Source organism: Pelophylax lessonae, assembly GCF_965119305.1.
Source record: "Pelophylax lessonae genome assembly, chromosome: 1".
Lineage (NCBI taxonomy): Eukaryota > Metazoa > Chordata > Amphibia > Anura > Ranidae > Pelophylax > Pelophylax lessonae.
The window spans coordinates 424,886,219-424,958,307 of NC_138768.1; positions in this window are offsets into that span (position 1 = coordinate 424,886,219).

The window sequence follows — 72,089 nt, forward strand, 5'->3', positions numbered from 1 at the left end:
GCTTGTCACTTTTACCAGCACCCATACAGAAGAAGAAATTCCTGTACTGCAGTCATCCCCCATTCACGAGGCTCCACCCTTTGAGTCTCTGTCAGATAAGATGAAGGAGCATGGTTCACTGATGGTTCAGCCATAGTCACCTCGTCTGGGCGTAAATGGACAGCAGCAACCTACAAACCGAGTACAGACACAGTCCTGCAGGAGACTGGAATTGGAGGGTCCAGTCAGTATGCAGAGTTGAAAGCTGTAGTGATGACTCTTCAGGAGGATATTTCTTCCCATGTCACTATCTACACTGACAGCTGGGCAGTCTTTAAAGGACTGACAACTTGGATGCCCACATGGAAGTCCAATGTATGGTTGATAAATGGAAAAGTGGTGTGGGGAGGCAAAGAAGTCTGGGACTTCATCTGGACGGAAGTTCACTCCCGCACCATAAAAGTGGGGCATGTTGATGCACATGTGCCCCTGGTCCCAAACTTTGAGAACTATAATAGAGTGGCAGACGAAATTGCCAAGGTGAATACAGTTGTTCAAATTGATCCTGTCTTGATGAACTTGGCCAACTGGGCCCACAAGCAATCTGGACATTTGGAGCAGAAAGCAACATATGAATGGGCACAGCAAAGAGGATTGTCCATATCAATGGACATGATAAGGACTGTATTAGGGAACTGTACAGTGTGTGAAGAAGTGTGACAATGGCCATTGCAAAAGTACTCCACCGGGTCGATTAAGAGGGGAGAAAGGCCTGCAGAGATTTGGCAGATTGACTTCATCGGTCCCCTGCCCCGGGGAAACAACGGACTGAGGTATTGTTGCACCGCAGTGGACACCTATTCAGGACTTTTGTTTGTTCATCCTTGCAAACGTGCAGATCAAGCCACAACACTTCAACTGCTACAGAAAATTGTAGTTGCGTATGGCTGTCCCAAAAAAGTCCAAAGTGATAATGGCTCACACTTCACCGGATCAACAGTATAGCAATGGGCCAAAGATTCTGGAGTGTACTGGTTGTGCCACATCCCATACCATCCACAGGCAGCTGGTTTGATTGAAAGATACAATGGGCTATTGAAGGACCAGATACACAAACTTACACCCACACTTACACTAAGGGGGTGGGATCGGGTCCTCACACAGGCAGTCATGTTGTTAAATTCTAGGCGACTAGCCAAAAGCACACCATATGAAAGGATGGTTGGGGCTGGGTTTCAGATTCCACAGCTAGAGTGCAGAGTTCAGTATTTACACAAGGTTCCTGAAAGAACAGGGTTTAACAGGTACCAAGTTACTGCTTCCCATGACATAGAAACCAATAGTGACGTATTTGAAGCTGAAGCCTATCTAGGAATGAGAGGGAATCTGGCAGGAAGGTTTGGAGTTTTTATTTGCATTGGCAGATGAGCTTGAGGACAGTGGCTGGGACTCTGATTGGTTAGTGGATACTTCCCAGCAAGAGTGGAAGGTGAGGCTCTATAATATCAAACCTTCCAAAATAAACAGCAGTGATCTTCTAGGAAATATCAGCATATTTCCTCTTCTCCCTATTGATGTTCTTTGGGAGGGTCAGAAGTGGATACAGGCAGGTGGAAAAGTGTTGGTCAGAGATCCAGGCAAGAAGTCAGTTAGAGGAGAGATTGTAGCTGAAGGGCCGGGGTCTACTGTATATGTATTATTAGAAGGAACAGATAATCCGCTTTGTTTTCCACTCCACAGGCTGTCTCCGATTTGATCCATAGGAAGACCAGAGAAAGTGGTTACATGATGGACAGAATGATGGAAGAGTGCAGGAGCTATGGAGAGCAAGGCCTTTTGATGTATTACAAACCTGGACTTGTTTTCTAAATAACGTTAGATTGGACTTTTCTAATGAACTTTTAGCCAAAGACTGAAACACCTTCATAGTTATTGGAGGGGGTTGTATTCAAGGCAAATTATTGTTTAGTTAGTTCCCCCATTGTTTTTTATTTAAGATAAACCAAGGGGTGGGAGAATTATTAGATGTTGTGTTTATGTAAAGTTGGAGGCATTATATGACATTTGTGAGCCAGGGGGTGGAGGGTTGTGGATATTGCATATTACATATTTCCTTTATTAATACAGTGGCTCACTAATGCATTGTAATCTCTGGTCATACCTTTCTTTTGTAAAAGCTTGGCTTGAGGAATGCAGTATAACAAAGCCTACCCCCCCCCCCCCCTTTAAGGTAAAGTCACTGTTCAAACAATGGATAAGTGAGCCCTTTCTCCTCAGGATAAAGGGTGTTGGCTTGGGGGGATGGTATATTCTAAATACCACTGCTCAAGCTGTTAAGTTTTAGTCTCACACAGAAACATCCACGAAGCAAGAACCTGATCCTGACTCTGTGCCATGTGCATATAGCAAATGGGACTCCATGGCCAGAAACATCTTTAGTTAAGTATTCTTGATATGTCTTTATCTGTATCTGTCAGTCTTGTATTATGTTCCTAATATTGTAATAGTTTTGTATGAACAGCATGTTTTTTATAGTAAAAGCACATTTATACACTGCAGAGGCCTGAGCTTCCTTGTTTGAACCGCAAAGAACCCCGCTAGATAGACGCAAGCAAAACAGTTTCCTATTTGCATTCCATCTGGTTTTCCTAGTGTTATTGCGGAGAGTCTGTGGCTGACGCTGGAAGTTAATGCCAGATCCCGGCATGGTGTAGGAGTGGCATTTTTGTACTGCAGTTCTGAGCGATACTTGCTGTATTGATGAACATCCCACAGCTTGGCTATCGAAGCTATGTTTCCATGAGCCCATTGATACTCTGTATCTGGTAAGCAGCCATCTTATTGTGTGCACACAAGTGCATGCAGCACTTGAGGGGTTAAATAAGTGAACCATCTTTACCCTGATTGCAGTCTGAAATCCTAAGGACTTGCCTAAAGATTTCACATTCTAAGAGGCTTCTTACTTTGGACTTTTTTCACCTCACTCAGCTCTTCATTCCTTTACTATTTTTGGTTTAATTGAAAATATTTTGCTTTTGCAACACTTTTCTCTTATTTGTATATATTTTTTATTTTGCTTTGTAGCAATTTATGACTAATTTTTGTGTAACTATAAAGTCTATGTATTTGATCACCTTTTCTATTAGCGCACCTTCATATATCAGTTTATTTTCTATTCCAACGGTTCAGGAATTCAGGTTCTGCTTTTATCATCCAGGTTTAGCACATCTATACATCTATACATCTACCCATCTGTCTAACTGATACCATAGTAATAATTTCACAAATATGCTTGCACTTTTTTTTTTCAGAGCAACTCTTTGCCTAAAAAATCCTAATATCAGTTTCCTGCAATATAAGTGCAATTATCCTGACCTCTCTGGTGGCCCAAGTCTCCTACTTTTGTTCAATTGCAGTGCTACAACTTCCACCCAACTCACCAGCATTTGACACTTTCTAGAGTACTTGATGCATGTGTCCCTCGCAGTGTTCTTTGGTCTAAAACCTTTGATTTCTGTGTCATTGCTATGCCCTGTTATGACATAGGGGTTGCACAATGAATGACATAGGCATTCAACACTCCCTGAAGTGTTGAATGTTGAAAACTCTCATGTAGGTTGCATCACTGAAAGAGAACAGTTATAGGAGACATGAGCCACTAAAGATGATGCCTTTTTAATTGCAGGAAACTGGTATTAGGATTTTTTTTTTTTCGATGGACAGGGTCAATTTAAATAGGCATTGTTGTGATTTAAATGCTTCAGATATAGCTTAAAGCTTGTGACTGAGTTGGTTGTTAATGTGTCACCATATACTGCATTAGTTAAGCCAGTGAAAGGGAAATTAAAATGCTCTTGTTTCTCTTTAAGATGGCTAATGTGATGCAACATGCAGCAGACAATGTTAGCTTGAAATACATTGGAAGAGGCTATACTGCATATTTCTTTTACATAGCACAACAAAACTCACAGCCAATTTATTTTAAAATCTATGGATGAATGCTGCTCATATGCTCCACTGGGAAGCATACTGAATATGCTTATGCATTTAAATATCCTTATTTTCAAACCCATTGTTGTCATTATGAAGTTTTAAAGTGCTTTTAAGGTATGATCTTTTGAAACACCAAAAGAGTTATAGTTTAGTAAATTCATTATTTTACAGGGCATAAATATGTGTAAAACCAATAATTTATTAACATGTACAGTAAACTTTTATTAGCATTCCATTAAGAAATGTTGCCCATTAAATAGACGTGTAGAGTTCTAGGAAAATTTACTTCAACACTTAATCAGAAATGGTTTAAAAATAAAAGCCATAATGGTTCCACAGTGAGGTATCTTTTTCAGGTACACTGAGGTCAAGAAACATTCAAGCTGGACTGTTTTATTTAATATTCCTTTTATTCTTTATAATAAAGAAGCCTCTATAGAAAGGTTAGGAGAACTTTTTGAATGTACAAATGCCTGTCTCTCTCTTATCAAACATTCATTGGTTCTACAAAGAAAAACATGGCTTATCTCTTCAAATAATCTTTCTTTACACAGATCTATTAAAATGTTAAATTACGCTTTGAGACTTGGAGAAACGGTCATTGCCATGGGATGCTCCTTTCATAATATGGTTATTTAACTTAAAAGTAAAAACTGTGCTCATACTGTATACGAGTTATTGCTGCATTGTAACCAAGCTCATTGTTTTCTGTATTCTACTATTCTATATACTGTACATATCAGGAAATAATCCATAATGAGAGATACAAACAGATTGAGCTATTTATTTGCTTTCAACAAACTCTTCACCAAAACATAGGTTAATGTATGATGTAATAGTAGAACTTGTTATACAGTACATACAATACAGGTTATCTGTTATAGGAATCTGATACATATATTATAAATAATATACCTGTAATGTTATAACCAGGGATGGGTCAAACACCATCCTGTTCGGTTTGCAGCAGAACTCTTGAACAGGGGAAATGTTCTAACCCAAACAGCGAACCCCATTGAAGTCTATGGGAGCCGAACAGGAAAAATCAAAAGTGCCCATTTTGAAGGCTTATACACTATCTCACAGAAGTAAATACACCCCTCACATTTTTGTAAATATTTTATTATATCTTTTCATGTGACAACACTAAAGAAATGACACTTTGCTACAATGTAAAGTAGTGAGTGTACAGCTTGTATAACAGTGTAAATTTGCTGTCCCCTCAAAATAACTCAACTCACAGCCATTAATGTCTACACCACTGGCAACAAAAGTGAGTACACCCCTAAGTGAAAATGTCCAAATTGGGCCCAATTAGCAATTTTCCCTCCCCGGGGTCATGTGACTCATTGGTGTTACAAGGTCTCAGGTGTGAATGGGGAGCAGGTATGTTAAATTTGGTGTTATCGCTCTCACTCTCTCACACTGGTCACTGGAGGTTTAACATGGCACCTCATGGCAAAGAACTCTCTGAGGATCTGAACAAAAAGAACTGTTGCTCTACATAAAGATGGCCCAAGCTATAAGATTGGCAAGACCCTGAAACAGAGTTGCAGCACCTTGGCCAAGACTATACAGTGGTTAAACAGGACAGGTTCCACTCAGAACAGGCCTCGCCATGGTCGACCAAAAAAGTTGAGTGCACGTGCTCAGCGTCATATCCAGAGGTTCTCTTTGGCAAATAGTCGTATGAGTGCTGCCAGCATTGCTGCAGAGGGTGAAGTGGTGGGGGGTCCCCTGTCAGTGCTCAGATCATAGGCTGCACACTGCATCAAATTGGTCTGCATAGTTGTCCTCCCAGAAGGAAGCCTCTTCTAAAGATGATGCATAAGAAAGCCCGCAAACAGTTTGCTGAAGACAAGCAGACTAAGGACATGGATTGCTGGAACCATGTCCTGTGATCTAATAAGACCAAGATAAACTTATTTGGTTCAGATGGTGTAAAGCGTGTGTGGGGTGACCAGGTGAGGAGTACAAAGACAAGTATATCTTGCCTACTGTCAAGAATGGTGGTGGGAGTGTCATGGTCTGGGGCTGCATGAGTGCTGCCTGCACTGGAGAGCTATAGTTCATTGAGGGAACCATGAATGCCAACATGTACTGTGACATACTGAAGCAGAGCATGATCCCCCTCCCTCGGAGACTGGGTATTTCAACATGATAAGGACCCCAAACACACCTCCAAGCTCCAAGACGACCACTGCCTTGCTAAAGAAGCTGAGGGTAAAGGTGATGGATTGGCCAAACATGTCTCCAAACCTAAACCCTATTGAGCGCAAGGCCTCTAAGATCCATCAGCTCTGTGATGTCATCATGAAGGAGTGGAAGAGGACTCCAGTGGCAACCTGTGAAACTCCATGCCCAAGAGGGTTAAGGCAGTGCTCGAAAATATTAATGGTCACCCAAAATATTGACACTTCGGGTCCAATTCAGACATTTTCACTTAGGGGAATACTCACTTTTGCTGCCAGCGGTTTAGACATTAATGGCTGCGTGTTGAGTTATTTTGAGGGGATAGCAAATTTACACTGTTATACAAGCTGTACACTCACTACTTTACATGGGCTCACCCATAATAGGTCTCTGGTAGTGCTAGGATATGACTACTATTGTAGAGTATTATTATTAATGGTTGATGAGGATATCACAACTTTATTGTGCAATAGCTATTTGTTTCCCAAAAGGTCAGGACTGTGGGGATTCCCTGCTCCTTTTTAGTGGAGATCCTTCGGTTGCCGACCCTGGGGTGCCTATGTATGCACAGAACATTGTTTCCACAATGAAATGGGCAATTTATTGTATCAGCACTAAATGTGGACTTTCAAAGATGGCCCCGGCTGTTCTCGCGCATGAACGAAACGTCAATAGTTGACGTGACGGGTTGCATGTGCATAGCAGCCAATCAGTGCTGCTGACTGAGATCAGTGGGAGTGACAGGAGGCAGCGAATGGACATCCACATCTCGGCAGTGATGCAAGATGGATGGATGGGGTATATAAGGACCACAGCATGGCGGTTTGATTGCTATGGCTGCTTGCCCTGGTGTATGCCTGCAAGCAGTGATATGTGAAGGTAATTTATGTAATACTTTTAATTGGTTACAAGTGGAGATATAACTTTGGATGTATTCCAATACATTGTGGTATCTGTGTGATTCAGGGGATGGTTCCAGCCTAAAAGCATTGCAAATGTATATGAGAATGTATGAGAATGAGAATGTATATGATCTCAAAAGGGGATCAAATATAGCACTTGCTTAAAAACTCTGATTCCTAAATAAATATAATAAAGCATCAAATGACCATAAAAATTCTCTCATTAGTGTTATAAATCAGTGCAGTAGTTAGAATGTATATGATCTCAAAAGGGGATCAAATATAGCGCTTGCTTAAAAACTCTGATTCCTAAATCAGAGATTCCGTAACAGTATATATCTTTACATAGGCATCCCCTATTAATTAAATTGCTGACTTTGAAAGCTTGATGTCCCATTCAGCAAAAAGATGATTACGGGATCCTAATGGGCCTTATACCAGGGGGATCAGCCTCCTGGATATGGTGGGTAATAAATGCTGTACCTTTGAGGGAAAATTGGGGGAGCTCCTAACATTTAATACATAAATAAGTGAAGCTAACCCTCCCCTTAATCGGGATTGGTCTCACATTTGTGAAGATTCCACTAGGGGGCATACCCCCTCTATGGGACACTAATACTCTGCGAACCTGTCCATTCATGGTTTTGTCATTACATTTTTGAAACCCTATACACATCTGGGATGAAAACCTTTTATCAGAAGTCTTAGAGATGTTAAAGTGTTATTAGTGTTTGTATATTAAATGTAATGTTTGACCAATTGTGCTTTGTATTTTGATTTTGTGGACTATAAAAGTTTGTATATGTATAATGAAGTTACAATGTTTTTTATTTACCTATAGTGATGTTATATACAAGGCTCTATATGTGTCCTGAAGAAGCCACAGTTTTGGTGAAACATGTTGAGTGGAAACCTTTGTACAATGACCGTATGAATCTGTCATGTTGGTTTTATTCACATTTGTCTTTTAATTTTGAATATATGAAATAAAAAGTTATTTTTAGATACAATGTTTAATTTCTTGTTCATGAGCACCTAAAAAATCTCGTCATGAGCTTTTCCAGAAAAAAATGAATTCCTCTGTTATCAGCACGAGAATATTTTGTGACACATAATATGAAGTAATATGAGCTAAAAATGTGTGTCTGGGAGGGAAATAAGCATGAATCTTTTTTATTCAGAATTACAGCTTTGCATGTTTCTTCATTTCTCTGCCTATGTGGAGGAGGGATGTGTCCCTTTCCTCTGATCAGCTCTTACACAGTGTCCCAGAGCTGTTAACTGCAGTTTTCTACTTCAATCTCTGTACTATTCACAGATGCATAATGTATCACTTTGAAGGATGGTTGGGAAGAGAAGACTGCAGTTAAACACGTAAAACCTATGTAGGAGGATTTGTTTAATCTCTGTGTATCACCTAGGACCATTCACTTGACTGGGTATACGTGAGGGTTTGCAACCACTTCAAAAACCTTGTGCTGTAGAGGATCCCTCCCAGCCCAGAAAAGGTGAGTATGACATGTTTATTATTTTAACTTAAAAATGGGAAGCTTTAATGTCACTTTAAGTTGGTGTTTGTTACTTTTTTTAGAAGAGGGTGGCATAGGTTTTAAATAACAGTAATATCCATTTTGGAATCTTCTTTAAAATATCTTGATTCTGTAGGTGCGCAGAAAAAAAAAATGGTCCCTCATGATCTGGGAACATGACATTAAATATTGTACAAAACAAAATGCATTATGACAATAGCCTGTTTGTTTCCCTCGTATTGTAACAAATACACTTTTGTTGTCCCTGTATTGTCAGGATTGTCATTTTGCCTTTTATATTTTCAAGCTAGTTCTGTTGGTTTAGAGGAGCATGTTACTTATATACAATATCCTGCTGTTCTGTCACTATCAAACTATGGCCCTATTATCTACATGTTTTGCGGCCATGTACTATTAAATCCTTTTAATTTGCTCAGAAGTTTGCCACAGCTGCTAGTTGATCTTGAAGGGCCTTACACAGTTTGCAAAGCAACAAGGAAAGGTTTTCTTTATAGTTGTCTTTGCTTTTGATTTTCCAAATGAAAAACATTGCAACCCCACAAGCACACAGTGGGAAAATGTGTGAATTATGGCAAATATTCAGGCTGCAAATCAGATGTATGCAAATTACCAGAATAGCATATTTTTAGACATTTACTCTTTTATCTGTTTTTCCTTTTATTAAACTTGTTTGTTTTTTCATGTACTTTTATAAACATACACAAATACTTGTATCTTTGGTAATCATTTATTAGATTTTCTCCATAGCAAAGCAGTACACAATGCCATGCCTTATGAAATTACATTTACTATAGAAATACATTCTGAATAATAAATATGACTTTATTGCTCAGTTTAATCACTGCACTAATATAAACAAAAAATGCATCTCTGTGTGTATTTGTGTGGCTTTATTTTAGTAACCTGATGAGTAGAGCAACTACGTTTCCAAAACAGTCACAGTAGCTTTCCAGAAATAAAGTTACAGGGCCCCACAAGATTTAAGTAAGTTTCCTAATTCTGTCAGTGCATTGCTTAAAAAAACTTACCCTATGCCTTAAAAACGAATATTCTTTTGAATTTAAATAAAATATAAATGAAAGGGAAAAAGGGGCTCTTAGTCATCCATTTTTAACACAAAAGCTTCAAGTTGTTAATTATATTTGTAGTTATATTGAAAAATCCAAGTGTAATTAATGAATGATTTGAGAAATATTGTGCATGTCAAGCACTTTGCTTGTACCAATAACAATGGATTTGCAGAAATGATTATGCAGATGTCATTCAAACCATTTTATATAAGAACTCTAAATATTAGGTTTCTGCTACTTGAAAGAGGATTATAAAACAATACAGGGAAATTTCATGCAAACTGGAACAATGCTAGATTTTTCTGTCTTTGTGTTTATAGTATGTGTTTGACGTGATTTCTTTTTCATTTATAGTTAATACCATTTTGATGAAAAAAAGTAAACGTTTCCTATAGTTTCTAGCAATAAGTAGCTATAAAAACTGCAGCAGAACTGTTGTTATGTATAAATCATTTTTTTCTCATTTTTCTTTTTTTATTTCTGTGTCCTCTGGTATTTGGAGGCTGTTTACATAAGATATTTAGCACCTTTGCCAAATGTGAAATTGCACTCTTTACTTAATTTTCTTCATAATTAGTGGAGTGATAACCCCTAGTGTGGCCACTGGAAATAACTTGGGACCCCTTTACTTGTTTAGAGACTTCCACCCTTTGTTCAATCCCAGAAGCAAAACAACAAATTCAAACTCAGTCCAAAGGTCTTCTTAGGATGTGCACAATCGAGTAAATAGCAGTGCTCAGAAAGCGTAAAATTCAAAATAGTCCCCCAGTGAGATAAAATTAACGCTGTGAGGGTATTTTATCTCACTGGGGAACTATTTGGAATTTATACTTTCTGAGCGCTGCTATTTACTCGATTGTGCATGACCATCCCTCACCAATAGGACATTGTGTCAGCAGCTCAGAATCCGTTTATTTGGACTTTTATTCACTACTGCCATATGTTTTTGTCCTAGTGCAATTGTTTTGATTTGATCTTTTTGGGATGTATTTGCAGATTTTAAACAAATGCAGAGAGGAGGGATGAGGATGCAGGATACCGAAAAAAAAAAACCATTGCAGACAGTTTCCTGAAAGATCTTTGCTTCAGCAGTATTAGACCATATAGTATAACCCTCAAAATGAAGCAGAAGACAGAGGAGACAGCCAGTACATTTGAGAACCTATAGAAGCAGTCACAGTCCTTTGCAGCCTCTCACACTCAAGAAGTACTCCTGGAGTTACAGGCGTAAGGTACCCACCTCTCCAGCCAAGCTTCCAAAGGCAAGTTTCCCCTCAGGCAAGTCTTCTTTCAGGCCCTCAGCACATGCTGAAGTCTAGTAGCAGTCGTTTTCTGGAACACACACACTGGCCTCCTCTCAGGGGAGAGAGAGATTGATCAGATCCTCCCTAATAACTATCTTATCTCCAACTATACCTTCTGGGTCAGCCTCCCAGGAATTGACTAGGGTCAGATAACTTTCATAACTCCAGTGATTCACCTTCCCACACTATTGTTGAAACATTCTTCAAGCAGCGGGCAGGAGCAATCAACCACCAGGTTTAGGGAAAGCGTGAACAGACCTGAAAAATGAGTTGCAGATAAGCTGGATACAGCAGAGCTAGTGTATGTACTTAATTTAACCAGCACAGGACAGGGACACTAAATCAGCGATGAATGAATGAGCTTGGGTTTTAAAGGACATTCATTGAGCACATAGTAAAATCTGAAAATTGTGAACTTTAATCTAAACCCCATTTAAAATATATTGAAGAGCCTTCAAAATCATGTAGGCTAATGGTAGCAACATCCCAAAATTGAATGTACAGAAAAAAAAGGGGGGAGAAGGAGACAGGTTCCCCATTAAAACCTATCCCCTCATGGAGGACCAAACATGATTTTAAAGGTACCTTTGGTTATGCAGGAAAATACATAGAAGTATTTAAAAATATATAAACTTTTTATTACACAAATTGTTTAAAAAACATGAGCACACAATCCATGGCTCAACATTACATTGGAAAACATACAATACAGATGTCCACTCGGGTATATCATCTGTTTACATTAGAGAAGATTATACATTATTATATATTATGTCATATATCACCTTTATTAGTATGTCATTTTGACAGTCCCCAACATGTTTTGCAGTACAAGCCTGCTTCATCAGGAGGATGATGATTATAATGTAAATCTAAGAAATAATAAAAAAGAATAAACAAGCATATAAGACACAAAGCGTCAAGGTATATATCATGTGTATATTAAGTCTGGATATAAACAAATTAAATTTGTAGAAATAAGAAAAGAATGGGGGAAAAAAAAAACAAGAAAAAGGAGGAGTGTCGCTCACCAGAAGCAATTGCATTGAGCATCCATTGTAACAGGGGGCTCTCTCATGAAGACACTCTCCCCGGCGGACACAGGGGATAAAATCAGAATGATATTATGAGGTTAGTAGGTAGAATAATATGGTGTAGACATAATAAAGTGGCCAAGCATATGGTTTCATATAGATTGGTTTCAGCTGCTAATTACCTAAAGTTTTCCAACTTGTCTGTTTGACAGAAGTGTATCTAATGATCGACTTCTGTTGAGTGGGGATGACCATACACTGATTAAAATCTCGCTGCTCCCTGAAGAGCCTGCCAAATTGAGCCTGCCAAATTTTGTTCTATCTACTGCCAGCTTAAAGTGGTTGTAAAGGCACAAGGTTTTAGAATGCATGAAGGTAGAAAAACTTTTGTGTGCAGGAGGCCCCCAGACTCCCCTATTACTTACATGGGCCCCCTCAATGTCCACAAGAGCCTTGCCTCTCCAAGGGCTTACACTCCTGACTGACTTTTGGAAGCTGTCAACCACAGCCAGTGAGCCAATCAGGAGATGGAGGGGCAGGCTTGAACCGCGGCTCCGTGTGTTAATGGACACACAGAACTACAGGTTAGGAGCATGCCCACTTGGCAGCCCCTAGAGCAAGCTGCTTGCTGTGGGGACACCTGGCAGAAGTTAGGAGCCAGGAGCGCCAGGGTGGCACCCAAGAAGAGGAGAATCCAAGCTGCTCTGTGCAAAACCAACTGCACAAAGCAGGTAAGTATAACATTTAAATAAACAAAACAAGGCTTTAATATCACTTTAAGTGTAAAGGTGCATTCATTGTCTCTTGAGTCTCTAATGATGTAAGTGTGGAAACTGCCATTCAAATTCCACTGTTGTATACACACTGATGCAGTGCCATCACTTTCTTTGCCTGGAAGTCGAGCTTCAACAAAGCTTACAAGCTACATTCAGGCAACCATGACCATTTCTCTATTTAGAAAAAGTGAGCCACAAAATCATAATATATTTTACAAAGCCATATCATCCATGAATAAACAATTCTTTTTTTTATTCATAGAGAAGTTCTCCAACTGAACTGAAAGTTGAACATGAATACATAATACTCATATCTATTATTCAAGCCTTTGTGTGCAGTATGTATGATAAAGCTAATATTTTAGCACCACTGCCTATATCCTTGCTGCAGATGTTAAATATATTATTTATGGAGAGTGCAAGAATTCAGTACTGTTGCTGTTATTACTAGAAATAATATTTCAATTTAATATATTATTATTGAAGGGGGAAACCTTAAGATGCATTTAGGCTTAGGAAGTTTATGAATGGAAATGATTGAATTTATTCCCTGAAGTTAGAATTTGCAATAAATTTGATCTTTTAATTTGAGGTGAATGATTGTTGAATTTCCCCCCTACTGTACCATTTTGCAATTATATGTTTCTTTTGATATTGGCAGGTCTGCCCATATTAGCCGCTTGCTGATCACATAACCTAATTATACAGTATGCCCTAGCATGAGGGTTGAGATGGTCAGTGGATGGATCGCTCTTTTGCTTTGGCATATCATTTATTCACTTATTTTCTGTCAGAGATTTCTTTATCCACATTGATCAATGTGAATGGAGAAATCTGTCAAGTTCTTTTTTGTATGCCCAATCATTAAAAGCATGAGGTGGTCAGTGGGGGGAACGTGTTAGATTCTTTTTTTTTTTTCGTTCACCCCACAGGCTATATGAAAAAAATAACAATTCTTGTATGCCAAACATTGTAAGAGTGGGTTATGTGTGGCAGAAGCTTCTAATTTTGGGCATAAAATTCCAGGACAGTTCAAACATACCCCCAACACATGACAGTAGATACCCCAAGGTATTTGTTGTGAAGCATGTTCAGTCTATGGAAGATTTTGTTATTTGCCACACTTTTTTCACAAAGTCAAATTCACAACGTTGTCACTGCTATGGGTAAATGTGGAATTACACCTTAAAACACATTCTGCTAGTTCTCTCAAGTATGGGGATACCACATGTGAAAGACTTTCTGTCATCCTTGCCACCTACAGGAGCCCAAAATCCAATGACCACCTTCAGGCTTTTAACCTCGCTAGCAGTATCCCCGAGCGTGACTCGAGGTAGGAATTTTCTGCTATTAGCGGTATCCCCGAGTCACGCTCGGGGTGAATGGCAGAGCTATGCAGACAGCGCAGCGGAGCGTCTCTTACCTTATCCTGGCGATCCAGCGATGAGCTCTCATTGCCGTGACCGCCAGCCGAGATCTCCGCCGCTCGTCTGTCGGTAGGAGGACTTCCTAGTTCCGTTCCCTGCAGCAGCAATGCTGCATGGGAGCGGAACTAGGGAGGGAAATTCAAAAAAAAAAACATTGCACAAAACACATAACACATTTTATATTATATATATGCATATAAATATATATACATATATATATATATATATATATATATATATATATATATATATATATATATATATATATATATAAATATGCATATATATATATATATATATATATATATATATATATATATATATATATATACATATATGTATATATGTATGTATATATATATATATATATATATATATATATATATATATATATATATACCTATATACACACATATATATATATATATATATATATATATATATATATAAAAAATTATATTATTGATTCGATTATAATTCATGCATTATATATATATATATATATATATACACACACACACACACACATATATATATATATCTATATACACACATATATATATAATATATAACGCATGAATTATAATCTAATCAATAATATAATTTTATTATATATATTATATATTAAATAATAAAATAATATTATTGATTCGATTATAATTCACTTGTTTGTGTTTCAAATTTATCACATCTGGGATGTCTACTAGAAACTTGTTTTGGTCAGGTTTAAGTCAGTAATTACTAAGAATTGTAGGCCTATAATACATAACGCCAAATTTCCATGAAAAGAATTGTACCGCTTTTGGAACAGAATTCCTGACAGAATCATACCGCCAGGGAGGTTAAAGGGCATCATTCTCATTTCACTTCCTTACTACCTATCACAGTTTTGGAGGCCCTGAAATGCCAGGATAGTAAAAAACACCTACCAAAATGACTGCTTTTTTAAAAATAGACACTTTCAGGTATTTTCTAAGAGGTATGGCAAACATTTTGCAGATCTCATTTGTTGGTACAAGTTTTTGGAAGATGAAGTAAGAAAACTAAAATGTATTTGTTTTTTCATTTTCAAAACCTTGTGACAAAAAACTAGATCTGCAAAATACTTACCATGCTTCTTATCACATCCCTTAGGGTGTCTACTTTTCGAAAATGGGTCATTTTGGGGGGGGGGGGGGTTTGTACTATACTGGCATGTAAGGAACTCCAAAACTGATAGGAAGTAAAAAAGCAACATGAGAAAACTTTGCCCTTTGAAAGCCTGAAGGTGGTCGTTGGTTTTGGGTCCCCATACATGGCTAGGCCCCCAAAAAGTCTCACACATGTGTTATCTCCATGCTCAGAAGAAGTAGTAAAATGTGTTTAGGGTGTAAATCCACATATACCCATGGTACAATATGCTACAATGTACTTTGTGTAAAAAATAAAAAAAAAATAACTTTCCAAAAGCTTGTGGCAAAGAAATTAAATCTTCCATGTGCTCAACATGCCTCCTAGCAAATACCTTGGGATGTCTACTTTCCAAAAAGGGGTCATTTAGAGGGTGTTTGTACTGCCCTGGCATTTTAGCACCACAATAAATGTGAGCAGTCAGAAAGTAAAAGCTATAAAAATATTAATTTAAACCCGCGCTCTTTACCAAAAAAAAGTATATATAAAGGTGTGAATAAATAAAATAAGAATATGATGCAGCTAAAAGCGTAGGTAAAATTGTAAATTCAAAATTAAAACAGCGCTAGCATAAATACAATTGAATGTTAAAACTAAGACATTAAAAATATATAATGTGCAAATAGTGCTATAAATCATACAAGTGTATAAATCAATTTAAGTGAAAAAAAGTCCTTTCATTAAAGTGATCAATAAATTCCAAAGTGCTCCAGTGCAAGAAAAAATATATAGGTGCTCCTGGTGACGGTGATCCCTCTCGGTTTCCCACTCACCAGAACAGCAGATAGAAATAGCCTGAAATCAATGGGATATTGCACAAGGACTTCTCCTATGGAATGCCAAGTAGTACCAGGTGTTTTCTTAGATAGAGCTGGTCCGAGTCACCTCCATGGACCCCAAATTAGAAAAAAGGACCGCATATAGTGAATTATGTTTTAGACAATTTATTAATAAGCTCCAAGTGGAGAAAAACATACTCACAAACGGGGATAAAAACAAGCAGTGTACAGATTACAAGTTATTGTGGACGCGCTGTTGGCGTGCGTTCCACGGCCGATCAGGAAGTGTAACCGGAAGTGTGTCTGACATTGTTCTGGTGAGTGGGGAACCGAGAGGGGTCACCGTCACCAGGAGCACCTATAAATTTTTTCTTGCACTGGAGCACTTTGGAATTTATTGATCACTTTAATGAAAGGACTTTTTTTCACTTAAATTGATTTATACACTTGTATGATTTATAGCACTATTTGCACATTATTTATTTTTAATGTCTTTGTTTTAACATTTAATTGTATTAATGCTAGCGCTGTTTTAATTTTGATTTTACAAAGAAAGTAAAAGCTGCATAAATTCCAGTAAATATACCATAGTTTGGAGACGCCATATCTTTAACGCAAACCAATTAATATACACCTATTGGGATTTTTTTTCCAAAGACATGTAGCAGAATACATTTTGGCTTTTTTTTTTTTCATTTATATTGCAAAAAAAAAACCAAAACAGTAGTGATCAAATACCAAAGCTCTATATGTGTAAAAAGAAAAGATAAAAATGTTAGTTGCATACAGTGTTGCATGACTGTGCAATTGCCGTGCAGAATAGCAAAAATGCTCTGATCATGAAGGGGTAAAACCTTCCAGAGCTGAAGTGGTTAAAAACACAGGTTCTGAATTCTCTATAAAAAAAGAAAGTCCACAGCTCCAAAGCAAGAATAACCCTAAAATACACAATACCCTTTCCAAATCAACATTAACTGTTGAGTGATAAATAAGATGAATATAGATTAACCACTTGCTGACCAGGTGGCCAGCCAGTTCTGAGAGGGCGTCTATTGACATCCTCCCATGCTTGCATTTCTTGTGCGCCTCCTGGGGATCACAGCCGGAAGTGTCTGTAAAGGCCGTGTCCTCAAAACATCATGGATCAGGGTAAAGGACCAATCACAATGGCCCTTTACCACGTGATCCAATGACAGAGCGATCACTTATCATCAAACCGGTGTCATGGCCGGTTCAGCTCGCACTGCTGCAGGGTTTATCTCTCCTCACATGCTGTTTCATTGTGAGGAGAGGAGAGAGAAACACCACAGCACTATCATAGTGTCATCAGTGCTCATACAGTGTCATCAGTGCTCATACAGTGCCATCAGTGCTCATACAGTACCATCACAGTGACATCAGAGCTCATACAGTGCCATCAGTGCTCATAGAGTGCCATCACAGTGCCAATCACAGTGCCAATAGTGCTCCTACAGTGCCATCACAATGCCATCAGTGCTCCTACAGTGCCATTAGTGCCACTACAGTGCTCACCAGTGCTCTACAGGGCCATCAGTGCCACTACAGGTCTATACAGTTCCCATCATTGCCACTACAGTGCTCATCAGTGCATTATGGTGCCACCACAGTGCTTATCAGTGCAACTACAGTACAGTGCTCGTCAGTGTCATAAAATTGTGTAAAAAATGCATAAAAAATGTGTTTTAATTTTCTTTCCACACCTTCCTCAGGGTGGAAGTCAAGTGACTGTGACACAACACGAAGGAGGAGCTAGTGACGGCGGCTTTCAGCTCAATCGCTGTGATCCTAACAGCTGAGTGTCTGGCGTGGTGCCAGAATTGGATTCAGAGAGAGATAGATTGTGGAGAGGAGTGATCTGTCTACAGCTGCTTACTCTTATGTGAGTTTTAATTGTTTTTATTCAATAAATTGTATCCTTTTATTACAACATGGATATCTCCTTTGCCTTATCATTTACAGTATGTGGGAGCATTCTGTGTGAGGAGAATCAACACCCTGCTGTTACCAGATGAACATATAGAGCTATTCTCGAGGCACATTTACAATGTGCTGCAGGTGAGCGAACATTGCAGTCAGAGTCATTGGTGGAAGATTTCTTCTGTGGCACTTCACACATATTTGAGCACTATCACTTTGTGTGTACACACTTTTTTTTTTTCATGGATGGACTTTCATTTTACCTTTTTTTTAGATATTTTTTATTGTAACAATATTGCGCTATGTATTTTTTCTTTTACTCTCTTCTATATTTGGGAATATGGATGTGGAAAGATTTTATCTACTGACATCGGATGAAGGCAAAAAGTCAAAAGTATTTTAGCACTGATTTTAGTGAACGTATTGGTGGAAGAATCTGATATTTCTACTATACAGCATTTTTTGATGAACTTATCATTCTGCACATTTTTGATGAATTTATTTATGGTGAATTTTTATATTACATATTTATGATATTTATTTCTTCCAAAAGAGTTTCTCACACTTTTTTGCACATGGAATTATTAGATCACGGACTGGTATACATTTTATGTTTTTGCTTTTAGAGGACTATTAGAACACTTGAATAGCACACCACTTTGGTTTACAATTTTTTACTTAGTAAGCTCATGAGTACTTGAATTGGTGGGAGTTGCAATTCGAGTTGATGTGGTTATTGTGTTTGCCATAGCAGCGCACTTTTACTCTGTTCTTCGTTTGTAAATAGGCCTCTAAGTGTCAAATTCTGCCACAGAAAAAATAAAAATCTCCCATCCATTAGAGAGAGAAAGCCTCAAAGAATGACATCAGGGAAGTAAAAAGGCAGAAAAAAAAGAAAAAAAAAAGAAAAAAAAAAAAAGGGTACCAAAGCAAGAAAAGGAGCACAGAATACTTTATATCACAATAGAATGTGTCATGGGGCAAATGCCAAAAAAAATGAAATGTAATACACCACAAAGGAAAAGTCACACAGAATAGTCTCTCATACAATGAAGTTCCCTCAAAATTCTCTCTGTCCCAAGGAAAAAAAAATGCAGATTGTCATAGTCAGTTTCCCACATGGAAAATAGTTCTATATTGGGGAAAAATCAAAATGAAGGCCCCTTGAACCTCCTTTAGGGAAAGGGAGCCTTGACTGCTGGAAGCATGGCATCACTGTGGGTGTGAACCTAAAAGAGAAGCTAAGTAGCTTCCTTAGGATTAGTTACAAAGACCTGAGGTGACTGGGTGGAACCTGAAGTCTAGGAAAAGGCTGCTCTAACGCTATTCAGCTGTCAGAAGAGTTGAGTTGCTAGGTGAGTATCCCCCCTCTGTTCCCAGGACCCTCACTACCAAAATTCACAGGAGTTGTCCTTCCCCAGCGTTCCTGTACCATCATGGACACAGAAATTGTATCCAGAGGTCATACTGACTGACTGCTTTCTCTTCTTATGATGAGACTGTCCCATCCTACACCTGCTGACCATTCCCTGCTGCCAGGCCACCCTCTTCCAGGGTCATTCAATGCAATTTATCCCCATCCAGACTGAGCCCCAATCCCTCTAGGGTCACTATTAACTCAGCCAGACACAGGACCCTCTCTGGAGCTACTGGCGCTGAGGGTGTTAGCTCCATTCCTTCTTTGCTAGCCCCCACTCTGCCTTCATTCCCCTGAGCTACTCCCTCCACAGCCATGCCTCTAATACAACATCTGCCCCTGTTAATGGACACCACCAGCCCCATTGTAGGATTCCCAGAGCACTGCAATCACATATGACTGGACCTTGGATGCCTGCAGCATCTCCTTACCTGGATCCTGTCAGTGAGACTCAGCTCCCTGTGACCTGCTGGGCAGGAACTGATTAATGCTGTCAGCTTTCATCCCCTCCAGCATATCACTCATTTCCTCTCACTGCCTGTGTGAGGGATCAGGTTTCCTACAGCAGGAGGCCATTATTATCTATTTGCATCCCTGCCTTCTCTTCTTCAGCAACAGGTGATTTCAGTGTTACAGCCTCCCCAAGTGACAGGGTTTCTGTGTCCCTTGAGGCAGGAGGCTCCTTCCTACCAACCCTGCATGTCCCAGCGCAAACTCTGACACACAGGGTGAACTCCTGGACTCCAGACTTTCCCTTCAGATCTTTCTGAAGGCAATCATCATTCTTCCTACTCAAACTCTGTTGTGTAAGTATGATTATGGGGTGGTCTGGGGTAAGTCAAGTGTAGCTGTCTTAGAGCCACTGATGCATTTTTGAAGCAGTTCAATCAGTTTTTATTTTTACTATATTTAGGTGTCACACCAGCTGTGGCAGCCACCCCATGGGTCTGGTTCTCACCTGGATGACCCACTACAATTGATTTTCCCTGTCGATTTGCAGTAACTAACGCCCCCAAACTTCTCCCATGTTAAACCTGTATGGGCCAAGGGATTAAATAAGTACATTTTAAAGATGGCACCGTCAGCTCACGGATGTGCTGATGTGGGTGCTTTTTGATACACAGACAGTTGACAAATAAAAATATGTTGATGTTAATACTGAGGGTGAAAAATCAAAGCAGCTTCCTTTAATTTTGGGAACTGGCTGCAACATTTTCTGTGTCTATGCATTGCTCTATAAAAAAAAATAATAATCCAGAACTAGTCTTTTCCCTATTCAGTTATGTGGATCTTAGTTAGGAGGGCTACAAAATATAGGTTTATGGTGATTCCCAGTTTTGCCTAAATGGCTGCCTGGAAAGAACTGTGTTTTGACTGACGAAATGTTAGTCTATGATATATGTATATTGACCTGTGTTGCTAGCTGCCAACTTTATTCACTCTTGCGCTGACTTTTACTCTGCATATGGTTATTACTCATGTGCCTACACAGGCCAGCTTATTTCCAGTCACCTGCACAGAAAGTCAGCAGTATACAAATAGGCAACTGCTGGCTGTTTAACAAGAGTCACTGTGTGCGGTACACCCCATGTCACTGAAAACACCACTTTTCCCTTGGTGGGGGTTCCCACCCAGCAGTCAACTCTTTCTGAATAGGGAATATACCACTTGCCAAACTAGGTCAAAGTTTGACCCTCCTAAGACAGAGTATGCCAGTAAATTTTTCAAGAATGTCGCACTGGCTAGACCAGTATCCTTTCAGTAGGGAGGCTTGAATCCTACAATCTGGAATTATTTGGGAATTTTGGATCCCTTTCATGCAGCTCCTAATGCTCCTTATGGGTTTCCTCGCTTGGTGTGCTACCTGGAAAAGAACCAAAAAAAACCATTCCAACTTATACACCACTTTTCTATCCCTGCAGCCTTATCAGTTAATGGTGGTATTATCAAGAGACATTTTGATACAGCAATTTCTTTGCTGAGTTTTCCAGTGCTTCTACCCTTCTGTTAAAGGCCGACATGAGGTCTTTCTTTCGCCTTCTTTCTGCACACTGTGACTGTTCCATCCCAACAACTCGGAAGGTCCTGCCCATTTTCTGTCCTTTTGGGCATTGGGATTGACATTGTGAGATGGTCTGTCAACTTCCTGGGGTTAATTAGCTTCTGTCCTTGCTTAAATCTCCAAGGGACTCTAGGAAGCCCTGGCTGTAGCAGCTTCAATACTTTTGGGCCATCTTGTTTTCACAGTCCAAGTACTTCTGATTGGTAATGCCTTCTGCTGGCGTCTATGAGATGTATATCAGATACACGTCTTTACGTAAAAATGATCAGACCTATGTGTGATGACTTGGAAGGGCAGTTGTTCTTCTTGCACTCTAATGGTCATTCTTTAATGAATGGAGGAATTGCTAAACTCACAGCTGGAGTTTTTACAGGGCTGCATTCAGCTCCTGTAGCTTTGGCATTTCTTCCAGGGTTACTGGTCTGCTGAACCTTGGCTGGTCTCATGGCCCAACTCTATTTGTTGTGTAACATGATGCTGTTAGAGGTCTTTCCCAATGTGGTGACAGTGGAATTATGGGTGGAAAAATTTCAGAATAGGCGAGTGGTTTTATAGACAGATGAGTGTGGTACAAGTGGTTAACTGACCCTCTACACGCTCTATAGCCTTGTTTCTCACTCCAATTGGACCCCATTCGTGTTTACCCTCCTAGAACTCTTGGGTAACCTGTCAGCGAAATTGGGATGAATTGGTTCCTTCACCTGGCGAGGAATTCTCCCTTTCCCCCTGCGGGACAGGCATCTGGCTCTTTTCTCCTACCTCTCTACCTACAGGATTTAGTTGTGGCTGGTTTGACGGTGGGTACCGCTTTCTCTGTTGTATTGCTTGGTTCAGACTATCCAGCAGGAGGACATCTCTGTAATTTTCTTATCCAGAAGGTTTTAAAGGGTTAGAAACATCTGACTTGCTTCCCCGATTTGCGGCACCTGTCTACTCTGCACAACTTAAGCAACATCTTCTCCATTTGGCCCTATGTCATTTTTTTGCATTTAGGGCTCTCTTGTTTCTAGTTGCCTTTTCTTGGGCATTTTTCGGCACTTTTAGTGAACTTGTCACCAAGGATAAATGCTCAGTTGGCGGTAACTCAGGGAATATGCTGATCACAGAATTCTTTGTTTTTATCTCATGCTGATTCTTCCAACCTCAGCAAATTCCAATATTTATGGATCTTCCGCCTTTTCCTTTCCCAGCTGGTCTTGCCTCCTACTGATTTTTGCTACATACTCTTTCCTCATTGGAGCAGCCATTGCTGCCCATGGGATGTTTGTTTTTTTTTTTTCTGGATGAGAGAGATGGCTTTTAGGTAGATGGAAATCATTTCAGATTTTTTCTATATGTTCGTCCTCAACTTTTGTTCTGATTTAATGTTTCTCCCCAGCATTTCTTTAGAATATTGCTGACTCTTTCGTTTATTGGGCCTCTTGCCATGCCAAATTTTGACATTGTGGGGAGGATTTTTCTTTGCAGTTGGCAGAATTCCTTGTTGCAGTTTTCATGGCCTACGCTGGTTGCTGGTATTACCTGAGACAATTGGTTTCAGGTCCCTTCATTTTTATCATTTATGTGTAGGGGAACAAATTTGGGCATTACCAGTCTGTAGGTTCAATCTCCCCCATTAAGCATGTTTTTGGTCGATTTTGTGACACTTTCCAATCTATCCTTTGATCCAAAATTGTCCCCCTTTTTTCTGGTTTTGGCCCATCACATGCTTTGTTCTTGTTTCTAGTTCTTGTTTGGAGCTTTTTCGCCGCAATGGGAATGCCTAGGTTTTCAAAATTGTCCACGGGATTGGTTGCATCATTGTCTGCCACAGGGGTCTTGAGGGAGATAACAGTATTTATTGAGACCTTATGGGGTTCATTTAAATGATTGTCCTAAATATGGTAATCTCGGTCTACAACCTGGTGTTAAGCAGGTGCTGGCTGCGGTGGGGCGCTCATCAGTGTACCACTGACTTGCGTGTGGCGGTTTTGACCTTGCCAGCAATTGATGTTGCTTTATGGGCTATGCCCTCAAGGTAAATCCTGGGGTCAGTCTAATGTCTGTCTGGCACTTATGGTAAGGACAGGCCTCATAGACTATGTGAGTTTATGTTTTACGGGTGCTCATGGTAGAACTGTGAATGGCATTGTTGTTTGGTAAATTCTGGGGTCAGTCTAATGCCTGTCTGGCACTGATGGTAAGGACAGGCCACTTAGACTATGTGAGTTTATGTTTATGGGTGCTCACAGTATAACCGTGACTGGCATTGTTGTTTGGTACATTTGGAATGTTGTTACTTTTGCAAAGTTCAATAAAGCTATGGCCTTGCCCTATTTCCAACCTTATCAGCTTCTGTGTCTTTTTGGGGGGCAAGGTATTGGTTTATTAGTTGGTCATAAATGAGCCTATGCTTCTCAGCAGTCAAGCATGCTAGAATGCTGTCTGCCATGAGGAAAAGGCTCAAGAAAAAAAAAAAATACACAAATCCCTTTATTGGGGGATAATAGCAACACGGCATGCAGTCTGGGATGTGGGAAAAATTATATTGTGTGGAAAAATCCAAAACAATGGAAATGTTCACAGGGGAAAAATTACATAGCACATAGTATTGGTAAAATAGCACACAAAGTATTTTTTTTCTATTGTTAGAATCTTGGCACAGCATGCACTAAATGAATAACTACACGTTTTAGACAGATATTCCTGTCACAGTAAATGCAGCAAAATAGAGGGTAATTTGTATTGATCCAGTTTAGGGGTATGGTTAGTGTTTAAGTTTAGAAACTCAGAATGTAAGAAGTTAAGAGACTTCAATACCGATGCCAATTCTGCTCCTACATGTAAAAATCTATTTTTTTTGCTAGAACCCTCAAACATTATATATGTTTTTTTTTTTTTGTTTTTTTTAGCAGAGACCCTAGGGAATAAAATTGTGGTCATTGCAACTTTTTATGTCACATGGTATTTGCGCAGCAATTTTTTAAACGCATTTTTTTGGGGGGAATTTTTTTTTTCATGAATTAAACAAAAACAAAACACTAAAGTTAGCCAATTTTTTTGGTATAATGTGAAATATGATGTTACGCCGAGTAAATAGATACCTAACGTATCAGGCTTTAAAATTACACACATTTGTGGAATGGCACCAAGCTTCAGTACAGTAAAACCTTGTTGCAGTTTTCATGGCCTACGCTGGTTGCTGGTATTACCTGAGACAATTGGTTTCAGGTCCCTTCATTTTTATCATTTATGTGTAGGGGAACAAATTTGGGCATTACCAGTCTGTAGGTTCAATCTCCCCCATTAAGCATGTTTTTGGTCGATTTTGTGACACTTTCCAATCTATATGATGTTACGCCGAGTAAATAGATACCTAACGTATCAGGCTTTAAAATTACACACATTTGTGGAATGGCGCCAAGCTTCAGTACAGTAAAACCTTGGATTGAGAGTAACTTGGTTTGAAAACATTTTGCAAGATAAGCAAAATGTTTTTATGAATGTTGGCTTGATAAACAAGCGATGTCTTGATATACAAGTAGCGTCACATCACAACTGAGTATGAAAGAGAAGAGAGATACCTCTAAGTGTAGAAATATGGTTACATTTACATTTAATGAAGGTTCAACATTTAGCAACTCACATGGTTGATGATTAAAATAGGCACATCTGAGTATGCAGGCATCTGGGGTAAAGCTGTCCACATAGACCATTCTCTGCACCACCATTGACATCATCCCTTCCACACTGCACTCCACGAGTGCATTTAAGCCTCGCTTTCAGATCACTCTACTGCAGGTTAGTCTTCCCGTTCACAATTGCAGACTGACAGCAGTGAGAGCGGGCGGTGTGGAGGATGGCCTATGTGGACAGCTTTACCCCAGATGCCTGCATTCTTAGATGTGCCTCTTTTATTCATCAACCATGTGAGTTGCTAAATGTTGTACCTTAATTAAGTGTAACCATATTACTACACGTCTACACGCCTCTCTTCTCTTTTATACTCTGTAGCTCCTGCTGGATTTTGCTTCTAATTCCCTTCTGGAGGCTGCCATTTGTGGATGGACATTTTATGGTTACACAACCTATCACATTGCTAGAATATTTTTATATGGGTTTATAAACTGAAGGACTAGATGAATAAATGATTGTGGAATGAATCACCTGAGTTTCCATTATTTTTTATGGGGAAATTTACATTGATATAAGAGTGCTTTGGATTACAAGCATGTTTCCAGAACAAATCCAAGGTTTTACTGTACCTAAAAATATCCAAAGGCAAAGCTTTAAAATGTTTTACAGGATACCTGTTTAAACTTAAAGAGGAGGTCTTGGGCTAGAATTGTTTTTCTCGTTCTAACGTTTGCGGCGATACCTCCCATGTGTGGATTGAACGCCGTTTACATATATAGGCATGACGTATGTATGCCTTCACTTCTGCGTGTGAGCACGCGGGGACAGGGGCACTTTTTTTTATTTTATTTTTTTTAAACTTTCCCTTTCATTTTTTTTTTTTGCCCACTTTTATTCCTATTACAAGGATTGTAAACATCCCTTGTAACAGGAACAGTGCACGACAGTAGAGATGTATAGAACTGTTCGCCGGCGAACAGTTCCCGGCGAACTTCGCATGTTCGCGTTCGCCGCTGCGGGCGAACATATGCGATGTTCGGTCCGCCCCCCATAATACATCATTGAGGCAAACTTTGACCCTGAACCTCACAGTCAGCAGACACATTTCCAGCCAATCAGCATACCTCCCTCCCACACCCTCCCACCTCCTATAAATAAGCAAGGGCAGCATCCATCTTAGATCATTCTGAAGCAGTGTGTGTAGTGAGAGTAGGGAGAGAGCTGCTGCTGCTGCTGCTGCTGCTGTTAAGCTAGGGACAGTTAGTCAGTGTTCCTGGTCTTGCAGTGTTCTTGGTCCACTACTGCTGTAAGGACAGCACCCCAAAAAGCCCTTCTAAGGGCTGGTATTTGTGTAATTTTTTTTTTATATATATATATATATATATATATTTCTAGCGTCCCCAAAAGCCCTTTTAAGGGCTGGTAATTGAGTTGTTTCTTCTTATATATATATATATATATATCTATCTATCTAGTGTCCCCAAAAGCCCTTTTAAGGGCTGGTAATTGAGGTTTTTTTTTTTTTATTTATATATATATACATATATATATATTTAGCGTCCCCAAAAGCCCTTTTAAGAGCTGGTAACTGGTAATAGAGTTTTTCCTATATATATATATATATATATATATATATATATCTATTGTACACTGCAGTTGCCTGCCCGCTGTGTGTGAGAGGCCAAAGACCTACCACAGACTGTACTGTGTGCACACCACACTCATTTCGGGTGGCACAGGCACAGTACCTGGCATTTTAAAAAATATTTTTTTTTCCTCTGTCATAATTGCAGTGAGTGCTGTGTCAGGTCCACAGAGTGCACTGTACCCACTGCAGTGCACTGCCCACCACTGATATATATACGGTGGCACAGCATCTTGTTGCAATAAATTGAAAAAAAAAATATTTTTTATTATTTCAGTTGCCTGGGCTGCCAGTGACTGTCAGGTCCACAGAGTGTACTGTGCCCACTGCAGTGCCACTGTGTGCCCACCCACCACTGATATATAAGGTGGCACAGCAGCTTGCAAAGTAAAAAAAAATATATATTTTTTTTAAATTGCAGTTGCCTGGGTGCCAGTGACTGCTGTCAGGTCCACAGAGAGTGTACTGTGCCACTGCCCACCCACCACTGATATATAAGGTGGCACAGCAGCTTGCAAAGTAAAAAAAATATATATTTTTTTAAATTGCAGTTGCCTGGGTGCCAGTGACTGCTGTCAGGTCCACAGAGAGTGTACTGTGCCACTGCCCACCCACCACTGATATATAAGGTGGCACAGCAGCTTGCAAAGTAAAAAAATATATATATTTTTTTAAATTGCAGTTGCCTGGGTGCCAGTGACTGCTGTCAGGTCCACAGAGAGTGTACTGTGCCACTGCCCACCCACCACTGATATATAAGGTGGCACAGCAGCTTGCAAAGTAAAAAAATATATATATATTTTTTAAATTGCAGTTGCCTGGGTGCCAGTGACTGCTGTCAGGTCCACAGAGAGTGTACTGTGCCACTGCCCACCCACCACTGATATATAAGGTGGCACAGCAGCTTGCAAAGTAAAAAAAAAATATATATATTTTTTAAATTGCAGTTGCCTGGGTGCCAGTGACTGCTGTCTGGTCCACAGAGAGTGTACTGTGCCACTGCCCACCCACCACTGATATATAAGGTGGCACAGCAGCTTGCACTCATAGTACAACAGTAACAACACATTAAAAAAAATGACAGGCAGAGGCAGGCCACCCCGCAAGGGTCGTCGTGGTCGTGGTGCTGTGATTTCCTTAGGCCCTAGAATAATGCCCAGTGTTCAGAGGCAACCACAGACCCTGAACTCAAAAAATTCTGAGGCCATAGTTGACTGGCTTACACAGGACACCCAATCATCTACAGCTTCCGCTCGGAACCTTAATGTACCATCCTCCTCCAGCTCAGCTTCGGGCACCTCTCAATTTACCACTCGCCAGCCCGCTGGCACCACCACCAACACTAGCACCACAGCCGCTTCACTTGATCCATCAGAGGAGTTATTTTCACATCAGTTGGAAGAAATAAGTGATGCGCAACTATTAGTGCCAGAGGATATAGATAACGGGGATATGTCTCAGTCAGGCAGCATTATACACATGGACGTACATTGTGATGATGATGATGATGATGTTGTACCTGCTGCTGCTGCCTTTGCTGAGTTGTCAAGTGAAGCGGCTGATGATGACGATGTGTCTGTGGATGTCACCTGGGTGCCTGCTCGAAGAGCAGAAGAAGAGGGGGAAAGTTCAGATGGGGAGACAGAGAGGAGGAGGAGACGAGTTGGAAGCAGGGGGAGGAGGTCATCGCAAGGAGCTAGTGGCGCAGTCAGACAGCATGTAGATTCGGCACCCGGGGTCAGCCAGACAGCACGCCAATCAACGCAAGCTGTTGCCACCACCAGAATGCCGTCCTTGCAAAGCTCAGCAGTGTGGCATTTTTTTTGTGTGTCTGCCTCTGATATCAGCGATGCCATTTGTAACCTGTGCCAAAAGAAACTGAGTCGTGGGAAGTCCAACACCCACCTAGGTACAACTGCTTTGCGAAGGCACATGATCTCACATCACAAACGCCTATGGGATCAACACATGAGTAAAAGCAGCACACAAACTGAAAGCCACCATCCTCCTCCTGGTCCAGCATCTTCAGCCACGTCAACCACTGCTGTCCTCCATGCCCCCTATCAACAACCCGCCCCTCCGCCTCTCACCTTCAGCAGTTCCTGCTCGTCACCTGCCCACAGTCAGGTGTCTGTGAAGGAAATGTTTGAGCGTAAGAAGCCAATCTCACAGAGTCACCCCCTTGCCCAGCGTCTGACAGCTGGCTTGTCGGAACTCTTAGCCCACCAGCTTTTACCATACAAGCTGGTGGAGTCTGAGGCCTTCAAAAAATTTGTCGCTATTGGGACACCGCAGTGGAAGGTACCCGGCCAAAATTATTTTTCACAAAAGGCAATCCCCAACCTGTACTCTATTGTGGAAAAGGAAATCATGTCCCGTCTGGCACACAGTGTTGGGGCAAGGGTCCATCTGACCACTGATAGCTGGTCTGCAAAGCACGGTCAGGGCAGGTATATAACTTACACTGCGCATTGGGTAAACCTGCTGGCGGCTGCCAAGCATGGAATGCGTGGCTCTGCTGCAGAGGAGTTGGTGACACCGCCACGACTTGCAGGCAGGCCTGCTGCCACCTCCTCTACTCCTCCTATTCCATCCTCTTTGCTAACCTCCTCGGCTGAGTCCTCTTCTGCTGTTGCGTCTTGCTCCACACCAACTGCACCCCCCCAGCTCCCCAGGGGCTATTCCACATGCCGGATACGACAGTGTCACGCTGTCTTGGGGTTGACTTGCCTGAAAGCAGAGAGTCACACCGGACCAGCACTACTGTCCGCCCTGAACGCACAGGTGGATCAGTGGCTGACCCCGCACCAACTGGAGATCGGCAAAGTGGTGTGTGACAATGGCAGCAATTTGTTGGCGGCATTGAATTTGGGCAAGTTGACACATGTGCCGTGCATGGCACATGTGTTGAATCTGATTGTGCAACGTTTTGTGCAGAAGTACCCAGGCTTACAGGACGTCCTCAAGCAGGCCAGGAAGGTGTGTGGCCATTTCAGGCGTTCCTACACGGCCATGGCGCACTTTGCAGATATTCAGCGGCGAAACAACATGCCAGTGAGGCGCTTGATTTGCGACAGCCCGACACGTTGGAATTCAACACTGCTAATGTTCGACCGCCTGCTCCAACAAGAAAAAGCGGTCAACGAGTATTTGTATGACCGGGGTGCTAGGACAGCCTCTGCGGAGCTGGGTATTTTTTTGCCACGTTACTGGACGCTCATGCGCAATGCCTGTAGGCTCATGCGTCCTTTTGAGGAGGTGACAAACCTAGTGAGTCGCACCGAAGGCACCATCAGCGACATCATCCCATATTTTTTTTTCCTGGAGCGTGCCCTGCGAAGAGTGCTGGATCAGGCCGTAGATGAGCGTGAAGAGGAAGAGTTGTGGTCACCATCACCACCACCAGAAACAGCCTTACCATCGATTGCTGGACCTGCGGCAACACTGGAAGAGGAGTGTGAGGAAGAGGAGTCAGAAGAGGAATGTGGCTTTGAGGAGGAGGAATACCAACCACAGCAGGCATCCCAGGGTGCTCGTTGTCACCTATCTGGTACCCGTGGTGTTGTACGTGGCTGGGGGGAAGAACACACCTTCAATGACATCAGTGAGGACGAGGAATTGGACATGAGTAGCTCGGCATCCAACCTTGTGCAAATGGGGTCTTTCATGCTGTCATGCCTGTTGAGGGACCCTCGTATAAAAAGGCTGAAGGAGAACGACCTGTACTGGGTGGCCACACTACTAGACCCCCGGTATAAGCAGAAAGTCTGTGATATGTTACCCAATTACCGGCAGTCGCAAAGGATGCAGCAGCTACAAAATAAGTTAAAAAGTATGCTTTACACAGCATATAAGGGTGATGTCACAGCACAACGGGAATCCAACAGGGGAAGAGGTGAAAGTAATCCTCCTCCTACCACCACAACCACGCCGGCAAGGACAGGACGCTTTACAGACGTCTTGTTGATGGAGGACATGCGGAGCTTTTTTAGTCCTATGCATCGCCACAGCCCTTCGGGGTCCACCCTCAGAGAACGACTCGACCGACAGGTAGCAGACTACCTTGCCTTAACTGCAGATATCGACACTCTGAGGAGCGATGAACCCCTTGACTACTGGGTGTGCAGGCTTGACCTGTGGCCTGAGCTATCCCAATTTGCCATTGAACTTCTGGCCTGCCCCGCTTCAAGTGTGCTGTCAGAAAGGACCTTCAGCGCAGCAGGAGGTATTGTCACTGAGAAGAGAAGTCGCCTAGGTCAAAAAAGTCTTGATTACCTCACGTTTATTAAGATGAATGAGGCATGGATCCCGAAGGGACTGACAGTGGGGGATGCATTTGACTAAAAAAGGCCTGGTGATGACTGAGATGCCTTGGCCTAAAAATGGTCCACACGCTGCTGTATATAATCATTCTCTGCATGCCGGATGACTTACGTGACGTCTCCGCCACCAACTACGGTTCAAGCCGCAATTTTTTAGTGCACTTTCTGCCTTAAAACCTCAATTTTTCAGGCCGCTGCTACAGCAGCGGCTGCAACAATACCTGCTTTTTCATGCATGTGTACATGCCTAATTTTTCTGGCCTCTGGTGCTACACTGTGGCTGCAAAAAAACAAAAAACAAAAAAAAAGGCACATACATGTGTCAATTCCCCTTCGTGATCGTTACCTTGTCGTGGTGAAGGGGCTTGCGTATCACAATGAAGCGATCACCTCTAGGATTGTGTTGGCACACCCCAGATGATAAGGTCGTTGCTTCATTGTGAACAGACCAAAAGTGATCCGCAGGATAATTTTTCATAGAAAAAAACATTCATTTTCTTTCATTCTTTCTGCGGAGCTGGGTATTTTTTGGCCGCGTTACTGAATGCTCATGAACAATGGCTGTAGGCTCATGCGTCCTTTTGCGGAGGTGACAACCCTGGTGGTCAGTCGAACCCAAGGCAACATCTTCGACCTCATCCCATATGCGTTTTTTCTGGAGCGTGCCCTGCGAAGAGTACTGGATCAGGCTGTAGATGAGCATGAAGAGGAAGAGTTGTGGTCCCCATCACCACCAGAAGCAGCCTTGTCGTTGTAAATTGCTGGACCTGTGGCAACGCAGAGAGAGGAGTCTGAAGACGAGAAGTCAGAGGAGGATGTTGGCTTTGAGGAGGTGGAATACCAGCCACAGCAGGCGTCCCAGGGGGCTTGTTGTCACCTTTTGGGGACCCTTGGTGTTGTACGTGGCTGGGTGGAGGAAGAGACCTTCAATGATGTCAGTGAGGACAAGGAACGGGACATGGCTAGCTGGTATCCAACCTTGTGCAAATGGGGAGTTTGCGGTTGTGCAAATGGACTGACTGACTGTTAAACGGGGAGTTTGGTCTGTCAGAGTTTGGTCTGTCACTGTGAAGCGGGCGACGGGCGTAACCCTTACACTACTTGACCGATAAAACATCATACCTGATCGTATTCACACACTGGATGTTTTAGTGCTGGTTTACACTGCCGCTACCACTAAAGTAGCGTCGCTTCCAGTGCGACTTTGGCACGACTTAGCGCGACTTTGGCGCGACCTCATCGCGAGGCGACTTTTTATTTGGCCAATCACAATATCATGTTTTGTGACTGTCACCTAATTTCCTTTTCCTGTTTTTTGTTTTACATATTTCCCCATGTGTGCAGTGTTGTCTGTGTCATAGCTCAACTGATAGGCATGTTTGCCTTGGCATATCATATTTCAGCTTGCCAGAAAGAAAAAAAAGACAGCTGGAAAGACACTGCATTAGTTTTCTACTAAAAATTATAAGAAAAATGCTGTTTTTTTGGGGTTCTGGACATACTACAGAGCTGAAACTTGACAGGTACACTTTTTAGACCCCCCAGACACTAAATACAAAAAATGACATGCCTGCCTAAAAAAATGCCCGCTAAATGCCTGCAAGAAAAAAAGCCAGCCGCAGAGAAGCCATATTCCTGAAAATATAATAAAAATGCTGTTTTTTAGGGGTTCTGGACATGCTACAGAGCTGAAACTTGACAGGTACACTTTTTAGACCCCCCAGACACTAAATACAAAAAATGACATGCCTGCCTAAAAAAATGCCCGCTAAATGCCTGCAAGAGAAAAAGCCAGCTGCAGAGAAGCCGTATTCCTGAAAATATAAGAAAAATGCTGTTTTTTAGGGGTTCTGGACATGCTACAGAGCTGAAACTTGACAGGTACACTTTTTAGACCCCCCAGACACTAAATACAAAAAATGACATGCCTGCCTAAAAAAATGCCCGCTAAATGCCTGCAAGAGAAAAAGCCAGCCGCAGAGAAGCCGTATTCCTGAAAATATAAGAAAAATGCTGTTTTTTAGGGGTTCTGGACATGCTACAGAGCTGAAACTTGACAGGTACACTTTTTAGACCCCCCAGACACTAAATACAAAAAATGACATGCCTGCCTAAAAAAATGCCTGCTAAATGCCTGCAAGAGAAAAAGCCAGCCGCAGAGAAGCCGTATTCCTGAAAATATAAGAAAAATGCTGTTTTTTTAGGGGTTCTGGACATGCTACAGAGCTGAAACTTGACAGGTACACTTTTTAGACCCCCCAGACACTAAATACAAAAAATGACATGCCTGCCTAAAAAAATGCCTGCTAAATGTCTGCAAGAGAAAAAGCCAGCCGCAGAGAAGCCGTATTCCTGAAAATATAAGAAAAATGCTGTTTTTTAGGGGTTCTGGACATGCTACAGAGCTGAAACTTGACAGGTACACTTTTTAGACCCCCCAGACACTAAATACAAAAAATGACATGCCTGCCTAAAAAAATGCCCGCTAAATGCCTGCAAGAGAAAAAGCCAGCCGCAGAGAAGCCGTATTCCTGAAAATATAAGAAAAATGCTGTTTTTTAGGGGTTCTGGACATGCTACAGAGCTGAAACTTGACAGGTACACTTTTTAGACCCCCCAGACACAGAATACAAAAAATGACATGCCTGCCTAAAAAAATGCCCGCTAAATGCCTGCAAGAAAAAAAGCCAGCCGCAGAGAAGCCATATTCCTGAAAATATAAGAAAAATGCTGTTTTTTAGGGGTTCTGGACATGCTACAGAGCTGAAACTTGACAGGTACACTTTTTAGACCCTCCAGACACTAAATACAAAAAATGACATGCCTGCCTAAAAAAATGCCCGCTAAATGCCTGCAAGAGTAAAAGCCAGCCGCAGAGAAGCCGTATTCCTGAAAATATAAGAAAAATGCTGTTTTTTAGGGGTTCTGGACATGCTACAGAGCTGAAACTTGACAGGTACACTTTTTAGACCCCCCAGACACTAAATACAAAAAATGACATGCCTGCCTAAAAAAATGCCCGCTAAATGCCTGCAAGAGAAAAAGCCAGCCGCAGAGAAGCCGTATTCCTGAAAATATAAGAAAAATGCTGTTTTTTAGGGGTTCTGGACATGCTACAGAGCTGAAACTTAATAGGGACAATTTTTAGACCCCCCAGACACTAAATACAAAAAATGACATGCCTGCCTAAAAAAATGCCCGCTAAATGCCTGCAAGAGAAAAAGCCAGCCGCAGAGAAGCCGTATTCCTGAAAATATAAGAAAAATGCTGTTTTTTAGGGGTTCTGGACATGCTACAGAGCTGAAACTTGACAGGTACACTTTTTAGACCCCCCAGACACTAAATACAAAAAATGACATGCCTGCCTAAAAAAATGCCCGCTAAATGCCTGCAAGAGAAAAAGCCAGCCGCAGAGAAGCCGTATTCCTGAAAATATAAGAAAAATGCTGTTTTTTAGGGGTTCTGGACATGCTACAGAGCTGAAACTTGACAGGTACACTTTTTAGACCCCCCAGACACTAAATACAAAAAATGACATGCCTGCCTAAAAAAATGCCCGCTAAATGCCTGCAAGAGCAGAGAAGCCGTATTCCTGAAAATATAAGAAAAATGCTGTTTTTTAGGGGTTCTGGACATGCTACAGAGCTGAAACTTGACAGGTACACTTTTTAGACCCCCCAGACACTAAATACAAAAAATGACATGCCTGCCTAAAAAAATGCCTGCTAAATGTCTGCAAGAGAAAAAGCCAGCCGCAGAGAAGCCGTATTCCTGAAAATATAAGAAAAATGCTGTTTTTTAGGGGTTCTGGACATGCTACAGAGCTGAAACTTGACAGGTACACTTTTTAGACCCCTCAGACACTAAATACAAAAAATGACATGCCTGCCTAAAAAAATGCCCGCTAAATGCCTGCAAGAGTAAAAGCCAGCCGCAGAGAAGCCGTATTCCTGAAAATATATAAGAAAAATGCTGTTTTTTAGGGGTTCTGGACATGCTACAGAGCTGAAACTTGACAGGTACACATTTTAGACCCCCCAGATGCTAAATCCAAAGAAATTTTTTATTTTTATTTTTTTTTAATTTTTCCAATAATTGGCTCTCTATCAAAAAATTATAATTTTTAAGAACTTTTTTTTGCGTGATCCCTCTCCGGCATGCCACAGTCCAGGTGTTAGTCCCCTTGAAACAACTTTTCCATCACTATTGTGGCCAGAAAGAGTCCCTGTGTGTTTTAAAATTCGCCTGCCTATTGAAGTCTATGGCGGTTCGCCCGGTTCGCCGGTTCGCGAACATTTGCCGATGTTCGCGTTCGCCGTTCGCGAACGGCGAATTTTAGGTTCGCGACATCACTACACGACAGGTCCTCTTTATGGAGAGATCTGGGGTCAATAAGACCTCATATCTTTCCTAAAGGCAGGAAAGCCTAAGATAAAAAAAAAAAGATCTTTATTTGTATTTACAACTGCCAGGCCGGGTGTGACGTTGCGCCCAGGCCTCCGAGAGTCAAAGAAACTGCCGTGGACCATCTGGTCCTCGGTATTCTCTATGGTGTACTTCCGTGGATTCCTCCTCCAGCTCGATGATCACACAGGCAAGCTGGTAGAAGCACCGGAGGGGGGTGTCCCCTACCGCCATCTGTGGTCACTATGATTGTTTTTATGGTGAAGGTAATCGCTGGCTAAGAAAATTATATCTGAATGATGCCTGCAGCTGAAGATATCATTCAGATATCTCCACTCAAAGCCCAGGATGTCATATGACGTACTGTGGTATGAAAGTGGTTAAGAAGGTAAGTGTAGAGATGGACATAGACAGATCAAAATGAAAGTGGAACTTCACTCACCCAATCAACATTGATTATTTTTTAATCCTCATGCTCCTAGCATTCGTAAAGAGATAAAGTATATCATATTTACTTGTTTAAAACTTTTTTTTTACATTTCTTCAGTTACTTCCTTGTTTCTATGCCTAGGAAAATGATGTCATTCATCCCAGGAGTCTTCAAGAGGGGAGGAAGAGGGGTTTTATTGGCTAAGCACACTCTCTTGTATGCATACTTTAAAGGCAGGAAGTAAATGCTACATGAATCATGTGCCCTTACTCAAGATGGCCCAGTCCAAAAATGCTAGGGGGTGATTTTCAAAGCATTTTCTCAGCAAAATAAAGCACGGAGACATGAATGGATGGGGGAGTTTGCTTTGAATAATAATAATGAATTAAAAAGCGTTTTGGTTTGTGGTGCTCAGATGCAGTGAAGATCCGCTTTAAGTTGGTTCAGCAGGAACTGGTGGAATTTCAATCAATATGTGATGATCCACGTTTAACCACTTCCCAACCACCCGCCGCCTTTTTACTACGGCAGGGTGGCTCTCCTGTGCAAACCGACGTAGACCTACGTTGGTCGCGTGTGGGAAGCTAGGGGGCAACTCCCGCCCCCACTCGGCAGCGGGGAAGACGATGCATGGGTCAGGCGGCTCCGATTGCCACCTGACACCTGCGATGGATCCCCGTTAAGAGAGAAAAACAGTCGGCTTTTGTAAACACAGCCGACCGCTCTTCTCTCTGAAATGATCACAGAGCTCCTGTGATCCTTCTATATAGGATCACATGTCCCTATGGTCATTTCACAAGCCACGCCCCCAACACACACACAGTTAGAATCACTCCCCTAGGCTCACATTTAACCCATTGATCACCCACAGGGTTAACCCCTTCCCTGCCAGTGTCATTATTACAGTGACAGTGCATATTTTTAGCACTGATTACTGTAATAATGTCACTGGTACCCCCAAAAGTGTCAAAAATTTCAGTTAGGAGTCCGATCCGTCCACCACAATTTTGCAATCCCATTAAAAATCGCAGATAGCTGCCATTACTAGTTAAAAAAAAAAAAAAACACAATAAAAATTACATAAATCTTACCCGTAGTTAGTAGACACAATAACTTTTACGCAAACCAATCAAAATACACTTATTGCGATTTTTTTTTAGCAAAAATATATAGCAGAAAACAAATTGGCCTAAAATGTTAAAAAAAATAGATTTTTACATTTTTTTTTTTTTGAGAATGTCATATAGCAGAATGTGAAAAATATTGTTTTTTTTTTTTCAAAACTGTCTCTCTTTTTGTTTATAGTGCAAAAAAATAAGAATCGCACAGGTGATCAAATACCACCAAAAGAAAGCTCTATTGGTGGGAAAAAAGGACATCAATTTTATTTGGGTACAGCATTGCACGACCGCGCAATTGTCCGTTAAAGTAATGCAGTGTTAAATCGCAAAATAGGGCCTGGTCATTAAGGGGGCAAATCCTTCCGGTCTTAAAGTGGTTAACAGAAGCCAACAGCTTGATTGATTTAAAGTTGATGTAAACCTTCACATATACCCAGTGAAGTGAACAGCCTCAGATGATACATAGAGATGAAACAAATCTCCCTACATACGTTTTACATGCATATCTGCTATTTTCAGCTTTATATATTCTTTAGAAAGTGCACATCGTGTTAAAGATTTTCTCTTCCTGTTCAGCACTGGAAGTGGGTTCTTGGCATACAGCCAAGACAGCTGATTGAAGGTAAGGAATGGCACCTCCCCCCCCCTCCCCAGGCAGAAACTTGCAGAGATGTGCTGCGACAAGACAAGCTCTCTGCTAATCTATTTATAGCAACCTCCCACGACACAAATTTCAGCCTGTTTTTTTTTTTTTTTTTTAATCTCAGTTGTAGGAGAACTTGTCAGAAGTTATCATGCTGATAACAGAGCAATGAAAGAACAGAAATACACAGGATGGGATATAAGGAAACTCTACAGATATATGTGCTTAGGTCAAATTTCATGAATCAGGTTTACATCCACTTTAAGTCGAAGAGACACACTGGTAAACTTTTGTCAATCAGTGGCTGGAGTTAATGATTAGTGATTTTGGGTAAGAGTGATTTCTCCATCCACCCCATTTGTGTGGATGGTGGAATTTTTTTTGTTTTATTTATTCTTCTGGCAGATTTATGAGAGGGCTAATTATTAAGGGTTTTTTTTAGGGTTTAACCTAAAATAGTTCCAAAGGCTCAATGTTTTTTACCCTCATGCATGCTCTTACCTGAGCCCAATCTTCCTCCGGAGCTGTGCATGAGAGTCTTGGTAAAGGGCAAAATTGCAGCTCTGTGAGTGGACACGCAGAGCAGTGACTCAGGATCAAGACTGCCTGGGTGCCCCTAACGGAAGCTGCTTGCTCTGGGTGCACTTGGCAGGAGGGAGGGGCCAGGAGGGCCGGCGGAAGACCCGAGAAGAGGAGGATTAAGGCTGCTCTGTGCTAAACCATTGCACAGAGCAGCTAAGTATAACATGTTGATTATTTTAATGTAAAAAAATCTTAAGCTTTAATATCATTTTACTCTAAAATATTAGCAACAAATCCACATTTTTCTTTCACATTTCTAAATTTACATATCAGTGGAAAAAATGTGTGTGATACTGGGTCAGGTACATTTTTTTTTGCCTTTCGAAATTTATTTTAGTAGTATTTTGTGTTCTCACTGTAACACAGCATAGCTGTTAGACATTTGGATGGCTAGTGAATGGAAAGAAACAGAAATTAGCTTGTTTTTAGCAATGGAACACATAATTAGCATGTTAGCTCCACAGAGAGCAGGGACCAAAGTGATTGGTATATTAAACTGTGCCTGAATCTGGCACATCATTCTAAAGTTGTTAAAATGCCAAGAAAAAGTCCTTTGAAAAAGCAGCACATAGAACTTCCAATGCTTTTAATTTTACAAGTAAGGCTTGTTTCAGTGAACACCTGTCAAAGTATGCATAATTAACGTGTTTAAGTATTTATTTAAAATTTTCCCCTGTGAGCTTTAGTATTTGGCAGTCAACAGTTTTGCAAAGTTGTAATGACTGATAAAACTGGCTCCAGAGAAATATATGGCTGTCAGAGGGAAAAGCAAATATGCAGTTTCCAGTAAGAAACTTTAAATTGAAGCAATAATGCAAAGAAATCTACTAAACAAGTAGTGACCTAAAGCCGGGTTCACACTTGTCCAATGCGAGAACCAACACGATTCCTGTGCGGGTTCCCACATCGCCCCTGAATTGCCGGCGGTTCACACTGACATCTACAAACCGCTGCGGGTGTCAGTGTAAAGTTAATGACATCCCTGGAGCAGTTCGCTGTGTGAACTATAAAATGGTGCAGGAATCGGATCGCATAGGTGTGAACACTTATGCGATTCCATTCCAGTGCGGACCAAGAAAAGGGTCCTGCACTATTTTGGTGTGAATGCCATGTGATTTCAACCATACAGTTTGTATGGATGAATTTGCATCGCACAGACATCGCATGTGATCTGCAGAGCAATGCGGTGTGAATCACATACAATGTCTGGCATCGCACAAGTGTGAACCCAGCCTAAAGAAACATGCTCTTTAAGAATCTGTGCACGTGAGGTTTTCTAAATGAAGCATAGAACTGATATGTGTTGCTCATAGCAAGTTAGTATTATCTTAGAGTTATAGGAGTCAAAATATGTTTTATTCTACTTTGTGTTCAATGACCAGGGTTCAGTTACACTACTCTATATCTGGTATTGTGATCATGGATCTGAGAATGTTTACTTCCATCAGAACATGTGATAGGTGTAATCTTTAAATAAGACCTAAAGTCAGGGCAAAGGTTGTCACAAAAGAGGAACAATTATAACGTCCCTTTCCATAATAGGCATCATCTAGTTTTTTCAGGAGTGGAAATTGGAGGCAATCCTCAGGATACTTTTCCCACAGCCTGTATAAAAAGAAATAAAAAAAAAAGATTCAGCAATTTCCTACTAAAATACCACAAAAAAAAAAAAAAAATAGTTTCACAGGAGGGACTTATTATTTTTTTTTATTATTAAGTTCATTTCAATGGCTAGTGAAGAGACTAAAGATTTAGATTTAAATTATTCCCAGAAAACTAATGTAAATTATTTTAGTCAATTAATTTAGTTATATGTATTTAAATGCATTATATTTGTAAGAGGAGTAAATATTAAAACATTTTATACTGCCATGATAGTGCCTACTATAAAGTATGAATGGTAATACATTACATGCATATGCAGGTCATCATTTTACAGTTAAACATGAATGATGACCCTAGAATTTGCGATCTCACTTTAACATGCACAGTGCTACTTAATATGTGTAGTGCAATTTATGTTTTTTTTTTGTTTACAAAAGATTTTTATTAGAAAGTCAAGGCATCAAACATAGTACAAAACTTATACAATGTAGGACAAATGAATATGAATAGGCAAAGAGAATTGCAAAGTTATCATGAATACATTCAAGCAATTGCACAACAATTCAAAACCTGTAAAGTACCGTTTGTAGAATATACCGGTATCTGTCATCTTGGAAAATCAAAACAGTGAATCAAAAAATCGAAAACAGCACCTTATTTAATTAGAGAGTCCCAAGAGTCCCATTTACCATGAAAAGCAGGCATAGAATTGTGTAATGAGTGGAATATACACTCAGAGAGCCTGTCAGCCATACGTGATAGAACCTGCGACCACAACAGATTATTGGATTTCCAGTTGTAGGCAATCATCCAATGAATGGATGACATTAGAGTATGAAACTATCTTGAGGTTGGGAGAGGAACATTAGGGATACGAGAAAATAGCAAACATATCTTCGGGCTAAGGTTGAGCTCTGATCCCGCCAACTCCCTAAAGCTAAGTTTTACCTTATCCCAGATAGGCTTTAGGTAATGACAACTCCAAAAAAGATGCAAAATAGTACCCTCCTCTGTACATCCTCTGAAACAAAGGGGAGAAATTGTGCTGTAAAAAGAGTGTAAGAGAGGAGGAGTCAAATACCACCTTGTGACTAGCTTAAATGGAGTATCTCTACTGTTTAGAGAGCGTGTACATTTGCGTAGATTATCTATCATCCTCGACCACTCAGGGATTGAGAATGTGCATCCTATATCTTTTTCCCATTTGGTCATGTATTTTAGTTTTCCTGCTAACGGGGAGCCGATGAGGGAGTTATAAAGTCTAGAAATCAAACCCCTATCTCTAGGTGAAGAGCTACAGATGGACTCAAAAGTTGTGTATGGAGGGTGAAGGGTCAATGAGCCCAGAGTGAGAAAGAAGCCCCTCACCGCCTCGTAGTGAGCCTCTTCCGACTCGGGTGGACCATGCAATCTATGTAACTGATCAAAGGAACAAAAGTTATTACATTTAGAAAGGGATTTAAGGGAGACCAGACCCCTGGAGATCCAAGGTCGCAGATCTTCTAATCCTAAGGGAAAGTCTGGTGTGTCTAAGGCCGACATAAAAGAAAGCAGGGGTGTAACATACGACATCAGGTTGTGAGTGGTTTTGTATCTCTGCCAAGACTGATATAGATGATAGATGACTTACAACCTTGTTAGATTGTAAAAGGTGTCTGGGGGGGGGTCAAGGCGCACCAGAGAATGGCTTGTAGAAATTGGGGAGCTATCGATAAATTTTAAAAACGTAGCCATGGGATATTGTCATCCGCCGAGTGTCATTGTGCAATTTGGGATAATTTTGTCGACAGATAGTAGGACCATAAGTCCGGTAGACCCAGACCCCCCGCAGATTGGGGAGTATGTACCACCTGTTTATTGTATCTTGGTCTTTTTCCATTCCAAATAAACTTGGAGATGTTACGCTGAAAGGACAAAATGTGGGATTTAGGAACATTAATTGGTAGGGCTCTAAAAAGGAATAGTAATTTCGGTAAGATGATCATTTTAATCGCTGTGCATCTACCCAAAAATGAAATAAAATATGACGACCACGAGTTCAATAGGGAGCTTAGTTTTTTAAATGTGTGAGGGAAATTGGCTAGGTACAGGGAGTCATGGTGTGGAGTAATGTATACCCCTAAGTACTTGAAGGATTTTGTGCACCAGGAGAAAGAAAATTTTTCCTTAATAGAAACCTGTAACCAGTTAGGAAGGTTCAATGGCATTAAGGAGCATTTGGGGATATTAACACTAAGGCCAGACAGAGAGCCAAAATTGTCCAGCTCCACCAAAAGCTGAGGTAGGGAAATGTGAGGGTTTGATAGAAATAACAAAACGTCATCAGCATATAGACTGAGCTTAAAATTCTTCGGTTCCTTTAAAATAACCACTGATTTTGTCATTGATTCTGATGGAGCGGGACAGGGGCTCGATGGCCAAAGCAAAAAGTAATGGGGAGAGGGGACTGCCTGGTACCCCGCTTAAGGTGAAAAAACTCAGAGTTACATCCTGGCAGGCGGACTCTTGTCTGTGGGGAGTCATACAGGGCTCTGAAGCCATGGATGAATCCATTTCCCAGACCAAACTTCAGGAGCAAATTTTCTATATAGGACCAGCGAACGCTATCAAATGCCTTGTGGATATCAAGGCTGACCATGTTGGTTTTTGGTCGAGTTGGCATCCTGCATAATGTTGGTGACTAGTCTGATATTATCAGTAAGCTGCCTACCCGGGATAAAACCAGTTTGATCTGGGCTAATGAGTTGCGTTATGTTAGTGGCTAACCTATTAGCGAGAAGGCGACCAAAGAGTTTTAGGTCATTATTCATAACCGAGATGGGTCTGTAATTTTGGGGGAGTGAATGGTCCTTGTCTGGTTTGGGGATAAGAGACATATTCGCGAGGAGCATCTCTTCAGGAAAGCTACCCCCACGAAGAACGTCGTTAAAAAGTTTAGTTAGTCTAGGGATCAGGAGGGGGGAAAAGGTTTTATAATATAGAGCGGAAAAACCATCCGGTCCGGGGGCTGTGGACGTCTTTATTGATTTGATTATGGCCAGTAGCTCAGCCTCCGTGCAAGGTGCCTCAACAGCATCCCTCTGTTCAGTCGTAAGTGACGGAAGGTGCAACCTATCTATCCAATCATTAAATTTAGAAGCAGAAGTAGAATTGGGGAGACTTCTGAAAGTAGATTCTTATAGAACTGCGTGAATATGTTTAAAACTTCCTTAGGGTGAGAGACAATTTTGCCATCTTGTCTTCTTAGCTTATAAACATGGGCTGGCCTAATATTTTGAGTGAGCTTTCTGGCAAACATCGTGGATGTTGTATTGCTATTAAGAATAAATTTAGCCTTGGACCATCTAAGGGCTCTTTCAGTGTCTTTAGAGAGGATCTCGTCCAACGCCCTTCTCTTCTCGGATATCTGTTCCGAAACAGAGGAGGAAGGGGAGATGCTAAGAAGATTGTAAAGATGGTCTAAATCCCTAGTTAAAGATTTGATTTCAGCTAACCTGGATTTGTTCTTTGCAGAAGCTAGAGCAATTATTTTACCCCTGATAACAGCTTTATGGGCTGTCCAGATTGTTGAAGCTGGAGTATCAAATGCCTCATTAATTGTAAAGTATTCATCTAGTATTCATCTAGAGAGGCTGAAATCTGGGAGGCTAGTGAGGTGTCATTCAATCTCCAGTTGAAGGAGGATCGCTCCATACCAATACCCCCCGTCTCAAATGAGACAATTTGGTGGTCCGACCAAGGGCACACATGGATGCGAGCATTGGACGAGTTTGCCAGAACAACCGGGGATACAAAAAACATAATCCAGTCTTGCAAAACTATCGTGAGGATGTGAGTAATGAGTATATGCTCTACACCCCACATTGTGGGCTCTCCAGGCGTCCACCGGCTGCAGGTCTCTAAGTGCTTTGTTTAGACTTCTGGGGAACGCCTTAGAGGAGGGCACCACCCTGCTCCTGTCAAGGAGGGGGTGGGCCGTCAGATTAAAATCCCCCCCCAAAACATATGAGGGGATTAAAATCTGGTGAGTGTAGTAAAAAAATGATTAAAGAAGGTTGCGTGAGCATCGTTCAGGGGGGAAGAGCGAGACAACCGTGACCTGCTTGCCCGCAATACTACCCTTGAGGATTATATACCTACTTTCCCGGTCACAATAAGAGGACGAAATATCAAACATAACGCTGTTACGGATAAAAATTGCCACCCCCCTCGTTTTGCTATTGTATGATGAACATCTAAACTGTTGATAAGACTTATTGAAGAATTTGGGATGTTTGTCTGTGGCAAAATGGGTTTCCTGTAACAGCAATATGTCAGCTCCTAAACGCTTGTATTGTTTAAATGCCTTATGTCTCTTATGTGGGGAGTTGAATCCCTGAACGTTATGAGAAATTATCTTAACCACTCTGCAACCGCTCACAGTAATACTACTGCGGCAGAGTGGTTCGTTATCATCCAGCCACGTAGTATTAACGTGACTGGACTCCTCCCCTTCTGGGCGGCGCTTGCGCGCCGCCGGAGGCTCGCTCCCGCTGTTTTCATTCACAGCGGGAGTCGGGCCAGGGGAGGAGCAGCGGCGATCGCCGCTGCTCTTACCCGATCGTCGGGGATCGAGTCTGGAGATCCGCCCGCTGTGTGTAAACACAGCGGGCGGATCTCCATAGTGACAGGGAGTGACAGATCGGACTGTTCAGCATAGCTGGACATCCGATCTGTCCATGAATCACATAGTCACCTCCCCCCCTACACGTCAGTAAGCACCAGGCATACATTAACCCCTCCCTCTCCAATAAAATTAACCCCTTCCCTGCCAGTGTCATTTTTACAGTAACAGTGCATATATATAGCACTGATTACTGCAGTAATGTCACTGGTACCCCCAAAAGTGTCAAAAATGTCAGTCAGGGGTCCGGTCTGTCCGCCGCAATGTCGCAGTCCCGCAAAAAAAATCGCAGATCGCCGCCATTACGCGTTAAAAAAAAAACACCAAAAATGACAGAAATCTTTCCCTTTGTTAGTAAACGCAATAACTTTTGCGCAAACCAATCAAAATACGCTTATTGCGATTTTTTTTACCAAACATATGTAGCATAAAACAAATTGGCCAAAAACTTTTAAAAAAATTGGTTTTTACATCTTTTTTGGGGGGAATTTCATATAAAAAAATGTGAAAAATATTGTTATTTTTTCAAAATAAACGCTCTTTTTTTGTTTATAGCGCAAAAAGTAAAAATCGCACAGGTGATCAAATACCACCAAAAGAAAGCTCTGTTTGTGGGAAAAAAAGGACGTAAATTTCGTTTGGGTACGGCGTCGCACGACCGCGCAATTGTCAGTTGAAGTCGCACAGCGCCGAATCGCAAAAAGTGGCCTGGACGGAAGACAGCAAAATCCTCCGGTTGTAAAGTGGTTAATCCCCATGGTAATACGGCAAGACACACCTAGCACAGCTGAAATATTGTGGGTACAAAATATAGAATATAGAATGATTAAATCTAGTATTTGAAACGGTTAGAGAGACAAGATGCATCTCGATGGTGGCAATCACATAAACAGTAGAAGGACCGACTGGAGAGGAATCAAGCTTGAACAACTTTGGTATAGATATCCAATCCAGTAGGTCCGAGAGCATTGCAAAAAGCTGAAGAATTGACTTTCTAAGAACATTTTCTTTTTTTGTCAAAAAAAACCCCAAAACTAAACATATGAGAATAACAATAATCCTCAATAAAACGAATCCTACAAGGGGGATGGGCAAAAACATTAACCCCATCCAGTGCAATTTGTACCGATGGACTGTTAAGCCCATATGCCACCCGTGGGAATCCGCAACCAGCCCTACCGCATTCCCAGGCCCGAAAGGAGGCCGGAGCGAGGCGTGGGTGCGGATCAACGTGAGATGGGAGAAATATGAAAAAGGTAGCACGAAAAAACAGCCTTCAGGACATTACCAAGGATTGCATAGGCGAAACCCCAGCCGGGGATACGCCATCTCCCATAACACGGTGGGAGAGATCTGTTCCAATACCTGTAGAGAGAGGCCACCCCGTCACGCAAGCCCGCCCCAGTGTAGGGCGAACATGCTGCAACCGGGGCCTAGCACAGTTCAGCAAAGTATCCTTATGTCAAGGGCACCAAAAGTGTTAGAAATTCAAATAAAAATAAAAAAAAAACCCAAAAAAAACAAAATTAAGTGCAAATGGAAGTGCAAAAAAAAAAAAAAGAGGAAGAAAAGAGAAACGACCAGTGTTCACAAAGAACCGTCCCTAAAAGGGTTCCGCCATCTCCGCTGCTCTCTTCTAGTGGCCGGGGTGGACCAGATGGGTGAGGGTCTCGGGGTGGTCTGTTGTCGGGCTGCAGGCTCAGCCGCTAAAAGTCCCAACTTGATGAGAAGCTCTTTGCCTTCAGCGATATTGTAGACTACATATACTGAGCCATTGTGTGGAACAGTGAGCTTAAAGAGGAAACCCCATCTATATCTGATTCTTGCAGCTTGTAATACAGACGTGATTTCCTTCATCTTGCGGCGTCTCTCCAGGGTGGCCTGGGAGATGTCAGGGAAAATTTGAATCTTAATGCCATCCAACATAATATTAGATATATTTCTAGAAGCCCGAAGTATGTCCTCTTTGACTAAGAAGTCTTTGAGACAGAGAATCACATCCCTAGGGGGCTTATCAGGTGGGGGCTTAGGGCGCAGGGCTCTGTGGATCCTGTCACATATGAATGCAGATTCAGGCTTGTCTGGGAGCAGATCCTTGAAGAGTTTAGAAACCACAGGCATGAGGTCAGACACTGACTCAGGGATACCCCTAAGACGCAGGTTATTCCTGCAATTTCTGTTGTCCAAATCCTCCACCTGGGACTGAAGCAGGGTGTAGTTATCTGCTAAGAGCTCAAAGTCCTTCCTGAGGTCATTGTGAGCAAGTGATAGCTCATCGTGCATAGTTTCAAGCAAGTCAGTGCGGCCTCCAAGAGCAGCTATCTCCTGAGTTAAGGTATTAGTGGATTTGGGGATTTCTGTCTGTATTTTGTCTGCAAGTTTTTCATACATGGCTGCAAAACCCGCATCCAGATCCGCCTTAGTAATAGTATGAGAGTACTCACGGTCCCCTGGAGGCGTAGTAGCCGAGGATGGAGGCTGCGTAGGCACAGGGTGCTGCGTGGGAGAAGACTGGGCGTCATCTTTGGTCATTCCTGTGATCTCCTTGGTGCGGAGTAGGTAAGTCATTAGTGAGTGCTGAGGAGAGCGGCCCCGCTGTTTCTTTTTGGCCGAAGGCATGCACGACTTGTTCCTACGGGGGTGCTGGTAATAAAAAGCCAAGAAAATGTCAGATTGGCCCAGAGGAAGCGGTTTCTCTCTCTCCCCTCCGGCGGAGCTGAGACACTAGCAGCCGTCCAGCTTCGCGCCACGCATGCGCCCCAATTTATGTTTTTTTAACATGGGCACACACAAAGCCCACATTTATTTATGTATGTCTGTGTACTTGGGGGCTTTCAAGAAACGTTTTTTTTTTTTTTTTTAACTTATTATGTGTTTCTTTGATTTTTTTAAGCTTTTTATTTTAAAATTTAACTTTAATGCTATTACATAGGGGGTTAATAGCCCTCTATGTGGTAGCATTATGGACATGACAGGTCCACTTTAACCACTTTAAGACCGGAGGATTTTCCTGCTTAATGACCAGGCCACTTTTTTCAACTTGGCACTGCTTGACTTTAACTGACAATTGCGTGGTCATGCAATTCTGTACCCAAACAAAATTTACGTCCTTTTTTTCCCACAAACAGAGCTTTCTTTTGGTGGTATTTGATCACCTCTGCGCTTTTTTATTTTTTGCAATATTAATAAAAAAAGAGTGAAAATTTTGCGAAAAATTTACATTCCTGACAGACTTCATGGCAGCACACGTATGGGTAGGCTCCGCCTCCTCTCCTACGCTATAGGACCCCACTCCCATAAATCTTTGCTCCATACCAGGAGCCGTGTTCCTTTTTTGTCCTCCTCCTGCAAGAAGGAAGTCTTATCTTATAGGATACTTATCGGTTTCAGGCGACCTGGTGGCGTGTGACCATTCCTTTTGAAGAGTGCCTCCTTATATTAGTCCAGCAATCTCTGTATTTACTGGGTGGACCCGGGCAATGTTACATGATGCTGAAGATGCCGTAAATCCTGCATGAGAGGTGGACTGCATCGCTGGCCAAACGTCCTTGCTACCAGGGGGAGGCCCTGATGCCCTAATGCACACGCGGATTCCATTCCAGGCCTGAGACTGTCCTGCTGCCTTTTGGGTGGTAATGTATAAACTTTCATTTCACTGTGTTATTTCCTGTCTATGGCGGCTGGAGCGCTCCTGCGTTCCAGACCGCTGCTTCGGCTCCTCCCCCTGCTTCTCTGGGCCTCTGATTGGTCAACCAGGTCGAGGCTTGGCTCTTGCGGCATGCACCGCTTTCCGGTCCCCTATGATGCAATTGCATCGGGGGGCGGGGTCTCGCGGCTCCCGGGAAATGTAAACAGCTGTCAAAGCTGTTATCCTCGGGATGTCTGCGGGCTTTGCGGTGGCTTCCCCGTGCTGCGTCTCTGCTCATAGGTGGTAAGTCCTGCAATGGGCCAGTTGCTGTTGGGGTGAGGGGGGGCAGTGGTGAAGGTAGGTTATATATGCTTACTTTCTTCCTATTGCAGGCTGTTCAACTGACTGCAATGGATACTTCACCTCCCCCCGGTGGCCAGTCCCTGCGCAACAGGTAAGTCAGTTACCTTAACCCTTGCCTGTCTGCCTCGGCTAGTTGTGTGCTGGAGCTTAAGTTTTTCTTTTGTCCCCTGTTTTTTTCTCTATTCAGCCCATTTAGGTCTGACCAACGCCCTATTTCTGGATCCAAGGATCAATCTCCTTCAGTTCAGCATCACTCTTCATCAAGGTCTCGACGCCATAGATCTAGCTCCAGGTCCAGGCGTCATGAAGATACTGCTAGCTCAGTTTCACTGCGACCTTCCCGCCATTCTGACCGCTCTACAGAGAAGTCCTGTTGGAGCTGCCGGGCCCGTGTCCCTGAGGATAGGTCCTTATGTGATACCTGTTATTCCCAGGCACTAAAAGAGAAACAAGGCACAGAACAACCAGTAGAGTCTATAGTCAGGCGGATTGTTCAGGAATCCCTTCAAGATTGGGATCCTGGTAGGATGTCGGGTCACTCTACGGAAGCTCCTGGTCCCCTCCCGAGGTATGAACCGGAGCCAGGTACTTCCCAACTGAGTTGCTTCTCGGAGGATTCCACGGGCGGCTCCAGAGAAATATATGGCTGTCAGAGGGAAAAGCTTTGGGCGGCATTCTGTGCTCTCCAGGCCTTTCAACATCTGGCGACCGGTGCCTCGGTCCTCCTAAGCCTAGACAACACGACAGCTGTCGCATATATCAAGAGGCAAGGAGGCACCCGCAGTTCTTCTCTTCTGAAAGAAGTGAAACCGATTATGGCATAGGCTCAGAGATATCTGTCCAATCTGTCGGCCGCCTACCTTCCTGGTGTCCAGAACGTCCAGGCGGATTTTCTCTCGAGGTCCGCTCTGGACAACAACGAGTGGTCCCTCCATCCAGAGATCTTCAGGTGGGTCATGTCTCTGAGATTCCTTCTGGAGGTAGATCTGTTTGCTTCTCCAAGCAATGCCAAAATGGAAAAATTCTATACGAGGTGGCGTTATCCCCAGGCCTACGGGTAGATGCCCTGACGGATCACTGGAGCTTCCACAAAGCTTATGCTTTTCCCCCAGTGCCAGTCATTTTCAAGTTTCTTCAGAGACTCAGGACAGAGAGAGTGGAGATCATAGCGATCCTTCCCTTTTGGCCAAAGAGACCTTGGTTCCCTCTGTTGCTCTAACTGAGCTGTCGGGACCCGGTGCCCCTGCCGTCCAGGTCAGACCTTCTGTCCCAGGGGCCTATTCTTCATCCCTGCCCAGCACAGCTTCATCTTATGGTATGGCTCTTGAGAGGGAAAGACTGAAAGCTCTTGGTTGTCTAGGCGAGGCAATTTCCACGATGATGAGTGCCAGAAGACCCGGCACCAACAAAATTTACAAAAGAATCTGGTCTAAATTTAAAGATTATGTGGATAGCGTGTCCGGTTCCGTTACCGATCCAGGAATTCAGGATATCTTAGGTTTTCTCCAGTCTGGACTGGACTTGTCACTGGCGGTTAGATCCCTTTGAGTCCAAGTCTCAGCTATTTCTTCCTTCACTGGGACTGCATGGGCAAAACATTCTCTGATTCGTCAGTTCTTCAGAGGTGCTACTAGGCTGAGGCCTCCCAGAAAGCCCAGGTTCCCCAAACGGGACCTTCCGCTAGTCCTGGATTTCCTTTCCTCAACTACCTTGGAGTGGGAAGACCCATCCTTCCTCAAAAATTTTTCCATGAAGACTGCCTTTCTAGTGGCTATTTTATCAGCTAAGAGGGTGTCCGAACTCAGTGCCTTGGGATACAAGGAACCATTCCTAACATTTTTCCCTGATCGGGTAGTCTTGGTTCCGATGCTTGGCTCCAATCCGAAGGTAACATTGGTCTCCCACGTTAACCAGGAGATTGTTTTGCCTACGTTTAAATCTCCAAATTAAGTATCCATCCATCCTTTGGATGTGGGGGAAACACTTCGGCTATATCTGGAGACCACGGCTCCCTTTCGCCAGTCATACCATCTTTTTGTTCTTTTACGGGAAAAACAAAGGTAAACAAGCATCTTCACGATCCATAGCAAGTTGGATAGTTCAGACCATCCAGTGGGCATATAATGCCAAGGGACTGGCTCCTCCGGAGGTGGTGACGGCTCATTCCACCAGAGGGATCTCTACGTCTTGGGCAGCTTCTCTTCACGTAGCACCTGACGTTATATGCAGAGTGGCTTCTTGGTCATCAATCAATACCTTCATGTCGCATTATTGTGTTGAACCAGCTTCTTTGTCTTAGGTTAATTTTGGTTTAAAAGTTTTGTCTATTGACGGTGCAAATTAAACCTATTTTCTGTTTAACCAGCAGTTACCCGCCTGGGTGTGTATGGCTAGTTATTTCCTATACGTGTGCTGCAATGGAGTCTGTCAGGAAAATGGAAAATTGATATCAATACTTACCGTAATTTTCCTTTCCTGATGGACTTCATGGCAGCAAGAGTCCCCTCCCATCTGCTGGAGTAGTCTATTTATGGAACACGGCTCCTTGTATGGAGCAAAGATTTATGGGAGTGGGGTCCTATAGGGTAGGAGAGGAGGAGGAGCCTACCCATACGTGCGCTGCCATGGAGTACATCACGGAAGGAAAATTACGGTAGTATTGATATAAATTTTCAATTTTTTTTACTTTGACAGTTACAAAATATCCAATATATTAAATTTTTGTCATATATTTAGGCCAAAATGTATTTAGCTACATGTCTTTGACAAAAAAAATTCTCAATGAACATATTTTTAACCATTTTAAGACCGGAAGATTTTACCCCTTTCCTGACCAGGCCATATTTTGCTATTCGGCACTGCATTACTTTAACAGACAATTGCACTGTACCCTAATTAAATGTACATCCTTTTTTTCTCCCACAAATAGAGTGGGTGGTATTTGATCACCTGTGCGATTTTTAATTTTTGAAAAAATAAGCGACAATTTAAAAAAAAAAAAAAAAAAACAGTATTTTTCACATTCTGATATATAACATTCCCCAAAAAAATTTACAAATCAAACTTTTTTAACATTTTAGGCCAATTTGTTTTCTGCTACATATTTTTGGTAAAACAAAAGCACAATTAGCGTATTTTGATTGGTTTGCGCAAAAGTTACTAACTACGGGAAAGATTTGTCATTTTTATGTTTTTCTTGTTTACACAAGCAGGCGGATTTTCTCACTCTTTCCCCGACGATCGGGGAGGAGAGACAGTGATCGCCATCTCTCCTCCTCCGGCCCGACTCCCGCTGTGTCTAAACACAGCCGGAGTGAGCCTCCAGCGGCGCGCGCGTGCCGCGAGACAGGGAGGAATCCAGCGACGTAGACCTACGATCGGGGAAGAAAGACAGTGATCGCAGTCTCTCCTCCTCCTGCCTGACTCCCGCTGTGTCTAAACACAGCAGGAGCGAGCCTCCGACGGCGCATGCGTGCCGCCGAGGCAGGGAGGAATCCAGCCACGTAGGTCTACGTCGCTGGACACAGGGCTGCCACTTTGCTGCAGTAGCAGCAACGTGAGCAGTCCGGAAGTGGTTAAGGAGAAATCAGGAGTCAGTTAAGAGAAATATGTAAAATGTCAATGCTCACATCTCATCCAATTAATGATATAACACAAGTTTTCAGGTAAAGGGTTTTTGGCTTTTTTCATGCTTTCCTAGTTAGCACAAGTATTACAGATTTGTAATTCACTGTGTCAGCTTAACAGCCAAGCAACTAGTATTTTCAGGAGGACATCCGTGAAAATTCCTATATTTCTTTCATTACAGGTTTTCTTTATTTCAATCATAGAAGTGGGCAGATGTTGCAATTCTTAAGCTACTCGTATAAAATATACCAGTAAAAGAACGGTGTACACATGTTACCTTACCTATTTTGTTATGATGATAAGTTACAACATGGAGTTCAGTTATTATTATGTAACAAGATGTAGTCAGGAGGAAGCTACCTTGGTGTAAATTAAATGTGAACTATAAGTGAACTATGTCCTACATCTTGTTGTATTCTGACTTATTACTTCTTCTTTCAGTTCTGTATAGAAAGACAGAAGGTTGGAAGTGTAGGAAAGAAAGGATGTTTGTAAATTTAGTCTCAAGGATGTAACCATTATTCTAGATGTATGGAATGGTGGTTATAAGTAGATGAATAGGAAAGGCTGTTCAACCTTATACCTTTGGTTATGTTCTTTTTCTTTTCATATAATGTTTTTTTTTTTATGTTAACAACAAAAAGGGACGGGGAGAAAGAGGTGCCAGGCGGGGATGGGGAGAAATAGTGTAGCACAATTTAGTGGATGCTAAACATTGAAAATGTACATGTTGCTCTAAGAAGCTTCTGGAGCAAAATATTTACCTTAATATCAAATACCACAGGCCATTTAACAACTCCATTCCCATCCCTAGCTATTCTCAGTATAGGCATAGAAACTTTCTCACCAAATTCCAGACCCTTAGTATGTATATCCTGTTCGCTGCTAGACTAATGATTGCACGCAAATGGAGACATACCCTCACACCAAGTGTCGCAGAAGTAAAAAACCAAGTGTCATTGATTCAAAATATGATGAATGTCTTGCTGTTCAATCTGATAATCTTAAAAAATGTCATAACATATGAGACTTTTGGTCCAAACCTTCTGTTTAATAATAAAAAACTACGCTAACTGTATCTGTATTATCATAATCTTGATACCAATTCCTGTTTATAATATGTTTCTTCTATGCAACATGACTGCATATATGTTTTATAATATATATAATATGTTTTGTAATAACAAAAACGATATCTTAAAAGGAAAAAAAAAAACATACATGTTGCAATCACAGGATATTCAAAGTGACAGGCGTATAGTTTCTCAGAATCTCAGAAGAGACCACTCGAGGGGTTCTGGTCCATAGTGTGGCAGCCATGAAGCCAGATCCACTGCAGGAAGGGATGTAGGGAGTCGGGAGGATGCCAGTGAACGGCCTCTGTGACTTAGAGCTGTTAGAGAGCTGTCAGACCTGGGAGTGGAATGGCCAATCAGAACGTGTTTCTTTTATGTTATTTTTGATGGCAATTATTACTTTTTGGGTGATATATGAGACTTTAACTGCTTAACCACTTAAGCCTCGGAAGATTTTACCCCCTTCCTTACCAGGGGGTTTTTTGCGATTTTTTACTGCGTGACTTTAACGGACAATTGCGTGGTCGTGCGACGCTGTACCTAAACAAATTTGACGTCCTTTTTTCCCACAAACAGAGCTTTCTTTTGGTGGTATTTGATCACCTGTGCGATTTTTTGATCATGCGCTATAAACAAAAAAAGAGCGTAAATTTTGCAAAAATAACAATATTTTTCACATTGTTTTATATGAAATTCCCCCCAAAAAAATGTAAAAATCAAAATTTTTTGACATTTTCAGCCAATTTGTTTTCTGCTACATATGTTTGGTAAAAAAAAAAATCGCAAAAAGCGTATTTTGATTGGTTTGCGCAAAAGTTATCGCGTTTACTAACAGATTTTTGTCATTTTTGGTGTTTTTTTTTTTAACGAGTAATGGCGGCGATCTGCGATTTTTTTTGTGGGACTGCGACATTGCGGCAGACAGATCGGACCCTTGACTGACATTTTTGACACTTTTGGGGTTACCAGTGACATTACTGCAGTAATCAGTGCTATACATATGCACTGTTACTGCAAAAATGACACTGGCAGGGAAGGGGTTAACTGTATTGGAGAGGGAGGGGTTAAGTGTGTCCTAGGGGCGTGTTTCTAACTGTGATTGGACATGGCTACTACTGTAAAAACAGAGATCAATGGTCCTACATAGTAGAACCTTCTGATCTCCATTTTTACACAGGGGAGAATGACAGGCGGCTTGTTTACATTAGCCGCCTGCCTTTCTCCCTTCCCGCCGAATGATCACGAGTGAACGGCGGACATCGGGTCCGCCGGTCACACGCACTGACTCGTCAGTGAACGAGCCGGGGCGGGCTCACAAGCCGGTGACAGGCTAGTGACATACCGGTACGTCACTTTGCCTGGTCGGGGCTGACCGCCGCAGTATATATACTTGCGGCGGTCGGCAAGTGGTTAAGGACTGCCTCACATACATGTACTGCGACAGGGCAGCCCTTAAGTGCAAAATCACGTACCTGTACATGATGCAGATCTTTGGCTCTGGGGCACACGCGCCTGCTGCCGGAGCCCCGCTTTCACTGTGATTGGACACAGTGAAAGCCAACTAGCGATGGCGCTGGGACCTATCAATCGTTCAGAGGAGAGGCAGAACGATGGTCTGCCTATGTAAACAAGGCAGGCCACCATTCTGTTTTCCTCCAGCCACAGCATTCCCCTCACAGTTAGAAAGCACTCCCTAGGAGCACACTTAACCCTTTGGTCGCCCCTGATGTTAACCCCTTCCCTGCCAGTGTCATTTATACAATGACCGTGCATTTATTTTTAGCACTGATCACTGTATTGGTGTCACTTGTCCCCAAAAAGTGTCACTTGATTAGTCCGCCTCAATGTCGCAGTCCTGCCAAAAATCGCTGATCATCGCCATTACTAGTAAAAACAATTAAAAAATAATAAAAAGTCCTTAAATCAATCCCATAGTTTGTAGATGGTATAACTTTTTGCGCAAACCAATCAATATATGCTTATCTGGATTTTTTTTTACCAAAAACAAGTAGCAAAATGCCTAAATTGATGAAGAAATTGGATTTTTTTCAATTTTGTTATTGAATATGTTTAACCACTTGACGACCAGCTGCCGCAGATGTACTGTGGCAGGCTGGCTCTCCCAAACAAAATCCCGTACATGTACGGCGCTCGCCTGGAAGTAGCTAGTGGGCGACACCTGACACCGGCGATCTCTCACCGCTGACAGAGAAGGACGGACAGCTGATGTAAACACAGCCATCCGTCCTTCTCCCTCGGATGATCACAGAGACTATGCGATCCTGCTATATAGGATCACATGTCTCCATGGTCATCTCACAAGCCCAACCCCCCCCCCACACACAGTTAGAATCACTCCCCTAGGCATACATTTAACCCCTTGATCACCAATAGTATTAACCCCTTCCCTGCCAATGGCATTATTACAGTAACAGTGCATATGTATAGCACTGGTTACTGTAGTAATGTCACTGGTACCCCCAAAAGTGTCAAAAATGTCAGTTAGGGGTCTGATCTGTCCGCCCCAATGTTGCAGTGCCGCAAAAAATCACAGATCGCCGCCATTACTAGTAAAAAAAAAAACAATAAATATTAAATCTTTCCCATAGTTAATAGATGCAATAACTAAAATATGCTTATTGCTATTTTTTTACCAAAAATATTTAGCAGAAAACAAATTGGCCTAAAATGTTAAAAAATTTAGATTTTTACATTTTTTTTGAGAATGTCATATAAAAGAATGTAAAAAATATATATTTTTTTTTTTTCAAAATTGTCGCTATTTTTTTGTTTATAGCGCAAAAAATAAAAATCGCACAGGTGATCAAATACCACCAAAAGAAAGCTCTATTTGTGAGGAAAAAAAGGATGTCAATTTTATTTGGGTACAGCGTCGCATGACCACGCAATTGTCAGTTAACCGCCTTAGCGGTAAACCCGAGCGTGACTCGGGGTAGGAATTTTCTGCTATTAGCGGTATCCCCGAGTCACGCTCGGGGTCAATGGGCAGAGCGTGCAGACAGCGCAGCGGAGCTTCTCTTACCTTATCCTGGCGATCCAGCGATGAGCTCTCATTGCTGTGACCGCCAGCGAGATCTCCGCCGCTCGTCTGTCGGTAGGAGGACTTCCTAGTTCCGTTCCCTGCAGCAGCAATGCTGCATGGGAGCGGAACTAGGGAGGGAAAATCAAAAAAAAAAAAAAAAAAAACGTTGCACATAACACATTTTATATTATATATATATATATATATATATATATGCATATATATATATATATATATATATATATATATATATATATGCATATATATATATATGCATATATATATATATGCAAATATATATATATATATATATATATATATATATATATATATATATATAAAATTATATTATTGATTCGATTATAATTCATGCGTTATGCAAATATATATATCACACACACATATATATATAATATATAGCGCATGAATTATAATCTAATCAATAATATAATTTTATTATATATTATATATTAAATAATAAAATAATATTATTGATTCAATTATAATTCACTTGTTTGTGTTTCAAATTTATCACATCTGGGATTTCTACTAGAGTCTTGTTTTGGTCAGGTTTAAGTCAGTAATTACTAAGAATTGTAGGCCTATAATACATAACGCCAAATTTCCATGAAAAGAATTGTACCGCTTTTGGAACAGAATTCCTGACAGAATCATACCGCCAGGGAGGTTAAACAATGCAGTGCCATATCTCAAAAAATGGCCTGGTCAGGAAGGGGGAAAAACCTTTCGAAGCTATAGTAGTTAAAGTTATGCAGTGCCGAATCGCAAAATAGGGCCTGGTCATTAAGCAGCAAAATCTTCCGGTCTTAAAGTGGTTAATAGCAAAAAAGTAAAAAATATTGTTTTTTTTTTTTTTAATTGTTGCTCTTGTTAGCGCAAAAAATAAAAACTGCAGAAGTGGTCAAATACCACCAAAAGAAAGGTCTATTTGTGGGGAAAAACAGACATCAATTTTATTTGAGTACAGCGTCGCATGACCGCGCAATTGTCAGTTAAACAATGCAGTGCCATATCTCAAAAAATGGCCTGGTCAGGAAGGGGGTAAAACCTTGCGAAGCTATAGTAGTTAATTAACATGCAAATTGAATCAATTGCCAATTATTTTATGTGACACTTACAATGTTATCTCAGATAATCAGAATATTCCCCTTCCCACTGGATATGTACCCAAGATATAGAAGAGTGTAGAAGATATGTAACTGATACCATATAAAAACCATGTGTTTACTCACGGTGGCCAAAGCGTGGAAGCAACCTTCAGTTTCACGTAAAATATCCTGGATCATGGCTAAGGAAAAAATAGTGGCGATCCTGCAAGACCAAGTTTCCAAATTTGAATTGAAATGGGAACCGTGGGCTAGACTAAATCATATTCCGATTTTGTAGCTGGATTTCCCAGAACGCATTGTTCCCCCGGTGATTCTGATCCTATCCCTTTTCCCCTCCTTCCTCTCCCGTTCCTCTTCTCTCCTTCTTCATTCTCCTTACCCCCTCTACCCCTCCTATCCTGCCTTCCCAACTATGCTTCCACAGGGCTGTTTCCTTTTTCTACAACTGTGCATATTATCCCGCTCTTTCTCTTGACCCCAGTGCAGAACATAGGTTTCCTCTTTCTGGAGGAACTCCTTTATGCTACTGTATCTAATTAGTTGCACGTCCTGGATCCCTAATGTTTCGCAACCTCCGTTGGGTGCTGGGGACCAGGCACGTCAACTGGGTTTATGACACTCTCAGGGGTCAGAGACTTGAGCGGTTCTTCATCTTCAATGCTTAGAGTTATTTTCCCCTTTTCTTTTATTATTATTTTGACCTTTTTTGGTATACTCGATACTTTAGTTCTAATGTTGTGCCATGATTCTGTAGTGGGGAGAGGGTTTCTCACTTTTTCGAGACCGGCTTTAACTGGTCTGCTGTTGATATGGTTATCTGTTACATGCCCCGCACTGCATATCATGCACAAAATGTTATTCTCCTGCAGTGAGGTAGTGTTGCTGTTTCACTACTGCTGCGTTACTTGTTATTATTATATTGTATTACCTTTTTTTTTTAATAAAAATATATTGAAAACTAAAAAAAAAAAAAAAAACATGTGTTTAATCTTGGAACTTGTCACCCTACCTTTAATGCTCTGTGATCAGGTGTACATAGCTATTGCTCAGTAAACCACTCATAGACAGAAGATATACCCTGCGTGGAGTGCCTCAGTGCAAGGCTAATCTATACACCCTGAAGTCCGCTGGAAAACTGACATGGAGTGCCAATCTCCATGGTTCCCTACATCTTCATTTGTTCTTCCTTCTGACCTTCATTTTACTCATTTAATTTAATACAGGTACTTCTATAGCGCTGTCAATTTACGCAGCGATGTACATATATATTGTACATTGACATTAGTTAAAAAGACAGAGTTGCGCTAAAAAAAGTGATTACACAAATTAGATATAACAAGGGAAATACATAAAATGCACAAATTAAGCTACAAAAGTCCTGTGTAGGAGGTCCAAGTTGATAAAATCAGAGCTTGAAGGTGCTAGATTGTGAGTGGTTCACTATCGAAGGTAACACACCTTCTGCCACTAAGTGTAACTGACCCCCAGAGATACTGCCACCATAGATGTAATACAAATGTCTGCTTACCAGCAGTACTGGACCTCTTGTCACAGGAGGCCAGTAACATTTTTTTTTTTTAGCTGATTACCCTGCCGGGGCCTTGTAGTGATATTTCTGTAGTTTTACCGCTATACAGTGAAGTCAGGCATAAAATGTCCTGCTGGCTGGCATATAACCAAATTTCCCCTAGTTCCTGGTGATCTGTTTATGTGCCAGCCGGCAGGACATTTTATGCACTTGTGAATTTATTAAATGTGAGTGTGTTTCCTATTATTTTTAATGAATGTCATTCGGATTCACACTATGTGGAGTATATATTTGTTTTTGTGCATGGATGCTGCTACTGGATGCCTGACTTCACTGTATAGTGGTAAAACTACAGGAATACCACTACAAGGCCCTGGCGGGGTAATCAGCTAAGAAAAAGTGTTACTGACCTCCTATGACAAGAGGTCCAGTACTGCTGGTAAGCATCAAAGGAGAGTATACACTGCTTAGGTGGGTCTGTATTCACAGTCCATTGTGGGTGCTGGACCTAGGCTCGCCACCGCAAACAAAGTAATATGGAGGAAATGGCGGCACACCACCAGAAGACTTGATTAAAAACAGAGTTCTTTATTCGTGCATATACAAATACAAGATACAGCAGGATGGAAATGTTAAACGTGTTTCACATGAACTTAGCATGCTTGTTACATACTTGTAGTGAACAAGCACACTGAGTTCGTGTGAAACGCGTCTACCATTTCCATCCTTATGTACCTTGTACTTGTATATGCACGAATAAAGAACTCTGTTTTCAATCAAGTCTTCTGGTGGTATGCTGCCATTTCCTCCATATTACAGCTGGTGAGCAGGCATTTGTATTACATCTATGGTGGCGGTATCTCCGGTGGCCAGTTACACTTGGTGGCGGAAGGTGATGTGTTTTACCTTGGACAGTGAACCACTCACAATCTTGCACCTTCAAATTCTGATTTTATCAACTTGGAACTCCTACACAGGACTTTTGTAGCTTTTAATTTTATGTATTTCTCTTGTTATATCTAATACGTGTAATCACTTTTTTTAGCACAACTTTTTATCTATGTTTACAGTCTGTGATGATATCGCACAGTAGAGTTTGCCACTTTAAATAATATATGCTGTAGTTTGGTAAAGGTTATTAACTTTAGCGTGATTTTTCTTCTGATAGTTTACATTGACATTAGTCCCTGCCCTCAAGGAGCTTCCAATCTAAAGTGACATTCATACATAGACTAGGGCCATTTTAGATAGGAGTAAATTAACCTACCAGCATGTCTCTGGAGTGTAGGAGGAAACTGGAGTATCTGAAGGAAATCAACACAGACACAGGGAGAACATGCAAACTCAAGGCAGGTAGTGCTAACTACTTAGCCGCTGTGCGGCTCATGGTTCCTGTGAGCTGGAGAAACCAGTTATACTGTGTGGGGACCACAGAGATTAACAGTCCTGGAAGTATTGGTTCACCAGGGGATTTGGGGGCATTTCTCAAGAATGGAGTGATGTTCAACAATAGCGGGTGGTGAGTACACTGTTCTTTTATACTGTAGATATATCTGGCCTGAGTAGCCTTTAAATAGTGATAGGGGTCCACTTTGATAGTACATTGTAATTAACTCTGGGTCCCATTTACCAAAGTGAAATACAGTGGTGTTGTCTCAGCTTCAAACACTAAAAAACAAACACCAGCATATGGTGTGGAGTTCTGAATTATAATTTTATTAAATTGAAACTCCACATTATGGTGCTGCTCATGATGTACTTATGCTTATTCATTGTTTGAAGTACTTTCATAAATGTTGTTAGGTATGAGGGAAAACCATATACATATCTGAATTTCCAAATATGGCAAAATGTGTTTTTTTAACACAGTTCCAACATGAAAATTAGATCTTACACCAATAGCGTCAAACAAGATCTAACTGCTCTGCTGGGCAGTTAGTTCCTACACAACAATTTCAAATTCATAAAAAAAAAATAGAGGAGGAATTACTGTAAGCCCATTTTTCTATAGTCGGTTTAGCCAAAGCATATTGACACAAGGTAATGTGTACATCTTCACTGTAGTTCTGACATTTTTCTGTAAGCCTTCATGTCTTTGCAGAAAAAAAAAAAAATCATTAATGTGACATGGACTTGAAGGACAACACAAGGGGACATTCACTGTCAGACTGACTGACATTTTATTTCTCTTCTGGGTAGCTAATTTAAAAATATAATTACGTCTGAAAAATATATGCTTCTAATTAACAATTTATAGTAAAGGCACTGTCCTTTGTAAGATATGAGTAAAGATTCCAAAATGCATGCAAGTTTAACATTTTAAAGTCTGATAAAGAATACTACATATTATTAAATAAAAACATGCTTTATCCTGCTTTGCCCTATACATTAACCACTTGACCTCCAGAAAATTTTCCTACCCTCCATGACCAGGCCATTTTTTGCGATACGGCACTGCGTTTCTTTAACTGACGACTGCACAGTCTTGCAACATTGTACCCAAATTAAATTGATGTCCTTATTTACCTACAAATAGAACTTTCTTTTTGATCACCAGTACATTTTTTATTTATTGCGCTATAAACAAAAAAAGACAGACAATTTTGAAAACAAAAAAATATATATTTTTTACATTCTGGTAAGCATATTAAACATATTCAATAAATAAATAGAAAAAAATCAAATTTCTTCATATATTTAGGCCAATATGTATTCTGCTACATATTTTTGGTATTAAATATGGTAATAAATATAAGCTATAGCATCTACAAACTATGGCATTTATTTTGTTTTACTAGTAATGGCAGTGATCAGCGACTTATAGCAGGATTGGGATATTGAAAGGAATGTACTCCGCGCTAAGTAAATGTGATAATAGTAGGCTGCGGCCTCCCCTTAACTATAACCAAAAGGCTATATAAGTATGAGCAAAGAGAAAGAGAAAAGAAATAAAGATACCTATACAGTATCACACTATGTGCCCTCTCCTTACTCCACATGGCTCTTCTATTTAAATCCTTGTCCCGATGACACTGGCGGATATCCCTGGAGTACCGGAGTTAATACCCCACCCACAAGAGGGAAGATATCCTTTTTATTTTCATTTGTACCCCCCCTTCCTTTTCTCACCCTGCATCTGTACGACTCTCGGATATAATTATTCTAATTTATGGAGAGGAATAAGTCTGCATGTGTCTCCATTCTATAGCGTTACTTATCAGCATGGGCCGGTGGCTGCGTGCGGCTGGAAACTGCCATCCAGCTGTTAGTGCCATGGTTTCCTCTGTGAAATCCACATTTGTCAACACGAATTTCCCATTTCCTCCTGCAGAACACGAGCGCTTTCTGTAAGAATGGCGTTCAATGACTCTGCTTTGCCGTTTTACTTTAATTGGGTCGTCCCGAGCGTGATCCTTCGCAAACGCGTGACATGTCACAACAAGCCTGCACTCCATACTACCGCCTTATTTAAATACTTAGACGTTAAACAGCGGGAGAAAATTAACAAATGAAAAAATTTGATAATGTTTCGGTAGGGTATGGCTTACCTTTATCAAGGCAGGATATTTATTTATTTCTGGTACTTTATATAGCGCTGTCAATTTACGCAGCGCTTTACATATACATTGTACATTCACATCAGCCCCTGCCCTCAAGGAGCTTACAATCTAAGGTCCCTAACTCATACATACACAGTAGGGCCAATTTTTTTTTTTTTTTATACAGGATCCAATTAACCTACCAGCATGTCTTTGGAGTGTGGGAGGAAACCGGAGTACCCGGAGGAAACCCATGCAGGCACAGGGAGAACATGCAAACTCCAGGCAGGTAGTGTCGTGGTTGGGATTCGAACCATCGACCCTCTTGCTGCTAGGTGAAAGCGCTAACCACTACACCACTGTGCCGCCCAACCACTACACCAGTGTGACGCCCAACCACTACACCACTGTGCCGCCCACAGGATACAACCAAGACTGTGAACCTGCTAGCAGGAACCCAATTTAAACAAGGAATATCCCTCTATAGTGTGTAGAAAAGAGGGAGATCCCACCCCCTTTCTCTCCCTTGGGAGGGAAACATGGATGGAAACACGAAGAGGCATTGGAAGGCGCCAGGCAAAAATTTGCATATAAGCAATGATTAAAAACAATGCAATTTATTAATATATCAACAATAAAAACCATTGGCATTAAATGTAAATAGTACAATAGCAATACAGAAACGCCTGAGAGGGGACATGATAGCAATTTATAAATACCTCAATGGTGATCTCAGCATAGAAAAAAAGCTATTCAGTCGAAAGGATTGCATGAGGACTCGAGGGCATACAATGCGATTAGAGGAGAAGCGTTTTAACCTCTGGCAACACAGGGGGTGCTTTACTGTTAGGTCTACAAGATTGTGGAATTCTCTACCACAAGAGGTGGTTTCTGCGGGAAGTATGGTGGCTTTCAAAAGACTCTTAGACGTACATCTCAAGGATCAGAACATTCAGGGGTATGAGAGATGATTATGGCCACACACACCTACAAAGGTTGAACTGGATGGACTATTGTCTTTATTCAACCTCACCTACTATGTAACTATGTAACTATGTAACTATGTAACTATGTAACAAAGTGCGGACCCTACGGGACCCCTGGACATCCTTTAGAGGAACCCCCTGATTATCCCGGATCCCTACAGGGATCTCCTGGCTTTCCCCTGCACATCAGGATATCTTGGGAACCAGGACCCACCAGAGGGAACGCTTTTGCCACTATATATATATATATATACCCGCTCCATACCCCTGTGTGGGGTGGGTATTTCTGGTGAGTTTGCTACTTACCTTAGGGGCCACCAAGCACCTCACCATAATACCCACCACAGGGTCATCACTGGTATTGCCGCATGAAGATTTGTCACCTGTATACACTATTTATGGACTATTTCCATCAGCTGACACCCAGTCACCTTATTTGATAATTACAGGCAGGGCCGCTGATAGGGGGGGACCACCCGCCCTCTTGTAGGGGGGCCCAAGCACACAGGGGGGCCCACACAGAGAGGGGGATTAGTGATGGACAACAAATACAGAAATCTTCCTCCAGCACCTGAATCTGATCTGTCCCTCTCCCTGCTATCAGCGTTTATCTGCTGAGAAAGAGAGAGTTGTCTCTCACTAATCCCCCTCCCTTGTGTGGGTCCCCCTACCAGCACTGGCTCAGTTATCTCTGCTCAGGAGTTTATTGGTAACTTTGTTTCTCTCCCTCTGTCTCTCGGATCAGTGAGCTCAAACTGCCCAGCCTGTATATTTTTCTCATCTCATCTTCATTTTTATTTAACATAGTTTTTTTTTTTTTAGATTTAGCAGGAATTATGCGAGTTATGTTATATTTGTGTCTGCTAATAGTGATTTTGTTGTAATTTTAGCTAAATTTATCTTTAATATTTTCTTGGGGGGGCCCTGCCAGGTAGTCTGTACAGGGCCCCGCGATTTCTAACAGCAGCCCTGATTACAGGTGCACAGTGTCACTTTACTGGCGAAATGTTTTCCAGCTGACATATTATCACCTTATCGGATATCTCTGTGTGCACAGTGTCACTTTATCATATTGTTCATATTGTTTATTTATTGTTTACTGTTAGATTGCACCTTATCTGATATTTATGAGTACACCTTGCCACTGTATTTTCAATTACTTATTCTGTTATATATTTTTTGTCACTAAGCACTTTAAAGTGTTATTTATTTTTCCACTATTATTTGCACTACTATTTCACAGCATGTGACACTTTAATATTTTTTTATATTTTTTATATAGTGCATTTATTTATTTATTGCCATTCACCTTACTAAGGATTTATTATTGTACTAGCTATTTTTAGCTTATTGTTTGGATTCATTGCACACCTTTATTGCCACTTATTGTATTTATTATGACAACCACCTCTATTCTATTGCCCTAAATTATCTGTCTAAGACACTAGGGAGACATTTCAGATACCCACAACATTTTTGTGTTATCACCACCTATTATTTTATTTTTTAGCATACGTTTACTTATTGGATCATTTTTTTTTAGTAGACAGCGCCAATTCCCTCCTTCTCTTTGCTCAGGATTGGGATATTGTGGCGGACATTCTGACACTCACTGAAACTTTTTGGGAACCAGTAACACTAATACAGTGATCAGTGCTAAAAATTTGCACTATCACTGTACTAATGACACTTGCTGAGAAGGGGTTAACATTGGGGAAAATCAAAGGGTTAACTGTGTGCCTACCAGTGTTTATGTGAACTGTGTGAGGTGCTTTTACTAGAGGAAGAGATGGAGTTTTTTCCCTGCTTTCCAGGAACACAACCCCCCCCCCCCCCCCGGTCAGAACAGCGTCTGCTTTGGTTATATAGGCAGATCGCAGTTCTGTGTCTCTGCCTGACAATCAGTGGGTAGAGGGGGGACATTGAGCTCCCTGCACCCACCGATCACATTCTGCTGTGTGTAATGCGCGCACCCTACCCTGAATTGTTGGATCACGTATATATACACACATGATCCAGTGCACAGCTGCCACCCTGTAACAGTAAATTTGCTCTAGGAAGAAAAAAAAGAGGAACTTCACACCCCTCCCCCAATCATTTTTTTTTTCAACCTACTTCCCTTTACTGCTGGGTTGTCCACAAAAAACACAGTCACTCATCCAGTGAATCTAGAAATGTAAACCTTGGCACCATCTCAGCACTGCAGGTCCTGCATAGCCATGTTTTTAGATGATGTATCCAGGAGGCTGGCTGCCCCTTCTGTGTTCCCTGAGCCAGCCACCTTGTGACACGCAGTGGCACATGCACAGTGCTTCAGAGAGTTACCAGATTATGGGCAGTGCAGCACATTTTGCCCTAAAGCCTTCTGAGATGCCAACACCACAAATCCAAGGGCACTTCGGCGGGTATTATTCTGGTCAAGGCAAAAAAATGAGGGAGAGGGTCCCATAGAAACTACATTGAACCCCTCTCCCCAGAAAAAAATTTGCATTCAAAAGTGTATTGGATGGGATATTGTTATTAAAATCTAGTATTTCAGTGCCTCCTGGTAGTAAATGCAGGTTTAAAGTAGACAAGAGCTGAGAGTATTCATATCTGCTCATATGTTTTTTTATGTGAATCCTCAAAATTATGGATGAGCTCTGAGTTCAGGTTGACCATAAGTACAACCCAAAATGTAACCTTTTGCAGTTTAAGAAAACTATGAACTTTTTTTTTTTTATTGTCCATTTTTTTCCCTTAAATTTGATATGAGATATTTGCATACAAAGTACATTTAAAAAAATAGCACTTTTGTCATCATTGGCCACCACAGCATCTATTACCAATCATACGCTTTCTGGCCTCTTAACTGTGGTCAAGTGGCTTAGAAGCGCCAGTCTTAAGGTTTTGACAATGTGCCAGCCCACTCCCTATATAATTCAGGGTTCGCAAGTGTCTTTGTTCATTTTGTGCTGGAAAATAAATGAAGTAGTTAGGAAAAGCCCACAGGAGGCAGGGAAAGTTAAATGTTTATGCTGTTGCTCATTGCTAAAAAATGTATCTCCAGTTTTACATGCAGTCACACTGGGGTACTTTTTTGGAAGTATATCAGGCTCTATTCACACCTGAGCATATCGTTTTAAGGCGGTTTTTTTAGGCATTTTTCAGGTGTTTTTCAGGCATTTTTTACAGGTGTTTGGAGGCAGGCATTGACCAAAAAACGTCTGTAATCTGCCAAAAAAGGAAGCTCATGTACTTTTTTGAGCTTCAGGCAACAAAACGCACAGATGTGAACAGGGTCCATTGAAATGAATGGGATTTTGCTTGTTGAGCATTTTCAGAAATGAGTGTTTTATGAGCTGAAAAATGTTCAGGTGGAAACAAGGCCTAAGGCTCCGTTCACATCTAGGCATTTTTGGGGCGATTTTCTTATCAAAGCCTCAGCTCTAAAAATGCCCAACAGTACAAATCCCATTAATTTAAATGGCCCCTGTTCACATATGAGCATTCTTTCATCATAAGCAAAACGCTCGTTGCGCAAAAAAAAATTACATGAGCTTCTTTTTTGGCAGATTACAAGCATTTTTATATATTTTTCATTGGTTCCTTGGCAACCTTAAAATGCCTGCACAGAAACACTAAAAAAACGCCCGGAGTCTGAAAATTGCCTGTAAAATGCCTGTAAAAATAGCAATGCCTAAATGTGAACGGAGCCTAAATCTGGATACACACTATACAACTTTTGTTGTCAGATTTCCTTTAGATTTAAGCCCCATACACACACGCAGATCGTCGTCATACAAATGTTCGTCTTTTCTCCCCGGGATGTCGGTGTCTGTTGAAAAGTGCAAAGACAGCACAAGGACAGCACAAGAATTTTGTCCGCAGACTTCAGCTGACTGCAGAAGTGATGTCATGTAATGGTTAACTTTCCCTGTGTTTTTTATTTTCTGAGCATGCCCAGTCTTGCAAATCTGCGGTCTGTCGGCTGATTTCTGTACTGACAGGCGAACAATCATGTTCATGTTTGCAAGAAAGACTCTTGTCTGCGGATTGTGTGCAGACATCTGTCGGAGGCACCATACTAACACGCATACAATCGGCAGATCTTTCGTCCGCCGACGTTTGTATGACGACGATCTGCGTGTGTGTACGGGGCTTTACCTTCAACTATGTAGTGCAAGGGCCTGACTGATTGCATATAAATTGAAAGTGTTTAGACTTGACCTCATATTATATGGTTTTGGTAAATCTAAAGGAAAAAATCTAAAGACAATTGTATAGTGTGTATGGCCCATTAGGGAAAGTTACAGACTGGTGGTTATTGAAGAAAACAATATTTATATTCAGGTAGTGTTTGTTTTTCACTCCCCTATAGCAGATTTTCTTTTATTTCTTTTTTTCCTTAAGTTACATTTTAAAAGAGAAGGGTGGGTTTGGTAAACATGCTCAAAACTATGCATGTCCTCACTTGAAAATTTTGGATTATCCATCAACCTGGGTACAACCAGCCTGTCGGATTTTACATATTATTATTGCTATCAGCTATTATAGGCGCTATAAGCAATCACTGTGTTCTCCCGGCGTTGTTTTGTTTCCTGTTGACAAACAAAGCAGCCTAGTAAAAGTGTTTAAAGACAGTATATGCACTCAGTAGAATTTTAGTTTTTCTTTTTTTTTTCCTGGGAATAAATGATACTGTGTTATTGATTTTTTTTTATCTAAAAATGGCTCTTTGTGGTCTTGTTCAGACTGGAGCTTGAGTATTTTTTTTTCCCAAAAAGAGCAATATTTATATAATACTGGGAACATGCTTACTAAAATATTTTGGGTGTTTTTTTTTTATTTTTTTCAGGAATAGATAATGCTGTAATGTTCGTTCATACATTTAAAATGTTTGTTTAGAGTTCCTATTTAAACTGAGGCTTGTGCATAAATAAATTAAACCTGGGAGCATACTCACTACAATATTCAGCTTTTTTCTGGGAATAAATGACAATGTTCATTTCTAGATTTAAATGGTTGCCAGTGGCCCTGTTTAAATTGTAGCTTGAACTTAATTTAATTACTACTGGGAACATACTCACTACAATTTTGAGAGTGTTTTTCTGGGTTTAAATAACACTGCAATGTTTGGTTCAATATTGATTTCAACAGTTACAAATGAATGCTGGTGGTCCTGTTCAAATTGGAACTTAAGCAAAAATAAATTAATACTTGAATTATACTCACTACAATATTTGTAGTGTTTTTGTCACTGTAATGTTGATTTTTAGATTAACAAATTAGTGTTGGTTGTCCTGTGCAAATAAATTAATACTTCTAATGTATGCACAACAATCTTTTATGTGCTGTTTTTTGGGAATAAATGCATATGTAATGTTATATTATAGATTTTACAATGTCCTGTTCTACTTGAGTGTTAATAAATATTTATACTGTGAACATAGGCAATTTGATATGTGGGTTTTTTCTGTCTGGAAATAAAATGACACTCTGAGGTTGATTTCTAGGTTTTACAATGGCTTTTGGGTGTCCTGTAGAAAATGGGGCCTAAAAAACTTCAGCCCCAGAACGATTTGTCTCCTTTCTGACCAGGCCCTATTTTGCAATTCGGCACTGTGTTACTTTAATGGACAATTGCCCGGTCATGTACCCAAACAAAATTTACGTCCTTTTTTCCCACAAATAGAGCTTTCTTTTGGTGGTATTTGATCACCTGTGCGATTTTTAATTTTTGCGCTATAAACAAAAAAAGAGCGTCAATTTTGAAAAAAAAAAAAAAAAAACAATATATTTCACATTCTGCTACATAACATTCCCCAAAAAAAAAATGTAAAAATCTAAATTTTTTAGGCCAATTTGTTTTCTGCTACATATTTTTGGTAAAAAAAAAATTAGCAATAAGCGTATTTTGATTGGTTTGCGCAAAAGGTATCACGTTTAATAACTACGGGAAAGATTTATGTAATTTTTATTGTTTTTTTTTACTAGTAATGGCAGCGATCTGCGATTTTTTGTGGGACTGTGACATTGCGGCAGACAGATCGGACCCCTAACTAACATTTTTTACACTTTTGGGGGGACCAGTGACATTACTACAGTAATCAGTGCTAACAATATGCACTGTTACTGTAATATTGACACTGGCAGGGAAGGGAATTAATCTGAAGAAGGAGTGTGCATGCCCTGCCCGGGCCCTCGTGCAGACTCCGAAACACGTCTTGAAGCTCCCTCAGCCATCTTGCCAGTTTCCTGCCGCTGACGTCAGACGCCTTCCGGTTCCCTCCACGGCCGCATCTTTCTGATCTCCCCGATCGCCCGGACGCACACAGCCAGCTGGTCTGGCGCTCTGTACCTGAGGCACCCTGGATTGTGTGGACCCCTCTCACCAGCGTCGAACAGTTTTGGACCTGACAGACGCTTTTATCCTTAATTTAATGTAAGTTACTACGTATTTATGTCATAATAAATCATAATCTTGCACTCAAGTGGCGCTCTTCCCTCCTCCTTTATCCGTTTGGAGTTGACTTCACTCTGTTTGAATGAGCTGACCCTGAGCTGCGGACCACCCTTGGATTGCCTCTAAGGACTGTCAGAAATTTGCACATGGACTCTTAATCCCCCCTGTGCAAACTGTTTTTGCCCCACCTTTGTACATCAACACTTTTATCTGCCATTGTTTCAGCTTATATCTATATGAACTCTTTGACCTTTGACCTCTGAGCACCTAAACCAGTCTCTGTCTCTTCAGGGGTTAAAGCTGGGTGGAATAAGGAAATTTGCATAGGTTCCCCATCAGACATATTCATGGAATCCAACAGGGACTAGGAGTGTTGGTCTTGGAACCTTAGGCATTACTCATGTGGGTCGGAGGGTCTGAGTGTGTTCGGACCTTCACTCCCGCAGCTGCCGGTCTAGTTGGATAGAGATTTGGATGACTTTCTAATGAGGTGGGAGCCTCAATCCTAGGCAACTCGTCCTTGAGAGACTCAGATAAACCTTTCAGGAACTGGTATTTTAGGGCGGCATCATTCCACCCAGTATCAGCTGACCACTTGCGAAATTCCACAATGTAATCCTCCACCGGTCGTCTGCCTTGTACAAGAGCATGAAGGGCCGACTCTGCGGTGGCAGTCCACTGTGGATCATCATATAGGGTAGCCATAGCTTCAAAGAAGGTGGCAACTGAATCCAGGATGAAGTTCTTTTTTAGCAGTGTTACACTATTTTGTGCTCCCTTGTTTTTTGGTTCCTTTCTGGCCATCTGACGGAGTGAGAGCCTCTCTGGTGTGACGGTTCATATCTGCTTTTACCTCTTCACCTCAACATCAGTGACCTCAGTCATCCCTTTCGGATTATCCATCCATTGTACAACAAGCTGATTTGACTCATATGCTATATGGCATTTTGAGTCCTATCGTTCTGGTGAGCACATTATATCTCTATATCTTGTTGGTGTCGGGATCCAGTGAGCACTTCAATTATCACCGTTGTGGACTGTTTTTTTCACTTCACATATGGGACAGTTGATTTGATGTTCACTTTTATTCATTTTGCTATTTATTTGTATTTACCTTTCTTGGTTTATATATATACACGTTTATATTGCTAGTATTTATTAGCGCTGCACTTTTTTCCACATTTTGCTTGTCACATGAAAAGATATAATAAAATATTTACAAAAATGTGAGGAGTGTACTCACTTTTGTGAAATACTGTACAAACACACGTGCACATACTGAACGCATACAGAGCGACAAGTTTTCCATGCATGATTTTACTATGGAGCCCTTCTTCAAAAAATGCATTACACCAAACCAACATATGGAAAGGAAAGAGGAGAAATAAAGAGAAAAATAAAGAAGGAAAGCAGGTGACACATGTCCATGCAGGTAAATTCACAGAATGTGCATGTAGGAAAAGTGGGGACATGAGAACGATCAAAAAATGAATCTCGTGCAATGGCCCAACATGCTTCATCTATGAAGTACACGCAAAGTAAAATGTAAAAGGGCACACCAAAGCTTAAAGAGGGGGGAAGGGGAAAAGCATTCCCCAGGTTTAATCATAAAAGTGGCTAACATCCCACTCAAAATTGAGTCCCTGGGAAATACGAGTCTGGAGATGTAAAATCCAGAAAACCTCCCTACGGCACAATAGCCGAAAGGCATCACCCCCTCTTTTGGGGACCCTAACCTTGTCAATGACTTGAACCCGTATAGCTGTTTTATCACCACCATGGAATGTATTAAAATGCTAGGCCACATTGGTAGATTAATTATTTTCTACACTATATAAGTGTTCCTGGAAGCAATCACAAAGACGTCTCGTTGTCCCACCAACATATTGAACCTGGCATATGGCACAGGTAATTAGGTATACCACATAGCTCGTACTGCAATTAAAAAATGAGCATATCTCAAATTCTCTGATTTGTAGTTGAACTAAATGTGTTACTTCCATAAATGTGGCTGCAGCAGGAACATTCCACTGCACCACACTTATACACTTATAGTTCTCCTTAACCAGTTGCCGACCGCTTACCGCATATATACTGCAG